We start from the raw sequence: 72,089 nt of genomic DNA, 5'->3' as shown, positions 1-72,089 counted from the left end.
ATTATATAAATATATGTATAACATTATATTATAAATAATAAATGATGTATAATATATTATAAATATTTTAAAAATATATAATATATAGAAAATATGTGATATATATTAAAAATACATATGAAATATACATATATATACCGATCGGTTTAGTTAACCATCGATTTTTTTGTAGGATAACCGGAAATCAAACTAATCATTTGGTTTTTCAAAAATTCCAAACCGAAACTGAACTGATCGATTTATTTAACCACATTTTGCGGTTTGATTTTTTGGTTTTTCATAGACACCCCTAATATCTCTGCTAATGGGTTTTTGATGTCCTGTTTCTTGTGTGTGCAAATATATAGCTAGTTACTTGAATGTTATTATGTTATGTGCTATGACTGATTCGTGGGTGTAGTGATATTACTAAGAAACTGTTCAGAATTTTAGATGGAGAGTCAATGTTAAGAAAAATGAAAAAAGAATATTATTTAAGGTCAAGAAAACTGATGATTTTTATTTTTTAAATGTCTTAAGTATATTTGTTTTAATATCTTCTTTTAGTTCAACCCAGTGGTCAGACTGTTTGACCCGTGATGCAGTAGGCATCCCAGTGTCCGCTATACATGAGTGTGACAACCTTGATTGAAATTCGAACCCAATCCCATCAGGTTTTCACAGAAGAAAAGGCTTTCAGCCTTTGAGATAGATTTTATTTGCTTCCTGTCCTTAGCTATCCTGTTCTTAGATTTGTAATTTTCTGGTGAAGTTCATTCTCCGGACGATCATGGAAGGATTTGTAGAAAGAAACGAGGAAATAATGTCTTCCATTGACATCAAAATAGTATAAAGAGACAACTTATATAGTTACACGGCAAAAAGGGTTGTTTGTTAGAAAGTAGTTTTCAATACAATTAATAACTTAGAACTAGAAGGCCATCATTCTAAACAAATCTTCTTGTGTTGTTCCTTGTAACTAATTACTGGGAAAGTTGGTAGAAATTAAAATAGAGGTTATGAAGAGATTCACCCACAGACAGGCATTGCACAAGGTTGTGTAAAATCACAGTTGATCTTCTCTCGACAGACCCATGTTACAGTGGTTAGCTGAGGAGATGATGCTAGTCCAAACTGTTCATTAGATAAAGACCCTAGTACAATGTGAACTAGTTGTTGAATCCAATGTCATTTCCAAACCCACCATGAAACTGGAGCTTTGTCTGGTTTTGATTGCAGTAGGATTTCTACATGGCAAGCGCTGTTGGTGGAGAAAGGAGTACAGTGAGACGTTTTTGGCTCATCCGCTGTGTGTGTGTGTGATGTGCTACATTCTTGCCGTCTCTGGATCCCATCTAAGAAACTCACCTAGCAAACATTCGCCCCACTGGATTCAAAGCTGTCGTCTTGGGTCCTCATAACTTGCCAAGGTGTAGATTGTTAGAGGATCAGAACCATCTTGGGTCCTCATAACTCTTAGGTCAAGTTGTGTAGTTCAGAAAACTCAATTTAAAATTGAAGCATAATTACATCGTCTCTTATCCCCTGACATAGTTCCGAATTCAGATAGGATGTCACAGATGAAGGGTGCGCCATTTTTTTTATATACTAACCAACAATAACTATTTACTTCCATTACCCAGTATGTGATGGGAAGGGACGGACCCATAGCTCAGGTTTGCTTGATGATTCTGTGGATAACACTACAGCTCTTTGACAGTAGGTTATGGCAGAGTAGAAGTTAAAACCATGACCCCGTTCATTATCGTCACTTTGGCTGCAACTTGGGCGGGCTTTGGGTTGAGCATTTGTTAACATTTGACTGGGCCTGAACCAGATGCTGTGTATGTAGTTCTTTTAAGTGGGGTACCCGCCTTGCACCCCTATAAGGCTATAATCATCATGCAAACCTTATCCCAACGATGGGGTCTGCTACATGAACCTTGTTCCACCATCCTGTCCTCTTCTAAATATCAATTCACTAATTGAGGTGATGAAGCAAAGCGCGTCTACTTACGGTGCATTTGGTTTCTGAGAAATGGATGGGAAAGGTCGCATTATTTGGTGAGACCCCGATAAGATAGGAAAAAAGGCGAAAAGATTTTGTTGAGAGCCCCCTCACAGACATCGTTGCCTCCCTTCTTCTCGTCTAACGGTCACATCTCCAGTGTCATCTCCAATGTTTTCGTCGGACAGTAAGTATAGTTTCAGTACTATCTCTTCATTCCCGTTCTTTTTTATACTGCCGGTTCCATCCGTCCTTGGTCATTTAGACCTCATTGCCAGCGTTCTTGGCGAAGGTAGGCTTAGATCTGGCATGCTTGAACCAAATATAGCTTCTAACCGGATAATCATTTGAGTTTGTTTGCACGATCTCCAAATCTGGATTCTAGAATGGTTGTTCCAGGTCTGGACTTTTGTTTCGGTTGACCGTGCAATATCATTCAAGAAGGTGAGAAAGGATGACAAACTTGGTTTAATAGATTTCCTGTTAAATTTTATTAAAAAACAAACCCAGAAAATGAATTTTGATCATACTATTTCTCGGGAAACAAACATTAAATGCAAAAATGAGATGCTGAATTAATGAGAAACTGGAATATCCTAAACGAATTGATGTCATAAACTGAAAATGAGATGCTGAATTGAACAAAAAGATATAACCTCCGTTTACTATATATGTAATGGCAATACATAAGATCCAGCACCAGCACCAGCACTAGCACCAGCACCAGCACCGATATCAGCCTTGTTAACATGGGGGCTACCCTCTTTAACTGTAATTTCTTTTGAGGAAACTTGCTTTCTGTTCAGAACTTATTTTCTTCATGCCCAATTTCTTATCATCTTAAAAAGATTGGGTAAGAAACATTGGGAAAAAGAAAGAAAAGGAAAGTTAAAAACAAAAACTGACACTGAAGTGAAGGGCGAAGGCGTGGTGCTTCCAGGGCAGTGGTTATTATGGTGTATAGACTGCAACAACCAGAGCTTCATTGTGACTTGTGCAAAAAAATCTTAATCTTAGCATGGAACGTTCCATCTAGTTTAGATGTAGTATGGAAGGTGCCTTCAGACACCTCTCCCTCTCTTACACACAGGAAAAACAAACAAAAAAAAGGGTAAATTACAAAAACCCATTGTACTATGGGGTAAGTGATAATGTCTCCCTCTACTTTTTTTTGAGACAAAGATTCCTTTGACCGTTAAGTCGGATAACGGAAAACGTTAAATTATCAAAATACCCCAATAAACTTTTTCTATTTTCTTTTTCCTACCCTTTTCCTCTTAACACCTATTTCACCTAAGGAAATGGATATCTGGTCTTCGAGAGTGATTTTGTTTGTCTTGATTGCCGGTTTTCCTCTGTAGCCCGAGCACTCTACAAAGTTCTGGAAACGACGATTCCGTATCTCGGCATAAACCCCTCCATCTCATTTCCTAGCGGCCAAGGACAACTTCTCACCCATGCGCAGTGCGGCCTCTGGAGTCTCCACCGCACTATCGTGTGCCGAGTCAATAATCCCCATTTTCACCGCCTCCTCGGCCTTCACCTTTGCGGCATGCAGAACCACGTCGCGCCGAGCCATCGGCGATTGAATCTTTTCTCTCAACAATGCCATGAAGTAGTCGGGATGGGTAAGTCCAATGTTGAGCTCGCTCATGTAGAGGACCCCCGTCCTTCCTCATCAAGACGTAGTAGTTGTGACTCGTGGATAAGCGCGAGCATGAATCCAGCAGTAGCGGCGTGCCCTGATACCGCTGCTATAGTGGGCATAGGGAGGGAGAGCAGGTCAACCATATGGCGTTTAAGCCATCGCCCATGTGCTGAAGCCGGTGGAGGAAGCCGCTGGACCCAGCGGACTCTGCCCAAGCGAGATCGAAGCCATTGGAGAATAACTTACCTGGCCAGTGGTGACCAGGACTGAACCGCGCTTGGCCTGGGCACGAACTTGGCTTAGAGATGACCGAATCTCGCTGATGAGGCTGGGGTTCAACCGGTGCTCATCGTCGCCGATTAGAGTTAGAAGGAAAATGTTACCGCACTTTTCTAACGTGCACATGGCCATCGTCTTCCCTCCAGGCCTAAGCCGTTTCCCACTCTCTCCGCCAAACTATTAATGGGTGGAAATCGGAAAAGTTATGTTTTTTTTCTGGTGTATTTCTTTTTCAACGGTTGTGATTTAGATTTTGCGTTTTGAACAAAGAGAAAAACGATTCCGGCCAAAAAGTCCACAAGAACAAGTATATGGGAGTGAACTTGAGAGGCCCGGAATGGCACAGGTCTTTGCCATTACTGGCTGGCGATGGTCGGGTTTGAGACGGTGTGAAAGTGCTTGAGGTTAGTTTTGAGGTTCAAAGGAAAAGACAATCAATAGTTTAAAAGGGTAGTTTGGATATTTAAAAATTTTTAAACGTTCAAATGAGAATCTTTCTCAAAGTTAACGAATAAAATGCTAATTTGTCTAACGTTCAAAGTTCAGAGGTGTTGTCGCAAAAAAAAAATACAGGGAGACTTTATCACTGACCACATGGTATAAAGGGGTCTTTATAATTTACCCAAATATAATATTTGCGGGCAAATTAATCATTTTGCTAGTCAGAAACTCAGCAGACAAATTAATCAATTTTGGTACCAACCTGGTCTGTGCGGACAAAGATCAAGGTAGGGCTGTCGATAACTCAATGGACTCCGATAGTCCGATACCTGGTCTCACATCCAATCCGATAATGGCTTTGGATGCAATAATTTCATCCGATTAATAATTGGGGGGATCGATAACCAATAGTTATAATTATGTAAAGTTTATAACCATTAAATTTAATATTTTATAAAAATATTTTGTCTTAAAAAGTGTTTTATGTTTTTATAAATTTATTGTATATGAACAAGTTAAACGTAACTGTTTTTAAAAGCTTTATTTTCTTTTTTATTTTAAGCACACTAAGTTGGACTTGATTAAATCCAAATCCGATCTGAGTCTAAGATATTGGATTTCAGATTGTATTTGAATGTGGCTGAACTGGATCCAAACCCGAACTGATGACAGCCCTACGATGTCTGCTTTGTATTTGGAAATGATGGCTTGGAATTGAAGGATTCCTTGCAAATATCTGTTAATTCCATCCGTTTCTAAACCCTTCTGTTAATGAAAGGGAGTGGAGCTTTATTAATTTCCTTCAGGGATACCATTCCAGAATGGGGGCCCATGTGTTTATAAAAAAAAAAATTAGGGGCCCATGTATGTACTGGGACATATAATGTTGATTTTTTGGGGGAATTTTAATCATTTTGGCAAAATCCATTGTGTAAACCTCAGAATTGCATTGTAGATCGATTCAAACTTGGGACCGGATTATGGAAATCGATTATAAAATCTGTTTGTAGAACGAAGTGGGTTTGCTTGTTACAAAAGCATATTCTATACGAAGTTCTTTTTCTACATTCTACTAAGGCCCCATTTTCTTTTCGGCAAGTTATTTATCAGGGTAAGTGTTTTTTGGAAAACATTTAACTAGGTAAGTGCATTTATCCATGTTCTTTTTAGGGGTGTTCACGGTTCGATTAACTGAATTGGGGTTATCAGTTTTTGGAAAATCAGTAACCGAAACTGAATTGAAGCCTATCGGTTAACCGGTTAAACGAAACTGAATTGAAGCCTATATATGTAAATATATATTATAGAAAAAAATATATAAATATATAATAAAAAACTAGAAATATATATATAACATTATATTTTAAATAATAAATAATATATTATATATTGTAAATATATATTTACATATATAGTGCATATTTATTAATTTATAATATATAGAAAATATAAACATATATAAATATATATATATATATATAATATATACATAAATATACGTAAAATATATAAATATATGTATAATGGTTGGTTCGGTTAACTGCCAATTTTCTATTTTGGTTAACTAAAACCGAATCGATAGCTTCATATTTTTAAAAATACCAAATTGGATCAGTTTGGTTAACCAAATTTTCGAATTTTCTTGCTCACCCCTAGTTCTTTTATTTCCAGGTAAATAATATAATGACCATTTTAATTCCATTATCAAAAGGGGCATTTTTGTCCCATCCAAGTGTCGGCAATTTTCCCCCAAGTAGAAAAGTTATTTACCCACCTATTACTTACCTAGCTAAGTGAGTTCCCACATAAATCTAAAACAAAGAAAGAACACGGGTTTCTTGGTTAATGAGATAATCCCATTGACCAACCTTTTGAAAGCTGAGAAACATAGTATATTTTTTATATACCAGATGATCTTCTACCTTGGGTATGTTTCAGTTTGAGCATATCTTCAAATAAACTAGGGTTAAAAACTGATATGAGCAATCTGAGTGTCAGGGGTTCTTACAAACTCAGTTTGGGGATATGGGAGAGCCTTTGGGTAAACCACTCTAAAACCCTAGTTTTGTAGCGGTTCTCACGGCGACCTTTAATCCATATTCCAATCAAAGAACCTTCGATCAGAAGGGGAGATCCAGTCGTTTTTTTTTCTATGATGAAGAGATAGAAAGATCTCTTTTCCCTCTACATTTTGCCCTAGTTGGCAAGAGTGTCCATGGCCGACCTTCTTTGGTGGAAATGAGGGAGTTTCTCGTAGGATCCTTTCACATCAAAGGAGCGATCGTGGTAAGTGCTTTGGATCCAAGGCATGTGCTAATCCATTTTGCCGATGAATCTGAGTTTCTTCAGGTATAGCTTTGAGAGGTTCAAAGATTTCTTATTCAGGTTTCTAAAATGGACGCCTGGAATGAATTTGGGGTGGAAACCCTCTCTTGTACCAGTTTTGGATATCTTGACCACGTTTTCCTACAAACTTTTACAATGGTAGATTTGTGTAGTCCGTAGAGCAAGTTCAAGTATAGATTTGAAAGTAGATCAAGCTACGGCTCGATTAACTAGAACCACAACTACAACTGTCCACAAGGGTACTTATGGAAGTCAATTTACTAAATGAGAACCCTCGATGAGTGTGGATAGGTATTGGGAAGGAAGGTTTTTGGCAGGAAATTATCCATGAGAACCTGCTTTTGTACTGCTCGTTCTACTTCAAAGCATGGCTACTTTGAAGATGACTGCAAGCAAAAGTTGATGGAAGGGAAAATCCCGTTCACAAGGAGGACGAGAAAGATAAACGATTAGTACCCTATATTTTAGGAAGGAGAGGGAGGACGTAGTTGAAGATGAAACAAATGAACCCCCATTCCCCCCACGGTTGGGATTAGGGAAAATTTATGATTAGTACCCTATACTTTGGGCCTAGTGCCCCATTGGTCCCCAAGCTTTAAAATGTTACAATTCAGTATTCAAACTTTCAAAATATGACAATCCAGTACTTGCCGTTAAGTAGTTGTTAACCAATTGTTAAGTGGCATTTGAAAAAGATACAAATGCCCTTCGAGTGTTATGTAATTTTCTTTATCAGCCATCCAAACATTGACAAGAAGTTAACGGTCTCAAATCCTTGTCTCTTTTATTCAAGAAAGTTAGGGTCATTAGAATGCCCACTCAAACGTGACCTCAACTTTCTTGAATGGGAAAGGCAAAGATTAGGACTATTAATTTTTGTTCAACGGTTAGATGATTGATAAAGAAAATTAAATAACAATTGAAGGGCATTTGTAATTTTTTCAAATGTTACTTAACGGTTGATTAACAACTAGTTAATGGCATGTACTGGATTGTCACATTCTAAAAGTTTAGGTACTGAATTATCGCATTTTAAAATTCCGGAATTAAACTGGCAATGGGGCCAAAGTGCAGGGTACTAATTGGGAATTTTGCCATGGGGAGCAAGGGGGTTCATTTGTTTCATTTTGTTAATATGTGGAGCTGCTAAGGCTTTTTAATCAAGATCCTATGCTTGTTAACTTACTATTCTTGGGGACATGTCAAGTGTTCGTAAAAATGACTCCATGAACAACTGTGTAATCCACAACACGCCTATGCAAGTCATGGAACAACGTGAGGTGGAATACACAACAGGTATTTGACAAAATGTCATTAAAGACACAGAAGGAACAAAAAGATCAGGTTGAGGAAGGGCTTTCTGACATAGAATCACAAGATATGATGGAAATAGGTCAAACAAATGAAAAAAGAAAGCAATGATAGAAAGTGGTATTTTTCTTGGCCAATGGAAAATCAATGGAGTCGGGACCCAAGAGATTGGAATTCATGACAATGTGAACTTCCTTTTTAGTAGAGGCCATCACTATAGAGTTGAGGGTACTCCTAATAATGTAGGCAGGATGACTTCTGCTCCTATAGCCACCCTGTAAAGAAAGGTGATCCTTTAGGTGAAAAACTGATTAATACTACTATACTCACAGAGACAAAATGGCTTTGGGTGATAGTGGAAAGTAAGAAGAAGAAAAAGAATGCTAAATCCAAGAAGATCCAGGAGGAATCTTACTCAGGAAATGTTTGCAGATCCTTTAGAATAAACAAAGGCTATCACCCCATTATTCTTAAATTAATTTTATTCTTTTGTTTTATTTTTCGTTTGTATTGAGCTTCCACTCTTATTTCTTTATTTCATGGGTAATGTCTCGTGCCCCCCCCCTCCTTTACATATCAATAAATTCTTCTTTTTCTTAAAAAAACAATTGAGTTTGAGCTATTTCAGCATATTAAAGGGAAAATTAAAAATACCCACGATAAGCTTCTCTCATCCATTTCATGAACACAATCATTCTTAAAAGCGAGTAAGGAGCTAGCAAACGATATGAACACACCCCTTTCACTTAGCGTCTGTTTGGCATCGTTGTCGTTGTTCTAGAAAATGGCGGCACATCAGTGCCACTTCGAAAAAAATGGTGCTCCAGGAAATAGGAATTTGTTTGGAACCGTTTTTTCATAAAAGACAGTGCTCCAATCCATGCCTTGGAAATTGAGAAGGCATGGCTTGGAGCAACGTTGAATTTGACATTTTTTAGAACTGCATCTTGTTGCTGCCAATAGAGATGTGAGGTGGCAATGATGTGGCACTGAATAATGGGTACCAGTGCTGAAAATGTTTCCTGGAGCATTGGTATGAAACAAAAAAAGTTGTTGCCCCAGTAAACATCCTACCTAACAGCAACGATTTTAAATAAAAAGACACCATTTTCCCAGAAAATAGGACTTCCAACCGACACATCAACAGCACCGTTTTCTGAAACAGCATCGATGCAAAGATATACAAAGTATCCTTGTAAGGGAGATGTTGAAATTATGACATTCCCTTTTTATGAATGTGTGCTACAGTAGACACCATTGTTCACTCTTCAGTGATTGTCTGGATGAAGTGAATAAAATGAATCGATCACCTGAGTAATTTGTTAAATCTTCATTGCAATAAAGTTTAAAGCCTTGTTTTAAGTTACAGTATTAATTCCATCTGGGACAATTAAAGGAAGTGTGTCTGCAATCTGCATATTTATTTATTTGAAACATGAAAGGAGGTTTTTGCAGCAGAAGTAAGAGTACGGGGGGTTAAATATTTGTCAGAGAACACGGTGAGGTTTAAGTATTTCTTCTTTTTTTTTTTCCCGTTTGAAATCCTCTGAAGCTGCAGGATTGGCGCCTTCACTTCCGCAAACTTCCAGATTTCCATGTGTCGTTTTTATATATGCAGACAAATGACTGAATCCCTGACCTTGCGGAATTGGGGTGGTGCTACTTCTCTCCAGCAATTCCATGCATCTCCACTTCAATCCAAACATTGCCCCCGAGAATTCTTAATTTCATATACAGTCTTCCATATGACCCCTTCTTTTTTCAGTTTATTCTTTGGTCCACGGTGAATACTGAATAGTCAGCAAATTGAAACAACCCTGTTTCTATTCTCTTTAAATCTCTGATTTTTGCTGCCTCCTGATCAGAGATTCAATTGCATTCTTTTCAAAGCGACGTACCCATGAATCAGAATCTCTGCCTGACAGCAAATTCACCTAATTTCCTTTTACAATGACTTCTCTTCACTAATCAAACCCTCCGTTTTCACTTTTCATGTTCTCACCACTCACCATGTCTTTACTCTTTACTGTGGGGCGGGGATAACACAGTAATGCCGATCATTGTTTACTAGTATTCCTCCAGATTATTCTTTTTAGGATATTTCTCTTTTTGGGATTTTCTTTTCTTTCTTCTGGGTATTTGAATACTACTCTTCGTTGTACACTTATTTTTTACATGTTTTAGAATGGATGGTCTTCACGTAGTGGGATTCTCTGAATCATTTGCAATGCTTAATTAAGCAATTAATGGCTTTGTGTGCTCTGCTCACGGGTACTGATGAAAACCAGTAGCCACGCACATCATCTTCAACGTCAAGTGGGACAGTCTTGAGATTGAGAAATTAAGGCTCAACTTTCTGCATGCCGTGGATGACAAGATCTAGAACCAGTCACGGCGTCATGGGGATTGTTGTAGAATACAGAACAGGCCGGTATATGATATTCCATTGAACCAGGGACAGGGGATACATTCACATGCATGTAGCTAGCTTTGTTGTCACATGTCAGGCCGGAGGGAGAATCTCGGAATCGGAGACCCAGACCCCACCCGGGCCATGACAAGAGCCCATGAGAGCGGCGGAGCTTGACTGCTAACAGAAGAAAACAAATTTCATATATTGTTTCCTGAAGAGAAGGGGTTATGAGGATTGTTGGCATTTGAGAATGTTATGAGGCTAGCTCTTGATAGCTAGCTAATAGGGGAGGGTTGAGGACATTGATTTGAGATTGAGACAATCATATAAGATTAAAAGTAATTATACGGATCCATCGAATATACAAAGTGTTTTTAACACTGCACAGAATAATGTATTTGTCTTTATAGCCTCAAAACCGGATCTATGCAAGAAAGAAGAACACAGATGGAGCAAGGACTACATACTAGTTGATACTGGTCGTGCTTTCCTTCTCAACTAAAAAAGTAAACAGTGACGGCTTATCTTCCGAGGCCTTTTGTCTCAAGCTGTGAAAGGGAAACCATATATATACATGGCAGTTCTGTCGGGTGAGAATACGCGCGTACAACCATCACCATGGAAGGGTAGCTTATCCCTATTCCCTTTCAGAGCTTGCATACATTTACATGGCGACAATGGAACATCTCTACCGCCTTATGGGACAACAGCAAGAGCTGGTCTCAACTTTCGGGCATCGTCAATGATTTTGGCTAACTAGATCTGCTTCCAATACCTTAATTATTAAACTGCTGCTTTCTTTCAAATTTCTACACGTGAACTCTCCCCCTGGCCTCCCCCAGTCACAAAAATATCGGGCGGTAGGGCCTAAGCTTGCTGAAAAGGTTTTGTCTCAAGTCTTTATTTAATGTCCATCGATCGTCATCAACCTTAACCCCATTAATTAGCTTTAGTTTCTCTTCGTAAAAGCGGAATACATAGTCAAAGTCGTCCAATTTAATATATATATCCCAAGTATAAAAAACTTTCGTCTTTTAAGCACATTCTAATGACGCCTCTGTATGGGTGTCTTTCTTTCAGCTTCGTCTTTTATCAAAAGAAGGAAGATATATACCATTCCAAAAGACATCAACATCACGACAGATGTATCAGTGGAGCTACAGAGCCAAAGCCAAAGAACACAGGTTCAATTGCTAACATGCAGGTTCGATCGGATGCATATATATGGCCTTCAGTATCTGCACACTGAGTTGGTTGGAAACCAACCCAGAATCCACAAAGGGAAGAAAATAAGTAACCCAGTGAAAAGCACAGACTTTGCTGATCAAGTATATATATCATCCACTTTGTTTGCCTCATTGTAGAGTGAAGACACGAGTAAGGTGGAGAGTCAAACTGCCCCCAAACAAGTATGGTGGTGGTAATCTCCAGTTTCAATACTGATCAAGTATGAATCTGAAACAATGAGGCGATGGAGGTTTAAAAGAGTTCGGAAGAAAATGTTTACGTCGTCAGTTGTCACCCGTGAGCTCTAGAGGATCAGAAAGTAGGAGATTTCTATGGTCCACGTCATGAAAAGCTAGCTTGTTCTTGAATATTATTGAAGAGTCACCTTACTCATGAATAACACATTATCCATGAAAATGAAACTAGGCATTACAAAATTTGTTTTTTCTTATTTTATAACCATTGTGGTTAGGGCAATTACATTTGGCAGTTACCTCGAATTTAGATGAGCTGAAAATGTATGAAGAGCTAGAGAAAAAAACCTGCACAAATACACAAATATTGTTGTTACATTATTAATTCCCCCTTCAGTCCTAGCTAGACTCCTAGTTGTCAAAAATGGAAGAACCCCAGTTTCTATCCTGGATCTATTTGGTTCCAAAGAAAATGTGACAAACTAGTAGGAAATTTGGCAAGTTTTTTGAAGGAAATTGAAATGAGGTGTGTTTGCTTAGCATGAAAAAGGAAAATGGCAAGATTTTCAAGACCGATCAAAAACTTGTATGATGATTTACTTTTAATTACAAGAAAAGCTTGCTGCAATAAGCATGGTAGAACAGTAAGTAGGCGTGGGACCAGAATGTCAGAAACAGTATTTTTCAAAAATTGATTTGCTGTATTTTCTCTCTCCAACAATTCACCTTGTTGAAGAATCAAGAATCTATGATTTTCCCTATCAACCAAACGGAACACAAAGCTAAATTTCTGTTGACTTTGCTTCCTCAGAGACTAGACACTTCACAAGTTCCTTTCAAAGTGACTTGTCCTCAGGAATCAAAGCCTCTATCAGGACCATTCCTGAGAGGCAACAAATTTCACCTAGTTGGTAGTTCCATCTAAAAGTGACATCTCTTCACTAATCAAGACCTGCTTTGTCAGGCCAAGCATTCACTGATAGATCTGCTCTCTCTCTCTGAGAATCTTTTTTTCCCATCTCACGACATTCCACAAATGAAATTTTGCTCCAACTTCATGGCCGACGACTCATTGCACACTGGTTTTTCTTTTTATACCTGATATGATTAGAGGGCTCGCAACTCAATGGCCAGACTCTGGTACGCATGTTGAACAGTAGCTACTTATGCATCACATCGATGTAAAGGATGGAGCCAAACTCCACTAGCTACTTCTCGCTGAGTTTGCAACGGAACGGTGGTGTGAGCAATCCCATGATAAAACCCTAACGTATTCGCCGGGGAAAATAACTTTTGTATTTTATTCACTTTCAACTTTCAACTTTCAACCTCTCCTTGTCACAAGTTTACTTGTTGGTCCCCTTTCAATTGTAACTCCATCAAATGAGCAAGCAAACACAAAAGCTTGCTTTTGAGAAGCTTCCATTTGTCACAGGCTGGAGAACCTTGTTTGTTCAACTACCCACGACCAACAAAGCCTTACAGAAGAAATTATCGATGGCAAATTTGGATATATATACTATGGGTAATGGTGATAATTAGTTAATCCTTCATTGCATTAATTTGTCTCACTCATGTTTAATTGGGGGGGGGGGGGGGGGGGGGGGGGGGGGGAGACAAAGAAAAAAGATTGAATGAGGTTTGCTCTTTTGAACAAGATTAGGTGGAGCCGGACTACCCAGAACTGGGCCAATCTTTTTGACAGTTCCAAGCTAAGATTTGTATGGGACAGAATCAGCTTTTTAAGGCCAAATCTGCCATCTTCCTGATAAAAAAAAAAAAAAAAAAAAAGAATATCATCTAAGCTTTCAGAGGTGCTTACTAGTTACTGCTCGTGAACTCTTTCCCCTCCCACTGCCTGGTACATCTACCAGTGGCACCGACTAATTAGACTCTACTGGAATTCGATCGGATTTTGAAGTACTATGAAATTCAAGTAACTAAGGAACTTTTTTCAATGCAGATCCCATGAGGCTTCAGCCTATAGTTCCAAGTTCAATTCCAACTCTATTGATGAGAATAACTTCGATTTTATTAATTTTGTCCTATTGCTCGGTTTCAAGTTTCAACTTTGAATTAATGTAGAAGGCTTATGAGAAGTTTTCATTCTGAAATGTGTCAGTTTGAAACATTTTAACTATTATTATATATTATATAGTTCCTTCTACGGTGAAGCTTTAGTTCATTTTGATCGATATAAACGCTATAAAAAAAAAACAAGGTTTTTCATTGCAAGAAGGGGTAAATATATAGCTCAAATATTTGAATTTGGAAAATTTTCACACATTACACATTGAAACATATGGAGCCTATGTCTTTTATTTTTCATTTTATTTCAACAACTTTGTTTCCCACCACTTTCCAGTTATGAAGGGATCTTGCGTTGACAACCCTGTTTTATATCATAAAGTGTGTCAACTTTTTTTTGAGCTTGCTTATTGAACTGTATTTTTAAGCTCAAATCGATTTTCAATTTCCAATTTAACTCTGTTCATCTTACACTTAGTCACAAGGCTGAAAACAATTACATAATAAACTCAACTGAGCATTATTGCAACCAGCCAACCATTCAATGTTATCTATTCATATTTACTTGAATTTGGAACAATGTTTTTGTATGTGTTAGAGGCAGCCAACAGCCTTTATATATGAAACCCCCTTCTTTATTTCTGGCTTGTAGACAAAAGCTCTGCACTGGCGAAATTAATAAGAGATTAGCATCTTTAACTGTGGACTTCTTTCTATTAAAATGTTAATAAAAATTATAAATGAGATAAATGTTCAGCTTAAAAGCCGCCTCAACCCTCAATGTTATATATTATTCACAAAATAAATAAATAAGTAAACCAATGTCGTTACTGAAAACAAAAATCTTATTTTCTCTACGAGCTTGTTTGGAAACCATATTAAATGAAAAATAATCGAAAATCCAAGTACTAACTAAATCATAAAATGCTGTTCATCAACATACTTGCATATCCATCCATGAACATTTTTTTTTTTTTTATAGCAGACAATCAGCCGAATGAAATCACCGTGGGTCAACCTTCTGTTTTTTTTCCACCAAGAGGCAAGTCAGAACAAATTTAGTTGGTTGGTTACTGAAGAGAGGTTTGAAGCCTTTGAGTGGATGTTGCAGGAGGATAGGTTTAAGCACTATTTCCTTAGGCTAGGCTTCTAGAAGGGTACATTTGTCAGTTCATAAGTATGTGTCCCACAGAATTCCAAAACATTCCGACCAAAGCAATTAAACTAAAAACACTTTTTTTTTTTTTTTAGTTGGGTCTCTTGGGTGTGTGGAGGAAAAGCACCCCTTACATAATAAACATCCCCAATGGAAGGAAACACAAAAAACATAAAAATGGGTGATGAGATGGTCCCCGATGAATAGCAACCACTTATTCGAAAGACAAAAAATTACAGCACCATCTCTTACTTAAAAAAAGGGTAAAAAAATACAGAGAGATTCAGCAATCCATCAAGCTCTTATGGCTGGCTTCAGTCTTCTTGGAATAGCCATTTTCTTTTCTGCCTTGTTTTGTTTCCTTCATTTCTACAGACACCGCCCTCCATAACCTGCATTTCTGAACAATGCTTGCTTTATGTCTTCGGAACTAACTACTGGTCTCTGCTCCATTTCCTATAACCATGCCAAGAGATCATGTAACTCTAATCGGTGGTAGCCATGAAAGAAAAAAAAAAAAAAAAAAGAAGAGCAAAAGAATAATATAACTTCCATTAAGTGGACTAAAGACTAAGACAGGACTACAAGGCCTAAAAAACGAAAAAGAAGAAGAAAAGAAGGAAACTGTGTTGATCGAATCGTACCTCCGAGCAAGAAGCTTGCATTGCAAAATCATTGAAGCAACTTATAACACACTGTTGGATCTCAAGGCCTAGTGCTTCCAGTGTGGTTACGGTTGATAGCAGCAATCCCGGTTTTCCGGCACAGCAAATCTCGATCCGGGTATCTAGGTTCCTTCTTTCCACATCAAACTGCAAAAGAAAATTTTGACTCGGTAATTCGCTTAAAATCAGATTAATTAGGAGTTTTTTCATCTGAGGATCTCATCTCATTCGCAGAAAACCATACCTTGGGTGTGTTTCTTACAAGGATTTCGTTTGGTTTTAGCTCCTTGAAAATGCTCATCAGGTTCAACTGATTGGAACCCACTTCGATCTCATCCTGCAAGTTCTTGATTCTCTCTAGCAGCTCCTTCATGTAGTCTATGGTGTCTCCAAGTATAGACGTTCTGTCCATCTAGCAATCATAAATGCCCATTTCGATCAGAACCATGCATCAGTGCTATGTCATGAGGCACAACAAGTTTGCCCATGAAAAAAAAAAAAAAAAAAAACTAAGCAGGAGATCGATGGTAAGAAACAATGGTCCAATCAATCTAGATGGGAGAAAAATGGAAACCCCCAAAAGAAAATCTGGAGAGAAAAAAAAAACCAAAAAACCGAAATCAAGGAATGAAGGAATGAAGTTCAATGGTGATAACAAACCTTGCTGATCTTAGGAACCACCGACCGGAGCATCGAAAGACGATCGTTTAAACGCTTCCTTCTCCTTCTCTCGGCCATTAGATTTTTGGATGGCTGACCCTCCACCTTCTTTGATCGGTTCTTCCTCTCTAAACACAGGCCCATGTTGAAAACAGGAAGCTCGGGAGCTTGGACGGGCTCAACCTTGCAGGTAGTCGGCCTCTCCTCGAAATTGCGAAGCTCATCGCCGAGCAGACCCGGTTCATCATCCTCCATGAGCGAGGATGGGTACTCTTCTTGAGACGGGAACGATGGGGTATCGTTTTGCTTCTTGTACGAAGACGAATCATCCATCTCAGGTATCCAAAATCCATCTCCATATGGGCAATAAACATCATTCAAGGAACCATCGAAACCAGTACCAGTAGAGGTAGACATGGCGGTCGCGAGTCCTTCGAACGATGAATTTGGCCCAACAACCAAACCTGGGTTGTCTTCAAAACAATCAAAACTCCACCCATTACTGAACAACTCATTCATGCCTCCTCCTACAGCAGGGAAGGTCTCCCAACTCTCTCTTCTTAGAGCTAATAGCTCCTCTAAGAAACCATGATCATTAAGTTCCATCTCTCGCCCTCCCCCCTAACACACTGCTGTGTTAATTACCAGTTGCTCTCTCAACAAAGAGAAACCTTGACAAGATGAAGTTGCACCAAGCGGGAAGGAATACATACATATATACATATATATATATATATATATATAAACACATATAACAAGACGAGGCTTGCTAATAAACAAATGCATTATGGTATGTAATATGTAATATGGTATGTGATGTGCATTTGCACCTAGAGCCTAAGATTGAAATGGAATCTACTTTTTCTTCTACTCTCTTCTCTCTCTCTATTGTTTTCTTGTCTCTCTCTTCCTTACCCTCAGTCTCTCTCTAAGGTGATTTCGTGTCTTTTTCACCGAAATCTGCAATCCAACAGACTTAATATTTAATTCCCATCTTCTGAAAACTTTGACCCACATATCTGTCTGAACCGAAAAGGATGGACTTAGCATCATAGACCCTGTCAGGTTCTTTGTATAATACAATCTCTGAAATATATTAATTGGTGATGAACAGAAAACTACAGAAACCAACGCGCATCTCTCTCTCAGGCATGAGCCATGCTGAAGTGCTGAGTTGGGTCCCATTCTCAATGCCTCTCAAACTTTAGCTGAGCTCACAATTTCAAATGGGTAGCGGGTAGGTGGGTCGCAATTGTTGTTTCCTGTACATTTTCTATTTGATTAGGAAACAATAATTTGTGTAGTTTGTTTCTAACTGCGTCCATTCTCAATGCTTTTTTACTTTTCTTTTCTGTTTCCTGTATTTTTTTCTTATAATTCTCAGATTAGTAGTTGATGGCATCTCTCCATCTTAATTCTTAGCAAGTTAACGAATACTCTTTACGCTCGTATACATTAAAATACTATTAATTTAACGGGCAATTTTGGCATTTTGACCGTATTGATAAAGGGCACTGTCAACAATTTTGTCTGGGACTTACTTGTTTTTACTCAGATACATTAATTGTCGCTTCTTTTACTGTAATGGTGGCAATTCTCCAGTCGACCCGCCAACCCGTCCGGATCTTTTTTTGACAAGGTATCTCATAAATCTAATCATCTGACTGTGAAAAAGTAAAGAAAGAAAAAGCATGAATAAGTTGTCCCAAGCAGACCCAGTATGACATTTTCCTGAAAGTCGTCTGTTCGAAAAAAGAAAGAATCCATCGGGTTCGGGTTCACTGTTTGCGATATTTAGGCCCACCAACTTACTTTTTGCATGTAAGCTGGGATTGAGGAGGTTGAGATATTGGGTGAGTACTGTCCTATCGAGCTACAGGGTCGACCCGGATGTTTTTGTTAATATGTATGAGTGGTATATTTTGTTGTATTGAGGACACGAAATGATTATCGTGGGAATATTCATGATAATTGTACCAGTAAACACTGCTAATGCTCACACTGCCAGTACACTAGGTACTGTTTGTTGTCTTTATTCTCCTCATTCTTGTCATTTCTTCTATCACATTTGATTATTAATGTATATTAATAGTCATTAATCAGCAGCATTAATTGGTAATCACCAATTTAGGTCTGTGATGAGAATGGACAATTTGGAGGGATGGGGCCTTTGATGCACGTACATCCGATCTACCAACAGGGGAGATCAGGCCCATAATTATTACGATGATGGTTGATGGGGGGGGGGCTTGGTTGTGGAATAAGATGGTAACAACGTGGGCCTAGATGATCCAACCTCAATCACTAATACAAACAAGATGACATGCCACAAATTTTGTCTTTGACAGAGATAATGATACAACACAAATTTGTAATTTGTATTTGCACAGGTTTGATCTTTTCATCTTTGTACTAGTACCAATTGCCAACTCATCCACCCTTTTGCACTTGTTCCTCCTGTTTGATACACTTTTGGTGTCATTATCATCTTAAATTCTTAATCCCCCAGCGCTACCTGCTTCCCCCACCACTTTCACACAGACATAACCATGCACACTGTTGATGCGAACCCGTCCATGCTTGCTCGAGAAAGCCTAGTTGGCTAGACTCCCAACTACATACAGATGGTATGGGTTGAACCAAGTCTAGTCTAGTCTATTAGTACATTAATTACATCAACCCAGCTCAGGCCAGCACATTTATGGTCTGTTGCCATCAGGGCCTGCTGGTGCATACCCTAGATTATATGTATATAGAGCCGATCGATCTATTAGTACATTAATTGGTAGCTCGAGGGAGTCGAGGAGTAGAGACTACAGAAATAAATAGACTAGCTAATAGCGGAAGAATTTTATTGTTGTTTATTTTCTAATGAAGTACTGCTTTCTGCTTCCTCATTCTTATTACCAAATAAACAAAGAAACTGAAATACAGTTGTGTCGTCTAGAAATGAAAATTCAAAATTAAATCTTATTGGATACTCAATTATTAGAGGCAATTTGTGTTTAAAAAATTAAGGGAAATACGAGAACAAACCAGTACAGCAGCATCTCAACAGTGCCATCTGCTCCTCATGTTTGTTGCACCCATTAAAGGCCAAAACAGTCTTTTTCTTTTTTTTTTTTTTATTCTCACTCAGAATTCCTAAGAAGAAATCATATAAGTTATAAACCCACCATCTCTTGAAAACATGGTTTTCTCGATGCTATTAATAAGAGGCAATTTGATTGAACCCAACCAAGATGGTCCGAGCCACATGCTACTAGGGAATTGATGAATGAGCTAAGAATTTAATAAATTTTTTAAAAACATAAAGTCCCCCCATACTATGGAGTCAGTGATAAAGACCCCTCTACTTTAATTTGCAACAAAGAACCTCCTACGACGACTTTTATGTTGTAACAAATATTCCGTTGGCCGTTAAATCAGATCATGGAAAGTGTCAAATTATTAAAATGCCCTTTTGAATTTTCTCTATTTCCTTTTTCTTCTTCAGGCATGAATTCTACAAATTCTTTATCTCATTTTGTACTTCCACGAAACGTAACAGTGCTGCAACTTGAGCCCACTATAATTCCGTTGATAAAATTGTTTTGTGATGAATCCAAAATTTACAGAGGTTGGGTGAATGTGCGCAAGACATTGTTGTCGGGCATTTTTCCTCATGGGACCTGATGACGTCAGTGAGATCAATGGGTGGAAATAAAAGAAAACCAAATTAGTTAAACAGACGTAATTTGAGCATTTAAAAAAAATGTAAACATCTAGCTGAGAATCTTTTTCGAGGTTAGCTGACGGCACTTTAACGGAAGGGCTTTTTGTCTAACGGCTAAAATTTAGGAAATCTTTTATTGCAAATCAAAGTATAGGGTGTTTGTCACTGACCAGTGATCCCATAATAAAAGGAGGGTCTCTGTAATTTATCCAAAAGAAAAATCACAAAACACGTGGGCTTACGCCTGAAAAGCATACGAGTAGGTTGATAGGATAGGCTGGTAGCTGTAAGCAATTTTATCCAGAAGGGAAAATAATAGGAATGAAGAGAGATAAATATTCCGGTATAGATTCTTCACACCGAAGTTGGGTGGGCCCGAATTTTAACAATTCTCGCTAAAACAGAGTATGTTTTTTGCAGTTGTATTCTGGGTAGACGTGCTTCTCCGTCCTCCCGACCTGCTGCGCTGCAATATCATGGGAATAGTGTATGTATATAGATGGGATGGAGACTGATGAGTGGGCCCAATGGCCCACCTTCTCATTCAATGAAGAGGATCCGAGTGCGACTCAATTTATGAGTAACATTAGGCTCTCTCTCGGGTGTAAAAGAACACGGACACTGTAGGTAGAAGATGATCTATTGATCTTGACACCTGGCAAACTGATTTGACAGTTCTGTGTACTCCTTCAATATGCCATACTAACTCCAACAGTCCAATTGGCAAGTGTCAGCCCTTCTTCTGCCACATAATACAAGAGTCAGTTACATTCTCCACAGTTGTTTGTTTAGCACTTCTTCCTCCCCCAAGGAAGAATATCACTTGGGCAGTCGGCAGAGACAAAGAGTATATATGGAGATGATATCAACAGAACACATCTCTCTCTATCTCTCTCACCAGTCTCTACTGTCCAGCTGCTATTTTTTTTTTTTTTTGAAAGCTAGCTGATAATATACACGAAATGATCTGAGTCTAAAATGTCATCATCTTCCAGTAGAGTATATATGCACTGTAAGATGATGCACACATGAGCTGAATCCATCATATGTCATATTGTCATCCTTTGTATATATGTATGTGGCAGTAAAAAGCCCTAAACCTACAGTACTGTATACTCCAGACTCCCACGTATCTTCAAGATGTCGTCGGCAGACTGTAGCAGCTCAATTCGACTATTCTCAACATAAAAGTTGGAGTAGGTTGGATATTCCTTTTCAACGATGGATGGAAAAAAAAAGGAAAGAAGGAAGAGCACCCCCAATGTTAGAGTCTTGAGACTTGACTCTTCATCACTAACGTAAAGTGATGATTATTATCAAGCTGAGAGGCAGGAGCGTAGATCCATAGAGTGGGGAATGAAGGAAGAACTTCACAGTTCACATGACACATACAAAATCGAGGGTTACGCATCTCGAGGACAACAATGTGATTACAGAAACGAGCAACCCGGCCAAAGCGACATGTGAGTCGTGACTATCTCACGCAGGCGCACATTAAACCATTCTACGTGTCCAACGGTCCAACCGTGAAAAGCCGCCTCTAAAACAGCGGCCGTATCATATATCATATATATATAAATCAGCTCTCGTAGTCTTGTATATATTAAAAATAAAAACAATCACGGAATTCTTTGGGAATGTATTAAACATTATATTATGACTTATGAGATGCTTAGAAAAATGTATTAACATAATATTTTATTCAAGTTACGAGACCAGTTGGTTCTAGTTCTCACAATATTAATTACATGCATTTTGCAAACCCAATTGCTTCAGCTTCTGAGTTGGCTGGAAACGAGCGTGGTTTGCCAGGTGGCATACTTAGATCGATGGACTAATAATTGCTCGGGCAATTAAGCAGCTAGCTAGACATTTGCCACTATCAGCCCTCCACGTGGCAAAAGTTACAAAAGATTAATACGTTAAAGTGTCACAAGTGGTAACACTGTTAAAGAGTCGGTGGCCCTCTAACACTAACAGCATATGACATGTTCCGGTACGGAGAAGACCATATATATCTACGGATGTGGGAAGTGAGCGGGACTATACCCCGAAGAAGATTGTCAGTTCTCAGGGTCAGGGTCAGGGTCAGGGTCAGGGTCAGGGTCAGGCAGGGGAAGAGTTCATCACGACTCACGAGTGAGGGAAGAGTGAAGACAATTCTACTCACAAGACCATCAGAATTTGATTGATCTATTCCGATTCCATAGATCACAAACACATACACATTTAAAGGGCGTTTGAGTGTTTCATTTTCATGTTTGGTTTTGGCCACTGCCACTGGATCGTACGTTCCGGTTGCACCACCAAAATCCAAACCCTGCTTCCGGGTTTTCACTTCCACGTGGTTCAGAACAAATGCTGTCTTATAGCGATGGTACTGGTACATAAACGACCGCACAGAAACCCTTTCCCATGTAATTTTATATAAAATATTTTGACAAAAACAAAATTTAAGAAATAAAAATCGTGAGTCGTGACAAGACCACGAGATAAGTAAGAAGAGAAGAAGGGGGTTGGGTTTGGGGTTGTTTGGGGGGAGAGGAAAACCCAAAATAAAAAACCATGGTCGTTTCCTCAAACTACCAACAAGAGCGGTTTTCGTACGTTGAGCCTGTTAGCCTGGCCTCCTGCATCTCTCTCTCTCTCTATGACTCATACCATACATCTGGACTGCCCACAATATCGGGGACGGGGATGAGTAATCCCTTGAAAAAACTGCTTTTTGAAAAACTTTGTCTGGTATTGAAAGCTTTTCACCCTCACAATCTCTCTCTCGGGTTAACTAGAAAAAGGGGTTAAAGAGGTACTGTGAAAATCAGGCAGCTTTACACAGAACGTACGTACAGCTGCAACTCCTTTATTATAGGTTTTTAAAAATTTTCTTGGTTTTTCGTTTTCAAAATTTTACAGAAAAAACTGCGACCTCCGTAAACGTCGGTAATCTTTGGCCGGGAAGATAGGAAAATTTATAATTATAATAATAATAATAATAATAAAAAAAAAGGGCGTGGTGACGTCTCTCATGAGTCAAATCAGCACAAGAAAACGAGGGAAACTCAAAGGCCGGCCAATACATACATAAAAAGCCGTGATCTTCAACGACCTCTTGGCTCTTGCTGGTAGGAGTAGAGTCACCCACTCACCACTCACCACTCACCACTCACCAAATTAATTACCGCCCCTTTTCTCACTTGTCTCTTTCTTTTACTTGCGATTAATCCAATTCCAAGCCCCAACCAAATCCATCGTCAATGATCGAATGAACAGAATTCTCTCTCAACTCTAGATTGAAGACTGAACACTGAAGACTCGAAAAGGATGGCTTTCTCAGATTTCGCGTTGGGGGGAGGCTATATGCAACTCTTGAATTCTTCGCCCTACAGACATGCACATGTTTGGGCATTACAGGACAAATTTGCACACGATTATTATTATTAGTTCTATTTTATTTTTTTTATGGGTATCAAATCATATATTGTGGGAAGAAATGGTAGAAGTTGCGTAAAGCCGTGGTTGGTTCACTAGTTACTACCAGTCTATCATTTACGGGGTTAAAGCTTCTAAAAGGATTGCATTGATCATGATCATGGATGTAGAATTGTAGATGTAGGGAGGGGCTTTTGGCTTTTGGATATGGCGCTCATATCAGACCAAAATAATAACAAATAATGTGGTGATGAGCTTGTTTTTAGTAGCTGTGGACGGACTCGCTTTTGTCTTCTTTCTTTACACAGTCATTGCCTGCGCTGCATCCCCTCGCCATTTGGGGGCGAATTGCGAATGGCGAATGGCGATGCATCATCATCATGCATGGGCAGGCCAATCTCTTAAATGGGCATCCTATTTTCATGGTTTTCATGATGGATTAGAAATGGGCTTGCAGCTTCTGTTTGAATATAATGTCATGTAATGTCAAAGTGTATACTGACTAGGTCTGAGTGTCTGAATAGGAGTAGCCAATTTGCAACTGCTTGTATACGTGGTAATGTGTCAGGTGTGGGTCATATACATACGGCCACTAGACTACCAACGACAACAGAAACAACGAACTAAGTTGGTTTTCTGATTCCAATGTTGGTTGGTTGGGGTGCACGAGAGAGAGAGAGAGGAACCGAGTTCTGACTGGTGAGGAGAGAAATAATAATAAGAACTAAGAAATGATTCAGAAACAAGTTTTGAATCCTTATCAGCTGATCTGTAATGGTTTAACTTGGGCACATACTTGTTAATCTAACTTGCCCACATAACTGGCATTGCCACATTAATTGCATGCATTATTCACTTCCATTTTTTATACTCAAAATCTGTATTTTAATAAGGCTGCGTGGGGGATGACGACATGAACGACGGAACAAGCCAACCATAATAATAATAATAATAACATTAACCTTTGCTTATGCCGTAAGGCTAATTGCTAGGTGGGAGCTCGAATTGTCTTCAATAACAATAACAATAATAATAATGAGGATTGAGGAGGAGGATGATATTATCAGCAAGAAATTGGTGCAACCAAGTAGTTTCAGAGTTTAGTTACTGATTACGTTTACGTGGGGGAACCCGTATCAACTATGAGATAAGCAAATTTTGATGAATAGTGTGGCATATAATTTGTTATTTTAAGCCCCCACCTGCTTCCCTTCCCTGCCGCTATAAGGCTTCCACGACACTTGACTGTGTTTTCTTCGTCTTTTTAGCGATATCAACTTCTACCTAGGGATATATATATTTACACATAGACTCTCTTTCAATTCGTTATTCTCATGCTATATTAAGGTCTATTTGTTTGCTCTGAAGTATGATACCTGAAAGTGCAATAATTACATTAAGAGATATATTAGTATTGATGATATTTTCTTTTCTCTGAATAAAAATGATATTATTTTAAATTTTGAAAATTATCAAATATCTTTTTTGACCCCATATATGAAAGTTTTTGTTTGTCTTTTTAGAGGTATCATTGGAAAACAAAAGGTTATATAATTACACTTTAAAAGATAAAAGATAAGAGGAAACAAACAACCATTTTTCTCTATAAATTAAAAAGATTCCTCTTAAAAGATAAGAGTTAAGAGGAAATGAAGAGACTCTTAATCTCGCTGACTACAATACCCGAAGGAGCTCAATCGGTTCAGTTAATTTTACTTGTTATATATATATATATATATATATTCAGATCAATTAATACGTGTCTAAATTCTTTAAAAAAATACTAATATCTCTACAAGGGTTTTTCTGTTATGGGGATGAAAAGTTGGATGGACCGGTTTAAAATTTCATCCATACCACACTGGTGACATAGATGAATCCACACCACCAAAATAGAGGAGTTTTATTTATTTTGGCCACAACTGTGGAGGAATTGTTCTATATAATTTGGACAATGTGTATGGTAGTTGGAATTCAAGTTTGATTTTGCATATCGCATATATAAGAAAAGAAATAATTTAACAACCAATCGGTAGAATAAGTTGGAGTTCAAGTTCAAGTGTTGACGAATGAAATCTTTTCTTTTCTTTTTGGAAACAAAATACAGTGGCGTGTACTAATTAACAAGAAATACCCAATGGTGCAAAAGAACACGACGATATTCAATATGGTATGGACTGAAACGATCCATCCACACACCATTGTCAACGATGTCAAACACCACCTTAATTTATCAGGTTGATCTCTGATTCGGATACTTTTTTTTTTCTTAATTTTCATGATGAATATCCAGGTTCTCAATCAATAGATATGGGCGGAGAGAATTGCATGAAAATATTTGGATGTTGACGGGTTTCAGACAAGACCTTTTTTGCTTTTTCCGATTTGCCTAAATGGATCCAGTCCACATGACTACATGACAATAAAATTTGCGATTTCTTTTTTCATTTTGTGCAGCTTTCAGCTCTTACTGTTTCATTCATGGATATCCATTTAGATAACGGCTTGGATCTGGACTTTTATCCACTCCTGTTAAGTTTGACTCGGGTCGGGATGTTCCCAACCCAAACTACAATTTCATATCAGACCTCGCTCCATTTCATCTGATATATAAATAATACAATGGTTTTGTTGATATCGGCTACTCTGGTCCGGTCTGAAGTCTGAACCGAACCGACCAGTTGATGTGTTTCCTAGATTGCAAGGAAGATGACGAGGAATCTGGAATAAATCTCCTCCTATCTATCCTATTTCCTAAACTGCTCGGGGTGTGGGCCGGATATGGGTGTGGGTCCATGCAGCCTGTGCTTCATGAATTATTGATCAAACAGTGGTAGATGCTAATCATCAATCAAAGGTTGTCTTCAAAATCGACCACCTTCGCCATGGGATTGGGGCCGATTGGGACCACAAGGAACAAATCGTCAAATCATGACCACCATTTTTACTGTCCTCCCATCAATAATATTTTCTGAATTATTGCACACGCAGCAGCACTTACTCAAAAAATGCTGGGTTTGATTTGACTGTTTAACTTAGCTCCACCCATCAGCCCATCAGCCCATGACGCTGGTCTGACCCACCTAGAAGCTAAGGTGCTCTGACAGTCTAGATCCGTTTACAACGCAAGCCAATTCTTATATATACCAAATGGGGCCCCACCAACAACATTTGCATTCTATCATTCCTCCTAAATATACTGTATCTGGATGTATTATTATATATACATATTCAGTATTCAAGTATATGCATTCATACATATATTTAAAAAAATAATAATAATAAACACAAAAACCCTAAGCTAGGCCCAAAGAAACGATTACAGATTTACAGATTACTTGGTTGCGGGACCACCGGAATAAGTTGAGTAATTGAGATCATGATCAAATTATTTAGATTGTTGACTTAGGAGATTTAACTTTAACGAGGACCACCCGGAGCGTCTCGGTCTCGCCGACTCGCCCATCCATGGCTATGTCAGACTTGGAAAGGTTTTTTATTTAGTTGATTATTAGACTAGTAAAAAATAATAAAAAGTAAATAGTTGCTGGTTTAGAAGAAATCCTGCAGATAATATAGAATAATATTGTATTAGAATGTCATTTTTAACTTTTTGAGAAGGAAGGCTTACTTGAGGATCACAACTGAAGGGATTTGTTTTTAGCCTAAAAATCAAAACTAAATTAGTCCAAAGGTGGTGGTGGTCCTTAAAAGTTGCAGTAGAAAATTTGGTTAAACCTTACAACACCAAGTGTAGTAGATAGAAAATTCTTCACAATCTTTGACACAATCTTTCCAATTTCATTGTCATGATTCTTTCCAAACCCGAAACGATCCATTCAAAACTCACAACCAGTCCCAATAATATCTTTTTCCAATGTTTTCTCAGTCATGAAGCTAAATTAATCTTCTGTGTGCATGTGTGGTATTGGGTTTGAACTTTGAACGAAGCTTTAGATACCTACCCGGCTACCCGATTCAAATAAAGCTGAATCTTAAGCTTCTCGGAAGCACAAAAGATTATAGAAAAATGAAATGGATTCTTCGAGTGAACAAAGAAACATCTATTGAGGATCTCTTCGTAGATTTTAAGCAGTATAAAAGAAGGGAAGCACATCCCAAACCTGGTTGTTGTTTGGTAGCTACATAACATAAAATTGAACCAACTCTTTAAAAAAAAAAGTTGGGTTGGATCTTTTCAAAGATCGTAACTGGTGGGTATAACATAGACCATGATAAATTATTTGGGTAGGTAACTTCCACTGTACTCTCTGAAGAATCAATTCATTTATTATAATTTGTCTCCAAAGTTTTTGCTACAAAAAATCCAGCTTCCTAAAATTCAAGGACTACATACCACATTGTTATTAGCAAGATCACAACTGGCTCATATATATTATATCATGTGGAACAACCACATTCCCATTATCTTCCTCAATAACAGGAAAGGATAGATATTATTAGTTTCTTATTTCTTCTTTGGGCATGTGAATGCATATTGGGTTTCAGTCAAATTAGTTTGTGCAACTATTATTAGTCACCAATATATTAATCAGATTGAGATTTAGGATCAATTTAAAATAAGTGTTTTCCGAGCTGTTGATATATCCTGCAATCCATACTTAGTCTGTGGATAGAGACTAAATCACTATTGATTTGAGATATAGTGCATCAAGCAAATGGGTTTATATACCATAGTAACATTTGAAATAGTGTTGAGATATTCTGCTTTGACAACAAACCCAACCCCAAGGTACCAACCTAACTCCATATTGGATGCCAATTTCCAAACCTAACCCATCTTCAACCTCATCCCTTTTATTGGGGTTGGGTTCATATAGGCCTACCTCTAGTTTCACCCCTTCTTGTCTGTAAGATATGGTCTAGCTGTCTGGAATAATTCGGGCATCATTATCTAAATGATAGGAGGGTCTAAGATAAAGTGGAAATTGAACCTTGTGGAAATCATTGCAAAGCTAGAATTGTTTTTTTTTTTTTTTCCTTTTTATGAAAGCCCAGATCTAATACCAACAGGACACTACCAACACAGCTTCCAACATGATCTATAGCCATGGTATCCTTCTTTTGAGATGGCAATCATGTTGGAAGATAGATTTGCATGGAGTAATCCTTTTGCTTAGTAGTACCTAATTTAAATAAACAGAACAAAAAAAAAATTGTCAATAATTACATTATTCAGTCTATTAAAATCTCAATTAAGGTTGAATTGTTTAATTTTGGGTTAATTTATATTTACTGTTTTTGTTTCTTTTCCTAGAACTTGAGGGAGATTTCGTAAACATAGACCCTAACTCTATGCTCAAAGGTGTATTATTTTTTATTGTTTGTGTCTGCTCCCATGCTTTGGGTTAAAGCAAAGGAATCTATTTTGACAATTATGTATTAAATCCTTATGTTCAGAGAGGTGCAGTTTTCCTTGAAGATGAGAGATAATATGAACATTAACACACTCTGGGTAAAGCTAGCTGTTAGCACTATTCATTGCCTTAGGTAATACGGGACTCGATGCATCATACACTAGTTTGTAATGTGATGCCTGATGCAGACCGTTGGGACACAAAAAGACTTGTCCATATCTTATGCTTAAGATATTTTTATGAATTTCGTTGTTTTAAATATATATAAAAAGGAAAAAGATGTGGTGATCAAGATTCTTTCTTTTAGGGTCTATGATCCTAAATCCAGAGTTGGTTGTCATTAGGACGACAAAGGCATGAATGTTTGTGTGGTGAAGCAATTCCCTTGATTGATTGGTGAGTGGTGACCTCACAAAAACATCGATCCGTGCAACCAATCCAATCTCCAATTTATGTTTCAAAGCTATATATTTGGTTTAATTTTGCCTTCAATTCTCATTCTGAATTGCACCATTTTTTGCTCCAACTTGTCTTAGAGAAATGGGCATTATACCACCATAGCAAACAGACATATAGACACACATATCGCAATTAGTGAAGTGCAAAAGGGGTTCAACACTTCAACTCGGTAAGCCTAATGCAACCCCAAACCCTGACAAGTACTGATTACTGAATGGTCATCCTATATCCCAAATTCCTAACCCAATCAAATGATGTGATTCCCTGTATTGGCTATTAGCACTCTTGTCGTGCTACGCCACCAACTACATGGGCCATCTCTTGAAAATGTTGAATAGCCCAATAAGCCAATGACCAGATAGATTCTATTCTTGTAAATGGCGTCTGTCTCATTTTTCCCTCAGAAAGGTAGGTTTTTCTGCTCTCAGTTTGGCCCCAAATTCTCATTACTGTACTTCCTTTTCTGTTCCCACCAAACCAGAAACCTACTCTGATCAATTCCTCCGAGAGCAACATTAGATGCCTAAATTTTGAAGACTCCCGTCTCCCGTGTGATGAGTTAAAAGGTCTTATAGCTGCAAATTAACGAATCCAAATTCCAAATATCAGAAGTTACCAAAACAAAAAAAAAAAAAAAAAAAACACAAACAAACAAAAATCCACATACCAGAGACCTAGGCATCCCTCGTTAGGAGCAATCTGAATACGCCCAGCCCAATAGATTTCAACTGCGGCCCAATTAAGATGGATTCGGCCTATCACCTATGTTTTTTTTTTTTTTTTTTTTGATAAAACGGGATAATAATAGAGGGGTTACACAGCTCTGGTGTAGCACGCCCCCAAAAATTTAAGCAAGAAATTAACGTTAAAGGTCTTGGAATCAGTCCATTCAAAACAGAAACTTCATGAGCTAACCAATCTAAAGCTATATTTGATTTTCTGAAAACATGCTGATACTAAATTTTTCCTTCCAACCCATTTGACACATGCAACAGTTTTTTGTCCATTTTTTTATTTTTTAAATTAGAATCAAACTGAACAATTGAACCACTGATCCAAAAACCAGTGACCGAAGCGGTTCCAGCTCCAGGTCGATTTTTAAAACATTCGAGGATAGTGAAAAAATGTGATCTGAAGTGGTTGGTATTTTAAAGGCTCATAATTTGACAAAATAAAATCATTGTTACAAGCTAGGGTATAGAGCTGATGTAGATTGAAGGATTGAATAGGTGGTTAATCTAGAGGGTGCTCTACTTGATAAATGGTTTGGATTTGGCCATGTCTTACCTCCACATGGCAACATAACCAGTCGCATAGGAAAGTTCCTTAAACCCAACTAGTTAAATTCTTTTGTATCTACATTCCACCAATCTGTCCATACATCAATAAATATACGTCCACTCATAGAAACGAAAAACAAATAAATAAATTGAAAGGCTAGGGGTGAATGAGCTTCAGGCAGCCTTGATCACTAACGCTATGTTTAGATTTTCGTGCCTTCCTTTCCCTACTTTTTCCTTCAAACTAAACACAGCCTAAAGACCTTCTCTTTCCACTGTTCCCCAATTTCATGCACACACAGTCACAACTGCACATACACATGCTTTATGCTTTTTACAAACTTTTTTCAAGGAACCCGATAACATTTTTCATGCTGCAAATCTGCAAAGGGGTTCTTAACAATATGGTTGGCGTTGTTTTTGAAAACAAAAAACAATTGCCACATCAGCAAATTATATTGTTTTTGCTGATGTTGCAGTTTTTTTGTTTTCAAAATAAAACCAACCATGGTCCATGTTGTTGAACACCCCCTAAAGCAGTGGTAGAGAGAGAGAGAGAGTAGTCAGGTTGATATGTTTGGCTCGTTTTCTATATTCATATCTGATTCATTGATTCTGTAGCTCCAACCGCTTTGGGCCATGACAGAGGCGGATCACGATGATGGGCTTGGGCCAAAGGACAAGCCTAAACTTATGTGGCCCATCCATTTAACGAGTTATAGTAGTTAGATTGCTGGGGCAAGTGATTGAATTAAAAGGAGTGCAAAATTAGGGCCTAACGCATCCCATTACATGCCAAACGGGCTCTAGTTCTAGAGTATGTCTGCCTTAAAGTTTGGGTTCGACAGGAACGTGGACTAGTAGTATCCAAATCCTTGATTCGTCTAACACTTGTTCGTCGGTCATAGCTAGTTGAAGACCGAAGTTAGTAAAGGCTCTCGTCTCGTCCACCCAATATGAGCCATTTTTTTGGTAAAATATGAACCATGGGTTTGAGGGCAATACTTGCCTATTTGGTTGCAACCATGGTTGAATAAAAGCATCTGACCACTTTTCAATTTTCAGATTTAAACCTTAAAACCTTGCATTTGAACCCTAAGCCCTAAAGTTAGTGTATAGAATCATTTTTGTCAGACCCTGTCCTCCAACTGGATGGGAGGTGATGAGGGCAGATTTGGCCCTCCAGTGAAATTGCGACACGTGGCACCCCGTGACAACTAGGCAAGCCCTCAGGCGACAACTTACCAAGTTGGTCCCCCCCCGGGCACCGGTCTGGCGCGACCTGCGCGCGACCTGGCGCGGCCTACGCGTGACCTGTGCGACTTGCACGTAGCCTGCGCGCGGCCTGCGCGCGACCTGGCGCGACCTGGCCGGATCGGGCCCAGACACAGGCGCCGACCTGGCAATCTGGCCCGGATACAGGCGCCGACCTGGCAATCTGGCCAGGACACATGCGCCGATCTGGCAATCTGACCCGGACACAGGCGCCGACCTGATGACCTGACTCGAACACAGGCGTCGACCTGGCAACCTGGCCGGACACCGACCCGCCGACTAACACAGGCGCCGACCTGGCAACCTGGCCCGAACACCGACCCGCCGACTGACACAGGCGCCGACCTGGCAACCTGGCCCGGACACCGACCCGCCGACTGACACAGGCGCCGACCTGGCAACCTGGCCCGGACACCGACCCGTCGACTGACAGGCGCCGACCTGACAACCTCGAGGAGTTCATCACCGTACCCCGGTTCTGACGAGATATGACGTCTTACCATTTGAAGGCATTTTACCCACCTAACCTGCGAGGGCACCACTATATAAGGACTCCGACCCCCAAAGACAAGGGAAGAAAAAAGAGGATGGTAACCCCGCTCTCTAGCTCTCTCATTTCTCTCCAAGCCTCAGAATGCTAACTTAGGCATCGGAGAGTCCCCGCCGGGAAAATACCCCCGGGTCCTCTGATTCAGTTCCCGCAGGTCCCTCAGCTCCCGCCGTCTACAAAGGAGAGAAAATCACCTCACGCGGGGGGTAGTCGGGTAGCGCTGCACCAGGGAGCTCCACCATCCTTTGAGTTGCAGACCGCCTAGGAGCACTACCAGGCAGTTCGCCATCAGGCAGTTCGCCACCAGGGAGCACTGCCGGGCAGTTCGCCATCAGGCAGTTCGTCACTAGGCAATTCGCTATCAGGCAGCGCCACCAGGCAGTTCGCCATCAAGCAGTTCGCCACCAGGTAGTTCGCCACCAGGCAGTTCGCCATCAGGCAGTTCGCCACCGGGCAGTTCGCCACCAGGCAGTTCGCCACCAGGCAGTTCGCCACTAGGCAGTTCGCCACCAGGGAGCATCACCAAGCAGTTCGCCACCAGGCAGTTCTCCCCCGGGAAGTTCGCCACCAAGTAACTCATCACCAAGACATGTCACCACCAGGTCAAACATGAGGTACTTAGCCAAAAAAAATTTACACATCCAAAAAAATGGTACGTAACCAAAAACGGTTACATCAGGAGGCTTAGTAGCCATGGGTTCGGGGGATGGGCTACCCCGTTGTGTAGCCCATAAAAAAAAAAAAAAAAACAAGAAAAAAAATAGCCAACACCCTATAGAGTGCTTCAATAACATTGGTATTAAGGAAGTTAGTCACATTGCACAATGCACATCCTTTGTGAAGAAAAAGGAAATGAGCTAAATTACGAGGGTTTTAAATGAAAGGAGATTGAATCAACAAGGGGCACCCTAGTGAAAATAAAGGACATGACTGGCAAATAAAAACCGTTTTTGTTGTTATTCATGTTGTCGTTATGGAATGGTCTGTTGGTTGTGTTCTTTATCGAAGAAGTATAGACAATATAGGAATCTTCGACGTGGCAACAAGGTTTTTTTTTTTTTTTATAAATAAATAAATACTTGGCAACAAGATTAGGTAAACAAAAAGGGGCCTACGTGTTTGTTTCCCCGCCCTGCATTTAAGCGCCAAAATTTCAGCTCCAAGAAGCAAGAACTCTTTGCCACCCGTCTAATGAAAGCCATCATTTTTGGCAGTGTTTGATATCGGTGCCATTTTTCTGAGAAAACAGTGCCATATAGGCACCATGTAGGCACCATGTCAGAGAAAACGGAACTGGAAGCAACACCTTCTTGTTTGATACTGTTTTCTTAGAAAAAACATTGCTCCAAATTACACTTTAGAAATCGGAAAAATATAGTTTGGAGCAACACTAAATTTGATGTTTTCTGGGAAAATGGTGCATTGCTGCCAATGATGCAATGATGTGGCATCAACCTAGCATCATCTTGGACATTGGATAATAAAATCAATGTTGAAAATGTTGTTGTTAACATTGGTACCAAATAAAACCAATGTTATTTTCTCAAGCGATGTTTGGCATCGATGCCATTGTTCCAAAAAACGGTGACACATCAATGCCATGTTGAAAAAATCAATGCTCCAAAAAACGGTTACATGTTTGGAACCGTTTTTCCATAAAAAACATTGTCCCAAACCATGCCTTGGAAAATGAGAAGGCATGGTCTGGCCCGTCTGGGGAAAAGCCAAACTCGATGTTTTCTCAACTTGGAGATTGTTACTACCAATGGTAACATGATGTGACTGACGTGGCATCCAACGTGTATTATATTTAAATTGATATGGTGCATTGCAATGCACCATAGCTTCTCTCCTCTTTAAACGAACCCTGAAACATTTTCTTCTTTTGTGTTTTTTTAGCTATTGGAGGTCTACATTGTCTTCCTTTCCCAGTCACCAGAGGTCTACCTGGGTAACCAGTCATTAGAGAATCAATCTCATAAACAGAGATCTAGAGTTCTACCTTCTGTTCAGTTGCTGGAGGTGTACCTGGATTTAAGATAATATATACATAATAGAAGCATTGGATAATGGGTACCAATGCTGAAAACAGATATGGAGCACTGGTAACCAAACAGAAGGTGGTGGTGGCATTGCCCCAGGAAAGGCCATACCTGACAGCAACGTTTCCAAACAAAAATAAAGACTGTTTTCTCAAAAAACAATACTTCTAACCCACACATGCAGGCAGCATTGATGCCAAATACATACTCAAAAAATGCCTCTATAACAGCACCGGTTCCAAACAAAAAAATAAAAAATGATACTTACAACTCTACATACCCCGCACCATTTTTCTTAAAAAATAGTGCACTGTTCTCAGCACCAATGCCAAACACCTACTTTGTGTAAGCGGCTAATTTTGTTCGGACAATTAAGCGTCAAGACAAGGTGGAGATATATGGCTCCCATAGACTGGGGGAGTAAACACGTGGGCGATTTGGATAGTTCCTGATCTTATGATCGGTTAATATTAGGCCACACAGCTTCTCCAACTCCAACCAAATAAAATAGGTTGGCTGTCTTCAAAATAAAAGCCCAATTAACTGCATTAGTTTGGCTGCATGTTCCATCATCATCAATTCATCACTATCATAGCTAAGGAATAAAGTAGTAATACACGCACGCATTAGACCTGTTTATAATACCCAAAAATACCGCTGTCCGATTCGATATTTGTGGATTTTAATATATAAATTTGATATATTATATTTAATTAATTTATTATATATAAAAATTAAAAAATAATTAAGTTTTTTTTTTTATTTTAAAAATTAAAACAAAGTTGGATTATATTCGAATCGATGCAAAGTTTTAATGATTGGATCATATTCGGATATTGCTGAAACTGATCCAAATTCAATCCGATTACAGCATTAATATATATATATATATATATATATGTTTTTTTTTGAGGGAGATTACAACCCTAATGGCATCCCCATTTATTGCCATTTTTAAATTAAAAGTTTTTATAATTTTGGATGGCTGACATCAGTTGAAGATAGCTCCAAAATACAATGTGGAGTATAGGCTGGTGTGGATGGAGATGAAGTAGTGAAAGCATTGCCATCTGACAAGTGCCGATGTAACTAATTGTAGTCCAGATCACCTCTCACTAAAATCCCTTTCAAACTTCAACATCCTCCCAATATGATCTGGCACTGTATATCTCGTATATGGCGGGGTTTCATTTGCCATTTTCATGGTGAGATGTGGTGTTGGATTATGTTGGAAGGGTATTGGAACGAAACGTGTTGTGTTGTCACATAACAGGTTATCTGAATGACTGAACCCAGTAAAATGGAAGCTTTACATGCACATTTGTGCGTGCAGTGAGAGCATCTTCCGTACTTGTCATGGGGAGATGTTTCCAATGCACGGTTTGGATTTACTGTGGAGCATTTTTTGTTGGGCATAGATATGATTTCATTAAATTAAATAGTCCTCTAGCTGACAAAATAAACGAATTTGATTGGTCACATCATCTCTCCATGCCCATGTGGCATATCTAATAATAGATCCCGGATCTCCTGCCCAGATAATTCTGCCCATGCCTACCCACAATACACTACCCCGTGAATTGGGAACATCTTCCCCTACATAATATTATGCAGAGGATGAAATGTTCTCCATATATGGATGAGATAAATGTGGACAGGAGATCGGGACTCCTAATAATAAACCAACCTTATTTACTATATCAAAAACATGGTATGGTGACATTGTAGATTTTTTTAGGCCAAAGATGATAGATAATATATTATTTCAAAGAAAAGGTTGTACAAGATAGCATGTCCATAGTAGAGTGCCTTCGATATTTACAAGCATAATAAGCTAAAAGATGAACTTGTATGTTTTTACTTTTGGGTATGTAGATGAATTTTACGTCTCTGAACTGGCTTTGGAGATGTGATATCTGCTCAAACTGCACTTGATCAATCTATGTTCGGTCCATTACTTGAAGATTTAATTTCTTAACTAACTATCACTTCGTTGTCCAAGAAAACTTGCACCAATTGGCATTGTAACTCTATAGTAGCTTCTAAACCCTTGATAACTGCACGAAGTTCTGCATCATAGCTGTCAATGGCTCTACAAATTGACCATTGGCTTGCATCCTGCTTGTCACCAGGTTGTTTGATGACAAAACTGTTGCCTGCGTTGTTTGTGCATTGATCATAAGATCATTCGGTGAATAAAAGATAATGGTTTTTTTTTTTGCTGTTGGGCATAGAGATTACACGTTTAATTTATCGCAATAGAGGGTGAGACTTGAGTCAACAATCATCTCATTTGCTTTGTCCACCAAGGAGTCAGGATCCACATTCTTATTTAAGTGAAACTTGTTGTTGCGTGCCTCCCAGATCATATATAAGAGTACTTGAAATTTGGAGAGAAAGCATAATCTGAATTGTAAGGGTGTTCATTATACGGCTCAAATCGTAAAACCAAACCGATTTTGTAGTTTGGTTTGGTCTAAATTTATAATGGTTTGGTTCGGTTTTATGAATTTAAAAATACGATTTACGGTTTGGTTTATTAAATTTTATGAACTAAATCAAACCGTAAACCGTATTAATATAAATATATAATATATATATATATATATATCAAATAATTAAATTTTAATTTCTCTCTCCTCTTTGATAATCGATCCATGATACGTTGATACCTAGCCTTTTTGACTTTTTCTTTTCCTGCCCTTTTGCTTCGGTTTTCTTTTTCTTCTCAGATAACACAGAAACACTGGTGACTGGACAATTGAAGCCACGCGCAGGTCCATCTTTGCGATTGCCGCTGCCACAGTGGCAGTTTTACTTTTGCGAACACCAATGACCGAACACAACTTTATTTTGTTTTGTTTTACTTCGCCTTTGCCGCTAGTTGTTGTTGTCAATCAGACATTCGCCGTCTGTCTTTGTGATTGCGGTAAGCTCTCTTTCTCCCTCCCACTCCCTCTCTCTCTCTCTCTCTTATTCTCATACAACGAAACTCTTAACTATTCTTGCCAACTCACCGTCGAATAAATTTTAACTGTATTATATTGAAGTAGCGTATGAGTGATTCATTTTGAAGTGACCAAAACATTATCTTTTGGATATGTATTCTCTATGCTTAAGTGTTGTGAGTTTAAGTAAACATTTTCATGTTATACAACTTTAAATATGTTAAATTATGGTGTTATTTAGTTATTCTCCTATTGATATTGTCGTACTGATATTTATGTTATTTTTGTTTTGTTAATCAATTATTTTTTTTCTAAACTAGTTTTGTAATCCAAGCAAAGCATAAAGTGGTGTAAAGTTTCTAAACCATATTAGAAACCGTACCAAACAATAATAAAATGGTTTGGTTTGATTTAATTTAAACCAAATCAAAACGATTTGATTTGGTCTAAAAATTTCTCAAACTGTAAGTTGTTAATTTGATATGAAAAATTCTTCAAATCGGACCGCAAACATCCAAAAGTGGTGAACACACCCACATGGAGGTTATCTACTTATCTTATCGATCGGGCCAGTTGGGTTCCCTGTAAACATGACACACCTTCGTTCTACCACATGGAGGTTGCCAGCAATTTTATTATCTACAATATTACTCCACATGCACAGAAGCGTGGCGTTTACTGGTAATCATCCATCAGCTAAAGTGACTCTTTGGATTACCTTTGTAATGTTTAAAAAACTATGTAACGGAGTTCTCCCAAACAAGAAGAAAGAAGAATAAACCATATAATGTTGTTTCCTTGCGTGTGCACTTGTTCACATCACAAACATTAATATGCATGTCTACGAAGCAATGTGGCAAAGGCCCCCTTGGCGTGTGCACTGTGTAGTGCCTATCCGGAGTAGGAAATTGAAAAAATGTTCAAAACGAAGGATCTGTTTGTTTGTTCTGAAGTCTGACATCTGAAAGTGCAATAATTACATTAAGAGGTATATTAGTATTGGTGAATTTTTCTTTCCTCTGAACTCTAAATGTAGAGAATGTTGTTTTGAATTCTGAATTCTAAATTCTGAAAATTATCAAATATCTACTTTGACCCTATATATTTAAGTTTTTGTTTGTTTTTTTGGGGATATAATTCGAAAATAAAAATTTGTATGATTGCACTTTAAGAGATAAGAGATAAAAGGAAACGAACAACAATTTTTCTCTTAAAGTTAAAAGATTCCTCTTAAGAGATAAGAGTTAAGAGGAAATGAACAGGCTCGAAGTATTCGACACCAATCATGTTGAAAACAAAAATATGATACAATTTTGCAGTTGTTTAAAAAATAAATTAAAATCAATCATGTTGTCGAACACCCCCTTAATTAAACCTCTTGATAAATAATAAAGAATGCATGTTTCTTTACATAGAAAACAACTTTTAGGAGGTGTTCAACAATTTAGGTTGTGTTTGGTTTGTAGTTGAAATTGGATTTAGAATGAGAATGGAAAATCTTCCAGAATTGGTATCAAAATGGTTTGTTCATTGAAATCAAAATCAGAATTGACTAAAAACAAATTCTTGTTCTCAAAGGATGAATGGGAATTAGATTCTAATTCGCCCAACCGAATGGTTGGATGATTCTAATTCTGACTCTAGGTCCTTACGGGCTACGGCAACTCAAAAAGTATAGCACCACAATCCAGTTCGAACAAACCCAGATCCAAAACTATCTTAGAGTTCGTTTGGTTTGAGGGAATAGGACCCTGGAATTGAAATCGGAATGGTTCAATCCGTTTTCGGATGTTTGGTCGATAGGAATGGAAATGAGTAGGTGGAATGTAATTCCCCCGTATGGGGGAATAACCATTCCCTCCCTCTCCCCCGGAATGCTATTCCCATTCCGCTATTTACGTTTTTTTGTACTAATGGCAAACGCCTAGTTCAGAGTTTTTTGTGGAAAAAATTCTGATCTGTTTGCATTTAGCACCGAGATAGATACATGAATGCATTCTCTCTCTCTCTCTTCTTTCCCTCCTCTGCCTCTCTCCCAGGATTCTGATTTGTCTGCTGAAGTCCTCAAGCCCGTAACTGATCTGGAGAACTTCCACATTTCCATAGTTCAGGTCTGGTCGAATGAACTCAAGCTCGAAGAATCTTGAGCTATAGGTAAAAGGATTTGAATTTTGCTATGCTTTATTCTTCCCAAACTTCTTTGTCTTTGTTATGGAAGCGTTGGATTTTTCTTCTTTTTCCGATAACAATTTTTGAGGTTTAGGGATCTCCAATTCCATAGTCGGCATCGAGTTTTCATGGTACAATCCCATTAAAACTGGGATTTAGCTGCTCCTAGGATTTTGTTCTATAGATTTCGTCATTTTAATTGAGACTGAACCGAACCGGTTTTTTTAGGCTTACACTAACTCCATTTTAAAACTGGTGCACATTGGCTTGGACATAGTAGTCACCTCAAAAGGCACAAATACAACAGTAGTAGCTTCTGGCGAATCCCTACCCAATTTCACCACCTTCTACGAGCAGTTACCAAAGATCTATTTCTCTCTTCAGCCGAACTGGCCTTCTCATATTTCTGTCTCTTACGAGCAGTTTGGAAATGATGATTCTAATTTCGATTCCTTAGGATTTGGATTCCAGTCTTGTCTGTGAACCAAACGCACTCTTAATTTCTTTGAAGCTCCACATTAGTTAATATTCAAGCGGTACAGTGGGCCACCATAGCCCCTAATCCATATATGGTCCCTACTACGCACGGTGTACCTATCTTCACTTTTTCTTTTTCGCAAACACTCAACACAACTAAATGGTACTGCTCTATTCCCTCATGGCTTACTGGGCAAGAATGCAGCTGGCTTTGGAGGGTGCCTTACCAACAGCGAACATAAAAGATGGCAGAAACCTGAGGGCTGATACCATCAACTTTCCACGGTTGTTTGGTGAGAGAACTGAATCGGAATGATCTCCCAATAAAAGAAAGAAAGCAGCCTGACCTGAGCTGAGATCCCCTCCACCTCCACCACTTGGGCGGCTCGCGGTTTAGATTAAATCCGCGCGCCCCGTTTGGGTGGAGTAAAAAAGGAACAACCTTTGCTTCGCAACTTGCCTCCTGCCTTTACGCAGCGCCAGATCGTGGTATAGGCATATCCAGGATGATACGCGGGCGATCCCTTATTCCTGTCTGCCAATTTTGACCAATTCAACGAACTAATTAATGCACCACGTCAATGCGCTATCACGCATGATTCCATCCATGACCCCCCATCAGGATTGGAAGAGGCCCCACCAGGCCACCACCAACTGTTTCCAAGTGGCAATATGCACCGTCCGATCACAGTCCAACCCAAGAAACATGCGGCGTGCTGCTTGGTGTGCGTTGGTTGGTCCCTGCTTCAGTTTTTTTTTTCCTTTTCCCATTTATGAGGATTATCAATAATCAATATGCGTCGGTTAAATTATATAATTAAAAAAATAAATAAAATGAAGTAGAAGAAGAAAAAAGATAAAAAAGGAGATTCGGACCACATCTTGCTCACGGCGTTCGAGGTCCAAAGTCCAAACGCGGATTCTGGACCATTCATTCACGGAGAGTGGGGAAGGAGAGAGAGAACCGACCCAAACAAACCAAAAACTGGCAAAGCATATTATTAAGGAGGCCAGGTACAACAACAGCAGCATGACTCATGGTATTTCGTCTTCTTCACCGTTTCTCTTCCATCATCAATCCACTGTTACGTCTATAAAAGGAAGGCCAAGGCCAGTTTCAATTGCGTCTTTGTCTGCTCATCCGTCAACTCGTTTCGCTCTCGTTTGCTCCTCTTCTTCGTCCTCCTCTCTTTCAGGTATTAATATTATACTTGCCACGGAATTTATAGGAAGAGGTTGCTTGTTTTTAATCATGGTGAATTGCAACAACGTGTCTCTTATAGGTTAGCCCTAGCTCTGTTTCTTCATCCATTTTCTCTTGCTTGCCTTCATCTTTTGCATTCCTTTTCCTCGTTTCCCTTTATCTAGTCTTTCCCTAGATCTACGTCTTCCGTTTCCTTTTTTTTTTTCTGATAATGCGGGGATCTTTTTTTGTTCCGATTACTCACAATTTTGCATTTATGTTCACAATTTCTATGCCTGATTGCGAGGATACTCGAATTTTATATTTGTTTGCATATTATTGAGGAAATCGTTATGTGCTTCCGTATTTTCAAATGAACCGTGTTTCTTTTGCCATGGCCTAAGTCTGGATCTCGTTAGGAAATAATCCTGTATCCACGTCCGGTTATTTGTTGTCATTTTATTACTTTGCGACTGACTTAGTTTTGGAAGAAATTAGGTCTGCTACTGTCCGTTGGATTTATCGGTTTATTGGTATAGTGGGCTTCATATACGAGGGAGCATGGATTAGAGTAGTAGACAGAATGTTCAAGTAGCTGAGCTTAAAATGTCTTCTGTTGGGGAGTCTTGTCTGCTACTGTCAAAGTAATTGCACATTCAGCAAATCTGTAATGAACGTAATTTTGCAATCTATCGTGCTTGGAAACCAAAAGAAAAATTTGAAGATGTTCTAGGCTACGAATTTAGAACTCCACAAAATTGTAGCCACTTCAAGGCTTTGCCTTTATTTTACACTCAGTGATTATTAACTAGGCATATACAATAGGAGGTCACATAGTATATATTGTCTGTAGATGGCATAATTTTTTTTATTCATGAGTCCGGAGAGGGATTAGTGGAAAGCTAGCAGCATGGTAATATAAAATTTAAAGGATAGTTATAAGAGTGTCAATGCATTATGGAGTGAAATGTTGAGGAGTTAAAACACATTCATAACGTGAGTATAACAGAGATGAGGATGTTGATATGGTTGAATAGTAAGACTTGGAGGATTATTAGACATGGCATGAATGTGTGTACTAAGAATAATTTGTTGGGGCAACAAGTGGCTACACAATAAAGGAAATTAGTGTGTTGATTTGGCAATATGATATGATGAAATAAACTTTTTATATGATGTATAGACCTATAAGAATGAGTGATTTGGTACAATTGAAGGTTCTAAATGGAACATGTGGAAAAAAGCATGATGAAGATATGGTAGCTCTGATAATTTGTAGAAAATGTGGTCTCAGACAGAGTGCTATGGGGAGATAGGTTAGGTCATGGCAAGGGTGCTGTGCCCTTGACCCAATAGTGGAGGCATTCCTTCATTTTGTGGAGGCACAGGTTCAGACCTGCAGAAGGGTAGGCTCTCCATCTTATGAAAGGTCCGGATTTTCTCCTCACAGAGCGCCCCTCACACTGACCTCACAGCACTTGCATCCGCACATTGGGAATATATCCGGTACTTGTATATTGTCATTCATGGGGTTCCCAATGCACAACTGCTACGTGCAGTGAGGTGCACTCTGTGAGGAGCAAATCTGAATTCTGTCGTGAGTGCCAATGGGCCCATGCAGGCATCCCTGCTACAACTGACCCATTAACTCTGCTAATTGGGTCTTCCATGATAAGCCATATAAGGTATAACTACATCATGCCTGAATCTTCTTAGGGGTACATGTTGAACCTGGTTTCTATATTTCTTGTCCTCAAAAGTTGAATAAAATTTGAGGAAGTGATGTATTTGTATTACAACTCTGAAGCTTTATTTTATTTGAAATTTGAAATTGTTGATTGCTTCATTTTGCAGATATGGATAACACTTCAAGTACAAGTCTGTTCCCATTACACCGATGTAAAATTTTGCACCTGGTTTGTATCACTTCTCTTTCTATGTTTAACATGATTTGCAGATTTGAATATGCTGAATCTGATATGAAGCATGTTCAGGATTTCCTTCTTTCCTCATCCTTTTTACTTCCAAAGGCATTGGGCTCTTATAAAACCATACATCCAGGTGAGGCATGCACAAGGGATTCACAATGTAGAAGGAGAAAAGAACCATAAAGCATACTTATCTCCAGAACTTTTTGATGCACACCTTACCCCTCTTGGTTGGCAGCAGGTACTAGCTCTTCATCTCTAGGAACTTATCTATCGCCAACTTATAGCCTTATGCACTCTTTCCATTTAAAATTTCTTGCATACTATTACCTTGAAAGTGATGTTTTTGGCGGTCTTAGATCACTGTCATTTATCTTCTGAAACTAAAATGCTTAAAGAAGATTTTGTAATTCTGTTACAGGTTGATAATTTACATAAGCATGTTCATGCATCTGGACTTGTCAAGAGGATTGATTTAGTAATTACATCTCCTTTGCTAAGGTATAAGTTTTCCAGTATTTGAAATCATTTTTAGTAGGCTCTCATGATGTTATATTTTATTAAGGATATGCCCTTCCGTCTCATGTTACAGTCTTGGAAAGTGGCAAATATGGCTGGCTAATTCTATATTTAGTGAAAAATATTTTCCTGATTAGCATGGATAGAATGCAGCATCTGACAGTAGAGTTTTGTGTTCCTTCTTGGTTTGATTCCTTTTAACAAATTAGGGTTTCTTCTCTTTCTTTCTTCTTTGATTTACCTGTACTAATTTCAGTATTCTTTGAATTACTTTGTAGAGCTATATAACAAAGGACAGGACAGCCATATCAGTGTGAAATAGCAAATTATTATTAATATTTTTCTTGTTCTTGTTGTTGTTGTAAAATAGGGGAATCCAATCTCAAAATCAATTACAACAAGGAGTTCTGAAAACATCCCTTTGATATCATTTATTGTTTATGATGGAGAACCTCTCCTATGCCAACAAATGCAATTTGGTCAGTGAATCTGTCTTTTGAAGTGCTCTTGCTCTCAAAAATAAATCCATACTAGTATCAATATATTGCTTCAAATGCAAATGCCAACAGAAATGGAAAGGGATAAAAAAGTTATTAATAATTTTAGTTGTCAAGCTGTGTATCTGACAATTACTAAGCTCTCACACCTGAACATAACATGCTTAGATACCTATATCCACATGATGTGACACTTATTCTTATTCTGGATTCTTGATATGGTTGTGAAAGTTTTCTTGTGTCTATGTATGATCAGGTACCAACAATTTCTGTATTAGTTTTGTGAACTAGATATATAGTAGCATAATGCAATGAATCTTACAGTATAGTCAGTACTTGGTAGTAATTATTTTATGAATATTAGAAGTTTCAATAAATTTTAGCTTGTTAATTGTCATAAACTCTAATAGCAAGTTGGTTTCTTGAGAAACAAGAAGTAAACTAAAGATCATAATATGGGATTGAATACTTGTATTTTTATCCTTGTCTGTGCCTGGTCATCTTATCTTTCAATTATGAGGATTCCTATTGAAATCTGTTACTTGGAAGTCGATGGATGTATACTGTTCATCTATTGTAGTGTTGTTGTTGTTGTGTGCTTTTGGCAACTAAAGTACTACTTCAAGTATTTGTTGTTATTATACTAACCTACTATAGGTTACTATTATTTGAATTGCAGGACAATGCAAACAGCAGTAGGAGTATTCGGTGGTGGGGGCTATGTGGATGGAGTTGATGCTCCTCCACTTATGGTGGCAAATGCTGGAAATAGTGATCGTTCTGCTATTTCAAGTTTGAATTGCCCTCCTTTTTTAGCAATGGAGCTTTGTCGAGAACATCTGGTATGTAGATCAAACATGGATTTTATATTCAGAGTGCTTAAATCTAGAAGCCAGTAAGCATACGATTGGGGACTTAGTTAAAGTTATTTTTGTTCTATTGATTTCAAAACTTGAGTTGCAAACTAGGCATTACTTAATTTCGACTTTTCAAACTAGGCATTAAAGATTCTTCCTTAGGGAAAAGATTTCCATTGGTGCTGCATCCTTGAAAATTGTCAGGGATCCCCCATGGTATTCACTATTGGCTAGGATGCCTCCTTTTATGTCTATTGTCTACCCTTGCAGACTTTGAAGCTGCTAGTTAATTTGCATTTATTTTGTATATATTTTCTGTCTTAATCATTCTGTGCTATTTCAGAGAACATTGTTGTGTCTGATTTTGTCTTGTTGGATTAGAGTTCATTCTTATTTAACTTTTATTTTCATTTTTTAATGTTTTACATTACAATTTTATGATTTTTTTTTAATCTTCACTTAGCCTAATGCAACATACCCATAGTATCATATTTGATCAACTGTTTAATACCTTCATCTTTGCATATTGATGATTCATATGATTGCAAATACAATGTTCAAAAATGTGATTTTGTTCTTCTAAAGGCAATTATTCCCAGTGATTTAAAAGGTCCGCCTAGGCGTGCGCCTGATGCTCCGAGAACCCCCAATTTGGTAATGTTGTTCATTCATTCATCCTAATAAAATGTCTTCTTAAAAAGCAATTAAAACTATAAAATCATTATTTTTTGTGTGAAAACTATGAATTTAAGACCTAACGTGGACTTGTTTGGGCTTGCCTCAAGGGGCGTGGCACAAAGGCGGCTCGTAGAATCAGGAATGTAATATGTTTTACATTACATTAGCTACTTGAAGTAATGCAATTGAGTGAAAAAAGAGATTAGAGGTTTTACATGCTTGAAAATGTTTTATATGTTTGATTTTATTTTAAATTCTCATTTGAATATGGTTTACATCTTATGTTTATGTATTTTAATTTTAGATAATAGGTTTTTTAAAACATTATTTTAAAATTTAAGTTCATATTTTTATTAATATTATGTTTAATATTTTTTGATTTTTTTGATTTTTTTGATTTTTTTGATTTTTTTGATTTTTTTGATTTTTTTGGCATTGTTTTTGAATTTTCTGATTATTTATTTATTTTTTAGCTTTTTTTTTGTATTTTTGTGCTTTGCTTCAAAAAGGCGCCACCTCGCCTTGTGCCTTGCGCCTTGTGCTTCAGGCGCAAATTGATCCCTGTGCCTTTTTTGCGCCTTGCGCTTTTAAAACACTGATTCTCAATTTCAGAGTTTGAAGAACAAGAGTAACATTGTATTTTTACCCTCTCATGATACTTATTTAGTCACTGTTTAGGATGTCAAGCTACAACTAATAACAAACTCCACAGTTCACATACTTCAATAGACCTTTCAGAATTTCCTTCAAATCCTATGATACTTTCTTTGGTACACGTAACTTAGTTTTGGACCAAAAAGGGGCCCTGCATTGTCTTATTTTGATAGAACAATATCAACCCCTCAGGCTTGCTGCATGTATGAACTGTGAGAAGAAACCATTACTGGATGCTCTCCCCAGCAATCTGGGGTCCTGGGAGGGATAGACTTGGCACTGTCCTCTAAATTGACTGAACTAAAAGACAACACACACACACACACACAAAAAAAGAAAAAAGAAGTCAATGGCTGATTTCACTTGGTGAAAGCTTGCTACTATATAAGGAGGGGTATGGGCCTAGTGTGGACTGTTATGGGAGTGGTAATCAGTTTAAAAGGCATGCATAAGTGGTAATCAGTTTAAAAAGGCATGCATATGATCACCTGGCTTCTTTCTATGTTCTAATGGTTTAATCTTGTATTTGAGATTAAATAGGTAATTCGGTATAGTGTAAGTTGTACCTATGATTTTTAAGTCTATGTAGGATTTGAATGAGATAATAAGCTTGTTGAAATGTTTTCTTTCTTGCAAAACTTAGATTTCATATTCTTATATATCAGTAAACCTTACCTAGTGCCCTTTGGTCCACATTCTAATGCAATCTAGATTTGCACCATCCCTTAATGTGGCAGAAATAAGGCTAGTCCTCAACCATATCAGTCTATCTAAAGAGTATCTGGTCTCATTTCGGGTACAGTAACATATCCAACACTGGTACACTATGCATGCATCAATCTTACACTTTATGATTTGATTCATGATTCAAAGCATGAGTTCAAAGGGTTTCAATTTGAATCTTATTTCTGAATCCTTTTCTTCAAAAACCTTACAATGTTTTTTAATTTATAATTTGACTCAAGAATCTTACAGTTTATTATCATTCATGCAATTCAAATCAATTCAATCAACACTTAGTTATCTACTTTGTCATTTCTTTGTTTCATTGAAGTTTTTCAATGGAGATTTTGTGGAGGGAAAATTTATGATGCTGGAAAGACATGGTACCAGAATAGTTTTGACCAATCAAAACCCACCCATGAATGTTGATAAATTCCACCTGTTTGGTTAACACATTTATGATACTAGTTCATTGGTCACAAGTTTTTTGGATATCATGTCTTTCCGGTATGATAGCCGAACCCTTCTGTGAATTACTTGACTTCCAAATCAAACTTGATTATATCATCATAAGCTTCTAGTGCACAGTGGTTAACTCTATGGTTTCAGTTACCTATAATATAGGGTAGACATGGATTAAAAAAAATCACTTATCTATCTATAAATAAGTAAATATATATTTATATATATAATATCTATCTATAAATAAGTATATATATTTATATATTTAAATTTTTAGTTTGTCTAATTTTTATTTTTTTACAAGCTTGTAAAAAACATAAATAATTTTACAATTTACTATACAATTCATAATTTGATTTGATTCAATTTAACTTTCTCTATGATTTTCAATACAATTACAATTTTCAGAACATTGATCCAGGTATCATAATTTCCACCAGGTGGTTAGATATAGTAGCTTTGGTGACTAACTTTGTTTGGGGGGTATCTATTTGGGTGTGCATCCAGACTATCATAACACCCAGGTGCCAGGATTCTGAATGATTCTGCTGCCACCTAGAGTATCCAGATTTATGCTGCATATTAACTTTAGTACTAGTCTAAGTCTCATTTAAGCTGGTCATTACACTCGTGGGTTATTGACACAAGCACAAGAAAGGATGTAGGGGAAAACTGTGCAATCACCACAAACTTTTGATTTTCCTCAAGCATTTAAAACATAGCCTCCTTTATTGCCCTTTAATAAATTTCAATAAAACCATTTTTTATTGGTTGTTCAACAAAACCTTTTGACACTCATAAGCTATAGCACATCAATATGGGGACTTTCTCAATTTCATATTGTATTTTTTGGTAAGCTTCTCAATTGAATATTGTTGTTACCCAAAGTTTTGAATCTTTTCTCTTGTTTTCTCTAATGTTTACATTGACCACAGGGAGTTCACCCATGTGATAAGAGGAGGAGAATTAGCGAGTATCAACCTCTTTTTCCTGCAATTGATTTTTCACTGGCAAGTATTTTTCTGATAGCTTTGATTATAACCTTCATACTAGTACTGATTATCAATATATCAGTGATATTCTTTTTTATTGCTTGAGTTGTAGTTAAATTTGTATCAAAGTGTTTATAATAAACAATGTTTGAAATTCCTTACAGATAGAAAATGACGAGGATGTTTTGTGGGAGGCCGATATTAGAGAGCCAAATGAAGATGTTGCAGCTAGGGGAATGAAGTTTATGAACTGGTAACTGCTGTTTTATCACCTTAATGTGGAATCAACACTGATAAAATTAAAACAGTATGTATGTGGAAACTAGAAATGTGTCAAATGTTGTAGAACAACAAAAATGGTAAGGGTAATATGGAAATCAGATTATGCCCTGAAGTGGCAAATGCAACCACTGTGTACACTGGACCTCAATTTCCTATTTGCTTTACCTTAAGCATTACAAGTCTCACCAATGGTAACTAAACCCAAGAAATACGAGTGAGGCTGGGGATGTATGGTGTTTCCTGATATTAGTACTGTTTTCACCAGAGACTAGCATCTTAGATCAATCTTAATTCTGAAGCAAATTTGTATGATATAGCATCATGATCAGAAGCTGTTACCCAGACAATACAGTATCAGATGTGAAATTTAAACTAAATATTTGAGTTATCTGACATGATATGGCACCCTTGTACTAGTATTGGGCATCAAAGGATATAAGTCCCTTATTACCAGTGTTGCATGGATTCTTTCTAAATGGGCCTGTCCATGTTGGACATACGTCCGAGTCTTGACACTCAGATTCTTGATGACACTTGTACTTTACATCAGACTCTTGGACACATTGGATTCCAACTTCCACATATGTGTCCGTGCAACATTTCTGACCATTCACATCCTACTTTCTTTTTAACCTTGAGTCTCCCTTTAATTGCTTTTGCCTTTTCAAATATCTATTGAATTAATGTATGTACCTATGATTTTCCAATTATATAATTTGTATATACCATGAATTAAAAAAGCCAATTTCTACCCAAAAAAAAAATAGAAAAGCCAATAAATAGTTTGTGAGAAGTATTTAGACAGACCTGTTGCTGGAGCTCTAATTTAGGTATCTTTCAGTACTCACCCTTATGATTCCTTTTTTTTGGGGGGTTTTATGCAGGCTGTGGACAAGAAAAGAGAAAGAGATTGCAGTAGTTACCCATAGTGGGTTCTTGTATCATACTCTAAGTAGATATGGAAATGACTGTCATCCATTGGTGAAGAAAGAGATTTCCAAACAGTTAAGTGTTGGGTTGAAATTTGTTTTAATTGATTGAGAATTGACTTCTTCTGATACTTGCTAAAATGCTGTCTCACCCTTCCTACTGGTTCCGTCTTTTTTTTTTTCCTTTTGTTCTCCTCTCCCTTCTTTTTACATTCTTAAATAAATTTATTTTCGGTAGTACTTCTATCCTGTTTCGTTTTCTGAGGGAAGATAGTGGCATATCCATGTGGACTGGATTATGGTGCCATGCTCATGAAAAGTGTGTTTCTTCTTAAAAGAAGAAATCTTGTCCTCTATAGATGTGTCCTTAAGCGTGTTTCATTAATTCATTACAATGAAGAAATGAATCTGGTGAACTTTGCTTAACCTTTACAACCACTTTTGAGGCTGGAATTACTTAATGAACAGTTGATACCAACACAATCGCGTGCCTGCCTTTAACTGATTAATGGCCTTTATCGTCTTCCCTTGCAGTTTTGCCAACTGTGAGCTGCGTTCAATGGTGATTGTTGACAAAAGGTGAGGAATTCCGCAAGAGCTCTTCCAGTGCATTGTTTGTTTATTCAAGATGCTTATTTTGAATTTTCTATGATCTACAGCATGATTGGTTCAGATTCCCCCACTACCAATTATCCAGGAAAGATCCCTTGTGGGCCTGATATTTCTAGTGAAGCTGCAGATGAGAATCATTCAGGAAATGGAGTACCCAACTCGTCAAATTAGGCAATGGGCTAATTGGAATCTTGAGTTCATGCCCCTGAAATTTCTTTCTAGAGAAGTGGCTTATTGAGGCGCCCAATTCATTTACTATACATATCCTCTTGTGGTTAGCTAAGCAATTCCGAGATTCTTTTACTAGAGAAAAAAAATTCGAGTTGTGTTGGTTAAGGTGAAAGAGGTATGTAGGCAATAATTCATTTTTAGGGTGAAAACAATCAAGACACATTTGACATTCCCCCACCATCATGTATGCTTTTTATATGATGGCACTGCAGAAAATACATGTCTCGTGTATGGATTATTCCATCTTTTCTCTACAAGTATCAAAACACGTTATTGTCATGGGAATACCTGAAGCCTCGTTTTTTTCTTAATCTGTCATGGTTTTCGACTTTTCGGACTGTCATTGACTTGAATGGTTGGATCGTTCGGCCTGAAAACTGTCCAGACAAATGCTTCCATTTTACCTCTCAAGCAGACTTGAATGGTTGAGTCGTCAATCTTTTTATTTTTTTAAATTGCAATAGATCTGGATAAATCAGTAACTGTTGACCCGGAAACTAGTGGATAAATCAGTTTTTGGTTCCGGGTTAGTTTTTAAAACATCGGTTGGGTTTAATGGGATTTTCTTCATTTTCTGCGATCCAGGTTCTTACATTGCAACCGTTCGGAAAAAATGAACACTCGTTGTCGACAATGTTATATGAACGGGGTTAAATAAAGAGGCGTGTTTGCCAGGTAAGGGTTTCAATTTTCAAACGTGGAAAAAGAGTGTACTTAGTGCCATGTTTTAATGGAAGTTAGTTGGTTTGGTTCGTTTAGTCTTCACTACCGAGTGAAGAGAGAAAAAGCATAATTTTAATTTCTCATTTCAATGAAGAGAGAATTATATAGAACACCATCACTGCGATCCAGGTTCCTACATTGTTTTCTGAAAACAAGAAAAAGCATAATTTTAATTTCTCATTTCAATGAAGAGAGAATTATATAGAACACCATCACTGAAATATCTAAATCAGCAATATTACAATTCTGTGATGCCAGTGGATTGTGTTTTTTGTGGGTCTGCCTCAAACCAAACTGATCCAAGCCCCCTGATCAAGAATGACCAGAACCAAAGTTAGGGCGAAGGTGGGTTCACCATTTAACCCAACTCATTGACGTCCCCAATTGAGATGAGCTTGGCCTCATTTTGGGGGTGGGGGTTGAAATTGTTTAAGCTGAAGCTAAAGAAAACAATTGTCAATTGCCAATAACGCCATGTAGTCTGGGTGGTCAGTTCATATTCACTAGGCACAACTTCAAACCTTGGAGCAACCAGCTCTTAGAGTTGTATAGCTAAATTTTGAATGAGCCTGAATGCAATGTAAAATCTTTAACTTGAGTATCTGAACTTCACCCCTGTATAAGCCACTAGGCTCAACCTCCATTCTTGCTACCCTAACCCCATTAACCTGCTAGCCTGGTGTAAAGAACCTCTTTCCCATGGGGACCAAAGCCACATCGCAGTTCTTTTCAATTTTTTTTTCCTCAAAAGCATTAGAACCATTTTGCCACTAGGCATTTTTTAAGCACTCCGATTGTCCCATCTGCTACAAAGAAGATGTATGCAACGGGCTACATTTGACCATAGAAGCTTAGAAACTTGAACGTAAAGGGTTGGACTTAGTTTTAAGTCAGAAGTTTCAAAAGGGCCCTAGCCCAGGCCCGGGGTCCAGACCGGGCTAGGCCGGGCTATAGCCCTTATCAAAGGTAACATAAACGAAAAAGTGGAAGGATTCCATCCAAATATCCAATAGCGATATGCTTATTGCTGACCTAGAAAAATTCATCTTTGGATCCTTTGGTCAAGATTTTAGATTTTGAAAAGACCATCCATATTGGACCTAAGATCTGCAATGAAAATTAGAAAAAAAAAACTGGTTTAAACTTTTTTGGCAAAATATTTATTTTATTAATAATTGATAATATCTTTTTGTATTGATATTTGTTTATGTTCAAAGGCTTCATACAAAAATCTGAAATTTTGGATGAAATGTATAACATTCTTATCTATTTTATAATTTTTTAAATTTATATTATTCATTTCTTTATTTTTCCTATTATATGCAAGTTATCTCGTGAAATAAGTGGCTAGATTCCAAATTTGGCCAAAAAAATATCTACACTGAATTTTCATTTTAGTTGGTATATCTAAAATTGTGAAATACAGCCCAAATTCAAATCCATACCCAGGAGGCCCTGATTCCTTATTTTGGTGTATCTTCCTGATAAAGAACCCAAAAGCTAAACTTTATAAAGGGAAACATTTGTAGGAGAAGGGGACCTGCTGGGTAGTTAACCATCTGAAATTGGGAAGTCAAAGCAATAGTTTTGCTTCAGGAAATTTAAGAGTATTTATGTTTCTGTCCTCTTCTTAGGGAAAGGACTGGGCCAGTGGGCCCTGGGCGAGAGTATGAAAGAAAAGAAGTGAGAGCTGGATACTCACTGTTTTTGGTCACTAGACTCACTGCTTGTCAATAATGGTTATGTTATGGGCTTTTAACGTTATGTTGCTCCCTTGTTTCAATTGGATCATCCCCATGATGGTCACTGTCACGCTAGTATCTTAGAACTCGGGTTTTTTTTTTTTTTATCATATTGTTAAGATGAATTGTAGTGGTAGACAATTTAATAGAACTTGATAGGGGATTAGCGTACAATATGGAAATTAATATTTGTGATACATCAAATATTGATAATTTGATATCAATCAATCACATTGAAGACGTTACATGCTCTACTTTTTCCTTGATTCACATTTCACATAAATACTTTAACAAATGTTAAAAATGCCATTGTGATGTTTCACTTTATTTGGTTCACCTTTTTTTTTTTTTCAGAATTAACAGGAGTGTGAACGTGATCATTTTTTATGATGATAGTAAATAATAAGTTTTCAAAATTTTATACAACTTTAAACTTTTTATGTTTTATGCCTATAAATGCTATTCTTAACTGTCACATTTATTTTTGTTTAATATTAAGACATATGATATTAAAGATGTGGCCAAATGTTTTTTTTTTATATTTTTATACTTTTATGTATTTTAATTTTTAATTATTATAATTATTTAAGTATAACATCTAGAGTTGACACATTTGACCCAAAAGGTTGAATTATTGATTCAGAACCAAGTATGAAAACAACTCCATTTTGGGTTGGTTTTAAATTTGTATTTCATTTCTATCATCAACAAAAATAATTATTCTTTGCCACACTTATGGTTAATTAATATAGGAATGAAAGAGTGGGGGTTAATACCTTCAATATAAGACTTGTATGAGAGAGAATTGAATGAGGAGTATAGTATTTTAAATTACATTTTGTGCCCTCAAAGATGGACCAAATTTAAAAAGTAGGGTATTTAATCAATAATAGGATTCAATGAATGCTAATGAGAATTAATACCTTAAATATAAGATCTAATGATAGGAATTTGAATAAAGAGAAAAGTAGTTATTTAATCTACATTTCTATCCTTACAATTGGAGAGGAACCAAATTAAAAAAATTGTGGTATTTTAATAAAACAAAAGTTCCACATTATCACTAATAGTTTCAATGGTAGTATAGATTTAATAAGAGCTAATAAAGGTAATATATAGGAGTTAATAGGAGAATTTAATCGGAAATTTTAAAATATAAATATGGGTAAGATACACTAAGGGGGGTGTGCCACAAAATCGTTGGTTTTGTCTGCAAAATCAGCAAAATTGTATTGTTTTTGTTGATATGGCAGTTACTTTTATTTTCAGAAACAAAACAAACCATGTTATCAAGACATTCAATAGATAATCATTGGCAATTTAGTAGGACTTAAATGGGGTCCTTAAAGCAATTTAAGAGGAGTTAATCTCTAAGTTGGCAGGGAATTTTAAAATTTAGTCTCCTCGGTCTCCAAGAAGCAAAAATAAATAAACTAATAAATAAGAAAAATCTAGTGGGTCCCATAGGATATTTCAGCAGAAACGTATAGGGTTTTTATCTTAAACTCCCCCTCAATATTATTGGATCCTCTTTAACTTACCCCAGTTCTTGGATACTCCACGAACTGGGGTAAGTTCGTGGACTATCCCCGCCTATATGAAAGGGTGGCCTCCCCTTTCTCCAAATGGTAGTAATTTAATTACTGATCAATATTGTTATTATAAATAATTAATTTTAAGATTAGTGATTATAATTAGCAATTATTGTTATTATAAATATTTTTAATAAATAGATATTTACTTCAATTTTATTTTAAATTAAAATTATAAATACTGTTATTAATAAATTTAGTAGTTATTGTTATACTAAAAATAATTAAAAATGTTATTAAAAGTATTGTTATTTATTATTTAGTAAAATATTATAATTACTGACTATTACTGATAAATACTGTTGATTTAATTTAATTTTGGTAATTATTAATTTAATGAATATTGTAAATAAATCATATTCATAAATTTAATAATTACTGTTATATTAAAAATAACTAAATAATATTATTAAAATTATCATTACTGATTATTTAATAAAATATTATAATTACTTACTATTATTGATAAATATTGTTAATAATTAAATATTTAATAAATAATGTTAACAAAAATTAGAAAAAATAATGTTTTTCTTTTTACTTATTGAATTTCTTTGGTTTAAATTTTTGGGTTTTGTGCTTTGAAGATTGTTACATAATGTTAGTTAAAAATGCTATTTGCATTTAGCTTAATGAATTGCTTCAAGGTTCTAAATATCGACACGGGCCGATATGCCCTATGTCGGTTCTTTTTTTATCTTTTACTTATTTTTTTTTTCAAAATCAGTTCAGAAGGGCCGGTTTAAGGCCTGGTTACCCTCTGAATTAGTGACTGACCTAATACAACCCCTGTAGGGGCATATTGGGAAGCCATTGGCATGATACGTATCAACCGATACGGGCCAATACGTGTTGATACTTTGAACCTTGAATTGTTTTGGTTTACATTTATAGATTTTATGCTTTGAAGATTGTTACATATTATAAGTTAAAAATATTGCTATTTGATTTTTTTTAAATGTATTAATTGTTATACCTAAAATTGTCAAATAATGTAACAATAATAATTGTCAAATAATTATAAAAAATATCAAATATAAATTAAAAGAAATTACAATTATTAGACATAAATTATCGATATTTATAAAAAATTACTAAAAATAAATCAAAGGAAATTATCACAAATCAGTAGACTTTAGGATGATAATTACTTGAAATTATCAAATAATATCTAAATACATTAAAATAATTTGCCAAAAATCATCATAAATTAGTAGAAATGTCCAAAAATAGCCACTAAGTTCCATAAAATCAATAAATTACTACAATTTACTAATAAACTATCATATAATAAATATAATACATTAGTATATATTTACCAAGAAATTGGTATATAATAGAAATTACCAGAAATTAGTAGAAATTATATAATAGAACTAATTTTCACTAATTGACCAATAAACTATCATATAATAAGTATATATTGACCAAGAATTCTCATAAATTAGTATAATAGAAATTACCAGAAATTTGTAGAACTTAGCCAAAAACAACCACTAATTTCCATAAAATATGATAAAATAGATGAAATTAGTATAACTTTGTAAAAATAACCATTAAATTCCAAAAATTAGTAAAACTTAGGATGATAATTACTTCAAACTATCAAATAATATGAACCTAAATAAATTACAATAATTTGTCAAAAATTGCATTTCATTTTCCCGTGCATCACACGGGTCCCTGCTATATAGTTTTCTATTAAAGGACAAATTGCTTCTACAAGATTACAAGAACACGCCCTTCTCTTATCTTTGGTCCTTAAACCAAAATACATTAGTGAATCATTGATGTGATGGAAAAATAAGGGGGAAATGCATAACTACTACATAGGGGAAAGCAATGAATCATGGATGTTTTCATCATAAAAATTAGTTAATTGGTTGATTAATTTTGTTACGTGAACCTCCTTTTTGTCACTAAGGGAGATCTAACAAAGCTACTTATAAAAACAAAAAAACAAAAGCTAGCTAGGTATCTTATAAATAAAATTATCAAAAAATCAGGATAAATTTAAAACAAAGAATCCTAGAAAAGTGAAGAAAATCCCAGACACATATTCATGAATAATATGAATTAAAAAATGAGAATGAATTACTTTTATTATATTTTACTAGTTTGAGTGGCACTAAAGATGCAACTTGGGTTGGATTAGCCTAAATCAAACCTGGGTTGATGTTTGAGTAAGGGTTGGGCCTTGAGATATTTATAAATACAAATATTACATAAATATGTATATATGCGTATGCAACTAAACATCCAAAATATATGTATCGTCACTTAAATTCTAAAAACACCATAGCTTTGTCCTTGCTTATAATAAAAATTAATGGACCTTAATCTGTCAATCTTCCATTTTAAAAGTAAGAACGCCTAAATAAAACAAAAAAATAGTAAAAAATCAGGTCAACCCGAAGTCATCAAGTTGGATTAGGGTTAAGATTAGGAATTCAATAACTTTGGATTAGAGTTAGACCTCAATCCAATCTACTCGGCCCAACTTTCACTCTTAAAATATTGGGATGGTCATCTGGATGTGAGGCTGAAAGGCAACAACCGGCATTATTTCATAACGAAAAAGACAAATTAGCGAAAAAAATAATAAAGATGAGGGTTTTTGCAGGAAAAATGACCAAAGTTTGGTCATTTGACAAAACCAGATACGTTTTGAAAAAAAAAAAAAAAAATGGCAACAAAAGTGAGCCGGAGATGATTTTATTTTTCTGCCCTTGACTAAAATATTACTCTCATATAACTTACAAAAAGAAGCAGAATTTCAAATTTAGAGAAGATGAAGCTGTATTAGTGGAAGGGAAGAATAAAGATAGAGTGGACAATAAGATGTTCAGTCAATATTAATTTCTTGAAACAGTTAGGAACCAAAAGGAAAATTTGGACTCTTGCAATTCTGAATGGAAACACATTAATAGATGTTTCTCCCTTCAGAACTGATAAAGTTTCAGATACTCAACAAATGAATGAATCCCTGAAAAGGAAGCAGTAGATTACCCTGCTCGCTCTTTTGGTTTGGTTGTTAATTCTCCAACAATCGCTGATGTTCTATCAAGAAGAAAATCACATTTTACTTTCAGAAGTCAGTTTGGAGCAAAAAGAAGACGTGAAGACCCGTGATTCTGAACTTGAAGAAAATAATCGTCATTAGTTTATGCTACAGAAGGGTAAATCGGTGCTCTTTCTACGGTTAAATCATCAATATCCAAGATTCTACCCCGATGGTGTTGTATGGAGAATCTTGTATGAACTTGACAGTTTCAAACAGATTTTGCATTGGGAAAATTTGAAGAATCTCGAATTGCAATTGGAGATACATGGTCTGTTGAACCAATATTTTTTAAAGAATCTCGTATCGTTTCGGGACCCCTCTGATATACCCCTATAATGGGTGTATCGGGGGTCTAACCGGTTCAAGGGGTAGAGGAGACCTAAACCGCCCCCCTGAATTGGTTTCGAAAAAATAAAAAAAAAAGTAAAAAAAGGGTATCGATTCACCCTATATATATATTATGCTATTAATGAATATAAAAGTGGTCTCTGGGGATCTGATTTTGAATGAGGCTTAATGAAAGACAATAGCCATTCAGGTTTTCATGTGAAATTTGATCATAAAAAATTTGAAAACGAGATGGGATTTGGAACAAGGAAAAAAAACCAAAGGCCAAAAGCTTTCATTAAAATAAAAGAGAAGTTTTTCCAAAGAAAGAAGTCATAAAGTGTAGAAGAGAAGAAGCATCGAGAGAAAGAGTTTGGTCCTTGGGTGGTAGCTTGAGTATGATTTATTTGATGGCACTTTGGTGAAAATAGTTTAAATATTTTGTACTTGTAACTTCTTTTGCAATTTGTTTGAAAAGGTTACTATTTTGCCAATTAGCTAAACTTTTTTAATTTTCTTGCAAAAAAAAGTCCAAATAATATTTGCTGAAATAAAATCTACTGTCTACTTTAAGTATTGCTAAAACACCTTGTTGTTTGCAATTACTTCACTTAATTAATTGACCTTCCATGAAGAATTATTTATATTTCCATTTGGGAATAGTGATATTGACCCCTAAAGTATAACTTAATTTGGAGAATGCATGCAATGCACATGGCAGGGGTGCCAATTGGACTGGATTTGGTCCAATCCGATCCAGTGCAATGTGAGTTTATTATAAATGGGCTAGGTCTAATCCAATCCAATGAATGTTTTGAATCAATTTGAATCGGTGCAATTCAATGTTTGGACCATCCAATCTATTTAAATTCATTTTGATTTAAATTGGTTTTCAATCCAAATCTTATCCACTGACACATATTTTTATCTTATATCACTGGACCAAATATTGGCTTAGTCCAACCTAATCCAATATAAGTTTGTTATGAAAGGAGGGACCAGGTCCAATCCAATCTAATAAATACTTTGGACCGAATTGGTCCGATCCAATATGTCATGTTAGTCCGTCCAATCCATCCAAATTGATTTTAGACTAGATTGGATGGCATCCAATCCGAAACCGATTTGACACCCTTACGTGGCATGAGAACTGCCAGAGATATTTTTTTAATAAAAAACCGACCTACGACCTTTCACACTTTTCACTAGTTTTAAGAGGCCATAGAACCACTATCAAACAAACAGAAACAAACAATTTTTTGACTAAAATAAAATGGTTAAAAACCATAGAGGGTGTTTTAGTAATAAACAAACTAGATGATAGGTTTTTAGTACAAGTAAACAGGGGAAACTATATAGGGGTGTCTAAATAAATGACCTTACATTTAGTAGAATTTTTTCTCAACATTTTATTATTTTTTAACAAATTACATATTAAGCACATTCAATTTTAACCAATCTATTTATCGTATCACGAATGTCAAAAGTCAAAACTAAACTACCATTCAAACTTTTCTGTTGGTGCACTTTTGCCACTTACACAATTCACTAACTGTAGTATTAAATATTACCAATAACAACATTAATAAGCACCAGTCTTTAAAGAAAAAAAAAATATATATATATAACGAGTTCACAACCTCCAGGCTCCAGCCGGCAAATACAACAGCGGAATTGAAGGAAGCTCTGTCTCTCTGATTTAAAGAGAGGAAAGGCAGGTGGAGCCGTAGAGGTTCACTCTTGTTCCTCTCTACTCTAGTCTATTTTTTTCCACCTAAGAAAATATCAAAACCGAATGAATTAATCTACTCCGGCCTCCGGCACCTCGCGATCTCAATCATGCCTACCTTTACCAGTTTAAATATCCTACCAACATCTATTCTTCAGATTTTGTGCTGTGGAGCTTCCAGTCTGCTCATCCACTCTTCCTAATTATTAACTAACTCGACAGATTCAAGTCCCCATATGTATTCTATCGAATGGAGACTGCTCTTCATCCTTCTCGAAATCCTCACAAATCTACTTCCTCTACTTCCCATCTCTGCGTCAATCACAGGACATCATTCAAATCCTCAATTCCCATGTCAGCTCCGACAGCACCAATCTTACCCCTTCTGCAACACCTCTCTTCCCATCTCGGCAAGAGCTCAATCTCTCGTTTCACTCCTTACCCCTTCTGAAAAGATCCAACAACTCAGCAATAACGCCAGCCAAATAGAGAGACTAGGTATTCCTGCCTATGAGTGGTGGTCCGAATCTCTCCATGGGATTGCCACCAACGGACCCGGTGTCTCCTTCAATGGGTCGATCCCCTCTGCCACTAGCTTCCCGCAAGTGCTTGTCATGGCAGCATCTTTCAATAGAAGTCTCTGGTTTACAGTAGCATCCGCGATTGCTGTGGAAGCGAGAGCTATGTACAATGTTGGCCAAGCTGGGTTGACCTTCTGGGCACCCAATATCAACATATTCAGGGACCCCAGATGGGGAAGGGGTCAAGAGACGCCCGGCGAAGACCCCATGGTCGCTGCCGCTTACGCCATTGAATATGTAAAGGGTTTCCAGGGGGAGAATAAACAAGATAGGTTTGGAGAGAAGAGGGTGTTGAAGGGCTCTGATGATGAAGATGGTGATAGTGGTAAATTGTTGCTTTCTGCTTGTTGTAAGCACTTGACTGCTTACGATCTGGAAAAGTGGGAGAACTTCACCAGATATACCTTCAATGCTGTGGTAAAGTCTTCGTTAGATGTAGCACTTCAATTCATGCATGTTGTGTGATTGATAATCAAGTTGCTCTGGGTCTAATTCACCCTTTGTTATATCATGTCAGATTTCGCAGCAAGACTTGGAGGAGACATATCAGCCACCATTTAGGAGCTGTGTCGAGGAAGGTAGAGCCAGCTGTTTGATGTGTTCTTACAACGCAGTAAATGGGGTCCCCTCTTGCGCAAGTAAGGCCCTTTTGCAGAAAGCTCGATCGGACTGGGGATTCAAAGGGTGGGTGGCTCCTAAAATTCCTTTGCAATTTGGAACCTAATATACTGTTATGTTGTTATATGCAACTCCCCAATGGCGTGAATTTGCAGATATATTACCTCGGATTGTGATGCCGTGGCCACAATCTTTGAATTTCAGCAGTATGCGAATAGCCCCGAAGATGCCGTTGCAGATGCTCTGAAAGCAGGTTTTAACTGTCTGATGGATAATTCTTGCATCTTGTATGCCTATACAAGTTAATGGGCAATGACTTTTGGGTGTTTCTATGAGCAGGAGTCGATATTAACTGCGGAACTTACATGCTTCGAAATACGCAATCCGCACTTGAACAAGGAAAGATCCGAGAAGAGGACATTGATCGGGCTCTTTTCAATCTGTTTTCAGTTCAATTGCGTCTTGGGCTTTTCAATGGGGACCTATTGAAGGGACACTTGGGAAAGTTGGGACCTCAAGATGTATGCAGTCCAGAACACAGGAAATTGGCGCTGGAAGCAGCAAAGCAGGGAGTTGTACTCTTGAAGAATGACAAGAAATTCCTGCCACTTAAAAAGAACCGTTTTGCATCTTTAGCTGTTATTGGTCCGACTGCAAATGATTCCATTAACCTCGGGGGCGGGTATTCAGGTTTGGTTTTGCAGAGAATGGCAATTAGTTAATTGGGTAATATATGGGGAATATGTTTTTCTTATGTGCTTTCTTTTATCTCTGTATAGGCGTTCCCTGCAATCCAACAAGCTTTGTTGAGGGATTTAAAGCATACACACAGAAGATATCCTATGCTGCCGGTTGCCTTGACATACCATGCGATTCTGATAGTGGGTTTACTGCAGCCATTCATCTTGCCAGAAAAGCTGATGTTGCCATTGTGGTTGCTGGGCTGGATTCATCTCAAGAAACTGAAGACCTGGACCGGGTGAGCCTTCTTTTGCCTGGCAAACAGATGGATCTAATATCAGTCATTGTCCAAGCAAGTAAGAGACCGGTGGTTCTGATCCTTATGGGTGGAGGGCCGATTGATGTTTCCTTTGCCAAAAATGACCCACGGATTGCAAGCATTCTTTGGGTTGGATACCCTGGTGAGACTGGTGGGCAAGCACTTGCAGAAGTTATCTTCGGGAAATTCAATCCAGGTTAGTAATCCAAACTGGAATAGCTGCAAGATTCATTCTCTCTCTCTCTCTCTCGAATTTTGACGTAGTACTTTTAAGGAAACAGGTGGGAAGCTGCCTATGACTTGGTATCCTGAGTCATTTACCAATGTGCCAATGAATGATATGAGAATGCGACCTGATCCTTCAAGTGGTTACCCTGGACGTACTTATCGATTTTACACCGGCAATACAGTATATGAATTTGGACATGGCTTGAGCTATACCAACTATACGTACAACTTCTTATCAGTGCCAACGAAATTAAGTTTGTTGGCCTCTTCTGTTGTGGTGGGTTCTAACAACAACATGCCACACGAGAGAGCAGATGGGCTTGATTCTATTCGGATTGATGAGGTGGCAACATGCGATGCATTAAAATTTTATGCACACATCTCCGTAATCAACAATGGGGATATGGATGGAAGCCACGTTGTGATGTTGTTCTCAAGAGTACCTGCAACTTTTACAGGGGCTCCACAGAAACAGCTGATTGGATTCGACCGTGTGCATACCGTAACCCACAGAGCTACTGAAACCAGCATCCTGGTGGACCCATGCAAACATCTTAGTGTTGTGAATGAACAGGGAACAAGAGTTTTGCCCTTGGGTGCTCATACTCTAATGTTGGAAGGATTAGAGCATTCAGTTTCAATTGAAATTTAATAAAGATCATATAATATTTCAATGAAAGTTGCAGCCTGCAGTATCTCTGATTCAAGGAAAAAAGCATGAATTTTGTATGTGAACAATGTATTTATTGTGGAACTGTGAGGTTGCTTGTTAAAATTCAAAATCATTATTATTCATTTTCAAATTTATGGGCTTCTCAACATTGGTTTTGTAAAGGGAACAACACAAAACATATTCACAAATTTGATTCAGCGGTTGGACCATGTGGGTTCAAGGGTAGTACCACTAAGACTATGATGTCAACCACCATACCAAAGTAAGGCAGGGTAATATAGCTAAAACTGGACTTCACGAGCTAAGCTTTGAAAACCCAACCAAGATTGGTAGTAGGGAAATTGCAATTGCAGCTAAAATGATGAAATTAGTTTTGATAGGTTTTCTGCTGCTTTCTTTCTTGTTGAATCAATTTGCTTCTTCCATGCACATAGGTAATCAGATCCTGATGTTGAATATCTAGGATGTACAGCATCCCCAAAAGATCTTGTTGTCAATGATGTAGCTTCTCTTTCTGCTTCAAGATTGATAAGGTATCCATTGGAGTTTCCATGGACAATAACTCCTTACAATGCTGCTCTTTTAGAGCCTAAAAAAGCTGCATTAATCCTGTTTCTTTCTTTTGGCTAACTTGTATGACCTGTTTTGACTCACAAGGGATGTACCATAATTTGCTGTCAGCTGCACAAATCCTGTAGTGCAACAATTCATCAATGAACCAACAACAAAGACTTATCTCAGCATTTGCAGTCAGTTGCAAAAACCCTGTTGTGCCATCTTACAGTATGAAGGGTCAGATGTTGCAGTTGGATGACAATGCAAAACATCATTTTTGCAGCAAGGCCAACTAAGAGCTTAAGACAAGGGTCCAGGATTCGGGTTAAATGGATTTGGCATATTTTATGATTGCTTCCAGCCTGGTGCAACCTCCTCCTTCATCCATGATCGTGGCAAGCAATGAAAAGATAGTTTCGCAGCTCTTTAGTGGACACCCTAGCAATCTTCAGGAAAGCACAACTTACTTCAATAAATGCAATAAAAAATTTGGGGGATGGACTTCTTAGTTGATATCTCTCATTGCTAGCTCCATTACTACCATTACCAGCTGAATGGGTAACATCTCTCTCCACCTCATCACAGATTATATCTAATCTGCTCTGTAAACTCATGTTTATATACCGCTAAACAAAGAAATGAAACTGCATTACTTTGAAACATTTTCAACTCAACCAATATATATGCGCTATAAAATAGAGCTCTGTGTATTACAAAAATAAGAGAGACTCAAGAACTGACTTCTTTATTGGCACACACAATAAAAATCGGTAATAAGTTTACATGGAATTTGAGGATTATACACAAAACTACATGATTTAAGAGTTACATGAGATGGAAACACACTCCACCCTTTCATAAATGAATTTTATATCAAAATCAGAACTTACATTGCCTCTCATATTGTCCTTGCATTCCGTCATAGTATTTCTCAATTTGAGCCCATTAAAATCAAAGATCTCAGTTGAATCAGAAAATATCAATTATCACTTAAGGCTGCCAACAATGAAGCACAAAAAAGAAAGAAATTAACAAAAATCAAATAATAAGATATAAAAAAACTTTGGATTTGTAGGTGGTTGTTAACTTTTTTATGATAATAAAAGAAGTTTATTGAAAAACAATAAGCAAAGAGGGCTTTGCAGCCCAAGAAAAAACAACGCCATCAAAAAAATATAAAAATCTACAAAAACATCTGTTTTGCACACAAAGTTATATCATGTATTCCAACTGCAAAGCAACAAACAAGATCATATTTTGACCCAGATGTTAGATTTCTCCTTCATCTTTCAATAAATCCTAGAAAAAACTGTTCCTGCCACTCCCACCTCTCTTTCTTCCCCTAATGCTTTTCCATGTTTCTCTCACTGTCATGGAAGGGACCTCTTCGAATTCTCTCTGCCTTATAAAGTCGGGGATATGATAGTGAACTGAATGGAATATGCTATATAAGATATAGGAGCAAGCATTTACTTAATACAGTATACTAAACGGTTTCCTGAAGTGATCACCAAGATTAGCTGAAGCCTGAAACAACTAATGCCTACCATTGGTCAGATAAAAGGACCCTTGGACAAGTCATGTTTTCAGTGACACATCCAACCAGCTCTATTTCCCATTCTAATTTGTGAATATGATGTTTCCCAATCAATGTTATATTTCAATATCCAATTCAAAAGTTTTAAAAGGATGTTTCTTTTTTGCCATGTCAAAAAGAAGAATTGTCATTAAATTTCTTACATGAATACAGTATGTTTTTTTTATGGATGTTTTGTTTTTTTGGTTCCATTTTCTCTCAAAACCATTCCCTCATTTCCAGGCTGAAATTCCTTTATGGATGTTGTTTTTTTTGGGTTCCATTTTCAACTAAAATTGTAAACCATTTTCCATTGCAGTACACAAGTATTAATGTGTAAAGCATAAATCTGATTGTGACCCTCAGGCATGTCTGTCCATAATTGTACATGAGCTAAATGCCTTCTATTCTTCTCCTTTTGGATTAAGCAACATCAAGAATTATACTAACATAGAGAAAAGGAATATAAAAGATAATAGTTAAAAGAGCAGTCACAAATACCACAATTAGAGTACAGATATGCTACAAATAACACAATAGTAAGTATAGCTAACATGTTTATTGGTGTACTAGCCCGTGTTACACATCTTTTACAGGTTCTACCGACTGTCCGACTTGTATGATCTTGTTGGATTTCAAAATTTCTGTTCTTTTAACGCTACATTGAATACACGTTTCAAATATGACTTAACACAGCCAGTAATCTTAAGAATCTCAGCCTCTGACACCAATCCTTTACCTGTCATGCACTAAGAGAACTACTGCAAGATTTCTTATGCAACTCCCAAAATTATTCAATAACTGTTTGGTGAAACTAGATTGAGAGCATAATATATATTGAACAATGAACATTTGAAGAGTAACACCCAGGATTATAGAACTTAAATACCCGGCTATATCTTGCGAAATAGTTTCTTCTGGACTCAAGTATGCAAAAGAACATACTAATCCAGTAAAGACCAGAACACTAGGAAAGCCCTTATGCCTGCTTGCTTTACATGAATCCTGAATGTTAATATTGGGTGGATTGATAAAATTTTCAGAGTTATAATATGGTTGGGAAGAAGATTTCCAACATACCTTCAGCATGCGCATCATTAGTGAATGGTAAAACAAGTTTAACTTCATGTAAACCATTTGAAGTGCATGAATGATCTTCACCCACCTAAAATGTGCACATAAAAGAAAGATGCTCTTGGTAGGAAGTTTGCCTCCCAAATCTGCCTGATGAGTAAGTGTTGTGTACTGCCTCTAGATGGTCCGACTAAAATGATTTTGATTGACATTTCACAAGGGTAAGATTTCCATAACTAGAGCATTAATGCATTATCTGTTTAGTCTGAAATAAACAGTTTCATTCTTTGGTGTTTTTATAAGGGCCATGAATAAATTAATTATATAGAAATACATTTAAGGGAAACTATAGACAATGAACCTGAAATGAAATCATAAATAAGTCATAATGTTAGAAGTTGACCTTGTAATAGAGTGAAAGCAAATGGAAGTCACTAAATGCAAGCAAAATGAAACGGAAGGATTATTGACTTTTCTAAAATAAACAATATTTCCTTTACAATGCATATGATTTCCTTGTACAGTTAACTAAAAGGAGTTGCAGGCACTGTTTCTGTGAGCAATATAAATTGTTGTCAAAATGCGGACCAAAAATGACTTTTTTTTGACAACTAGAAATGACAAAATGTAACGTTTGAAGCTTTAACTTGCCCAAATATGAATCCCAACCAAATTCATGCCACCCAATAGCATTCTACAGACCTGAATGCTAATAATCTCAGGATCATAAAATGAAGCATCATTTAATTCCTTTTTCCTTTTTTGCTTTTCTGAAGTACCATATCGTTTTCAGATATAAACAGAATGCATTAACAGTGAGTGAAGGAAAGCAATGCTATTAAATAACACTAAAGTTCCTGGCAATTCATTCTAGATTTGAATAATATTTAATCTCTTCACAGTTAATATATGGTTGGATGTCATTTATTCATATTTCAAGAAATTGTTCAGCTATAGGGTACAGATGCAGCTACTCGTGAATGCAATTGGCAATTTAATTGTTGTCTACTCACATTAGGAAATATGAACAATAGAACAAGCAAAATGTAGAACAAAGTCGAAGTACCCAACAAAAGAAGAAAGAGAAGGAAAGCAAAGAGATAATAAGCACTCTAGTAGTTATACCACCTGAGATTTTCCTTTCGAATCCTTTATCGTCGTCTTTGTTGCTTTCTGTTGGACCCAGTGGTCTATGGTCCTTGATATCATCCTCGATGTGTAGGACTATTCGTAGGCCAACAGGAATAACCACACGATCAATGGAGGATTTGCTCTCTGTGAACCAATATGCACATACAGCCAACACCTTTTTTCTAATAATTATTATCATTATTTATTATTTTCTTATAAAATAAAATTTGTTCTGACTTATCTCTTTTAAACTTGGTCCATCAGAGTAGTTATTGGTTGAGAAAATGTCTCAACAAGTAGGGACAAATGTCTCATTCTAGTGAAGGCTAATCCCAACTGTTTAAAAAGATTTGTTGACAGTTTCTGTCCATTGGAACAAACCCAACAGTCAAAAAAGGGTCTATATAATAGAAATCAAAATAGTGAGGAGTATACTTGAGTTTTTGAGAACATTGCCTCCACTTTGGGCTGTTGAAGAAATTCGGGCCCCATGTTTAAACTTTGCACACGTTCCTGGGATATCACCAACACCACCACGCAAGTCTTTCACTTTTTGGGAGTGAACAAGCGGATGAAGGGGGAAGCAAAATGAACACGAATCATTGGTCTAAGCCAGAATTAAGCTTGTCTACAACGAGCCCCACCTATGAGTCTGTGAAGCATAAAAATATATCAGATTCCTCATTGAATGCTCTCAACTAATGTTTTTAAAACCAATCCAATTTTCCCAATGGGTCACGGGTCACCAGTTCGACCAGGTGGGTCAAATTGTTCAAATCGGTAACGTCATAATTAAAATAGTAAAAAATTATATGTTATATACACATATATGTATATATATATATATATATATATATATATATAGAAAATGATATAAAATTATAAATAGCTAAATAAATGTCTGAAATATCTTAAAACTTATAAAAATGTCTAACATTTACGAAAAATATATATCCAAAAATGCAAAAAAAAAGTGAGAAAAACTGAAAAAATGTAAAAATAGAAGGGGGCTCGAGTTGGGACTTTTGGGGAATTTTTTGATTTTTTAAACAAAAAAAATGGACTAAAAAGTATAGGCCGATAGTTGAACCATCACCCGCTTACCGGGTAGCCGTTTTGACAATTCAATTGTGTGGGTCATCCAGTTTTATGAGAACTGGACCCAAAAAGTTGACTGAATGATGGTTCGAATGGTTCGACCATCCGGGTCAAGTGTGGGTTAAAAACCTTGGTCTCAACAGACACCAAAGAGAGAAAAAGGCATAACTAGCCGGCTGGCGGAAGGAAAACCTGTGGCGGAACTCGTGGAAGAAACGATTCTTAGCTACTTTGAGTTGAGTTTCCTCGCCAAGCACAGTTCTCACCATGACTGTGTTCTGAGTCTTCTGACTTCGAAGGGTTATTAGTAATCTCTAATAATAACTCCACCATAATAGCTCCAGAGTCCAGAATCCAGAGATGTAGGTGAGAGGGGAAATATTTACGGAAAAATATTTAAAATGTCAAATACCCCCATTTTATTCATCAATGTTCGCCTGTAAATTAACATCAATTTGAAACTGACACCTACCCAAACTGTAATTTGTGTCTAAAAGTTCTGACCCTGAGCTGAACCGTTATTATAGTTGCTGACTTGCTTCTGGGCTAATAGTTGACATACCTCCATCCTCTCGGGATGCTAATCATGCGATGGATCAGACACTGCTGAGCTGATGTGTGACTTTGAGCGGGCCGTCGACAGTTCAGAGGAGGGAGCAATCATAGGATTGGAATCTTTTATGCAAAGAACTGTGGACAATGTGACAGACTCGTGGATTGGAATCTTTCACTCAGTTAATAAAAGAGGATCCCGAAGCTAAATTTTGCAAATCTTCACTGCCAAACTAGATGATTTCGATCCAATGGACCTACAACCAAACCCCGTCAATGCTATGGATACCTGTGGAAGTATATATATATATATATGTCATGTCACACGTATTATGTATTCCTTATGTTGTCATTGTGTTCTCGCCAAGAAAAATTTTATTTGTTACATGTGTTGGTACTGTTGATTTATAAATTATTTTTTATAAAATTAAAAATGATGTTAAACCCATTAAGCTTTTTTCTCATCCCGTCATGATATAAGTAGGGTTGCAATATTTTCATATCTTAAAGTCCAGTGTAGTTGAGTGATCCACAGTTGATCAATTTATAATTGGACTGAATAAAACCACTTCAATCCTATCCCTTGATATTTAAATAATAACCTGAATCCTGAACCCCGTTCATTATATACGCATAGACACATAATTGTATAATTTTAATGCCGGTTGGACCTAGATGGAACAAATTGGGCTTGACTTTGGGTTTGATCTAAGTTCATGTTTTATGTCTAGGGGTGGATTTGAGTCAAATTGAGTTGAATATCTAGCTATTCAAGTTTGGTTTATCAAAATACTATGAGGCTTGAGTTTGAATTTGAGCTCAAGCTTGATTTGAACTAAAGACAAGCTCAAATTCAGTTGGACTGTGAGCTGAATTTCTTATAAATATTTAAGCTCAAGCTCATGAGCCTTACGAGTCAAGCTTTATTAGGATCAAACTCCGTCTCAAAGTTCGGTTTAAACCAAGTTGAATCAATATTTTTATGAGTTGAACTGGAATAATTCGTGAAAAGCTCGATTTGTGTCTACCCCTACATATGCCCAATTCTGAAAGTCAGGCCTAGATTAAGGGGAGCATAGATTGGGTTGGGTTTGACTCTGGATCTCCTGCCTACGTCTACCCATGGCACACTACCCCCGTGAATTGGGAACATCTCTCCCTGCATAATACTATACAGAGGTTGAGATGTTCTCCATGTGTGGTTGAGATAAACGTGGGCAAAATTTGTGTGGGCAGGAGATCCAGACTCATTGGATTTAACTAGCTCAAGTAAATTGGACCTAGCACTTTTATTTATGTCCACCAAAAATGTCAATGAAAGTAACATACATTAAAGACAATTACTATATATTTTAAAATATAGTATGAATGGTTACATGTAAATTCTATGCAATATATTATTCTAGATACTATAATCCTGTAAGACAAAGTTAAGGGCAGTATGGCTAGTGTCTCAAGGCTAATGTATGATGGATAGTTATCCTTGTTTTTTGGATTTTGAGAAAGGGGAAGTTGGTCAATGGGATTTTGGTTCCCATTGACCAAGATACTTATGTTCTTTTTTTAGATTTGTGTGGGATTCATGGAAAATTTAGTTTTATCGGTATAAGTGATACCCATCTCCAAGGTGGATAATTAACTTTTCCATATAGGGGTAAATATGTTAATACTTGGATGGGCTGAAATTGCATCTTTTAATAGTGAATTTTTATGGCTAAAACAGTTATTCTCTTATTTACTTTGAAAATAAAAAAAGCATATTACCCGGATAAATATTCTCCAAAAAACACTTATTCGAATAAATAATTTCCCGAAAAACAAACAGGGCCTATTAGTGAAATGTGTTCTTAATTAGTAATGACTCAAACATTCATGTAAGAAAAAAAAAAAAAGAGGAGTTACCATCAATGGGGTGGTGAATAAGGGTCAAAAGTCCCTCAATTTTAGTGTAATATATTGCATTGAAAGGAGACACTGAAGGTTCCATTACAGACTGCAAAATAATCCCCTACCAAGGGACAAGAGCTGCATCTGATCTGGTATGAGCTGGTCAAAAATTGAAATTATATCGTCCTTTTGATGTCAACATTTACAAATTGTATCCAAAAATCTAATTTAACTTTGGGGTCTCTTCAGTCTTCACATTGCCAATCTCAACTTCTCCTCCAGCCACCAACCCCAAAACAATAAGTACCTATCATTTAATTTCTGGCAGCCTCCCGTCCAAGTTTACCAAATGTCATGTGCTTGCACGTGCACCATCTATTGACTAGTCCAATATTATTTGACTAAACAAAACCCGAAGCAAGCAGAGTAATTAATTCATGCAGAGATTGACCGTTAAAAACAGTTAAGAATTGATCTTACAAATATGGGTAAATACATTATTATTATTATTATTATAAGAACCTGAATCCTGATATCTTATAATAAAGCCTATTTAGATAGAAGAATTATTGAATTAATTAACGTTGCTACCATTAGAATGATATATTGTTTGCAGAACCAATAGGCTCTCTCTCTAATATTTATATTTTGTACGTTATCACAGGCTTATAGCTGTTAAACCATGGATTATAGTTAATTTCGTAAAATATGGAATCTTCTTTTGGAAGCAAATTGGCAAAAGGTGAACAACTAATTAAACAATCATTAACGATTAATAAAAAAAGAAAAAAAATGAAATCCAAATTATATAAGTTAGGATTAGAAGAACAAAAGAAGAGGGTGATAATAAATAAATGAACATCCGCATTGAATAAATCGAGCAACATGTTCAGGGAGATAATTGCGGCAAGAATCAATGGTGTATTATTGGTTCTGACTTTGAGAGTGGGTCTTAGTTTCGTAGTGAGATGTGTGATGTTAGATCAAATTGATATAGAATTGAAACGTGTTTTATTGATAGAAGATCTCAACTCCTCTCCATTTTCATCAAACATTATTTAAAGCCTGTCTGTGACGGATCACCTCAGAATGGCTGTCTTTCAGTTCAGCCCTCCCAAATATCATATTTAAGCTCTCCAGATTTTTAGGCCTACCTCAGAAAGTCAGAAACCCTTGTGCTTCAGCGCAGCTCCCAAGTCTCAAAGGGGCACTTTGCACTTCAGCCCTCTCAAAGGGGGTAGGGATAGAGCTATGGAGGATCCAAGGGTGAGTCTGGTTTCTCCTATGCCCAAAATCTCTCCTGATTGACCCTTTA

General features: G+C 37.1%; 3 protein-coding genes and 1 pseudogene across 6 annotated transcripts; 2 read left to right on the top strand and 2 right to left on the bottom strand.

Annotated features, from left to right (window-relative positions):
• Positions 1 to 1,800: 1,800 nt before the first annotated feature.
• LOC148791268 (enoyl-CoA delta isomerase 2, peroxisomal pseudogene) lies at positions 1,801 to 4,335 on the bottom strand (annotated as a pseudogene).
• Positions 4,336 to 15,093: 10,758 nt separating this feature from the next.
• LOC104595568 (transcription factor bHLH93) lies at positions 15,094 to 17,187 on the bottom strand. Its single transcript, XM_010256350.3, has 4 exons — positions 16,356 to 17,187; positions 15,940 to 16,107; positions 15,675 to 15,842; positions 15,094 to 15,486 (listed from the first exon to the last, which is right to left on the bottom strand). The coding sequence occupies exons 1-4, from the start codon at positions 16,959 to 16,961 to the stop codon at positions 15,400 to 15,402; spliced, it is 1,029 nt and encodes a 342-aa protein (XP_010254652.1). The 5' UTR covers positions 16,962 to 17,187; the 3' UTR covers positions 15,094 to 15,399.
• Positions 17,188 to 40,970: 23,783 nt separating this feature from the next.
• LOC104595567 (phosphoglycerate mutase-like protein 1) lies at positions 40,971 to 50,935 on the top strand. 4 transcript variants are annotated; one of them, XM_010256343.2, is made up of 10 exons: positions 40,971 to 41,273; positions 43,115 to 43,176; positions 43,322 to 43,429; positions 43,610 to 43,689; positions 44,884 to 45,046; positions 48,514 to 48,588; positions 48,735 to 48,823; positions 49,737 to 49,856; positions 50,316 to 50,360; positions 50,441 to 50,935. In XM_010256343.2, the coding sequence occupies exons 1-10, from the start codon at positions 41,108 to 41,110 to the stop codon at positions 50,562 to 50,564; spliced, it is 1,032 nt and encodes a 343-aa protein (XP_010254645.1). In that variant the 5' UTR covers positions 40,971 to 41,107; the 3' UTR covers positions 50,565 to 50,935. The 4 variants fall into 4 exon arrangements, with proteins under 4 accessions (XP_010254645.1, XP_088743604.1, XP_010254647.2 ...); XM_010256345.3 differs by having other exon boundaries at positions 41,010 to 41,360; XM_010256347.2 differs by having other exon boundaries at positions 41,198 to 41,273; positions 43,115 to 43,159; positions 43,255 to 43,429.
• Positions 50,936 to 59,692: 8,757 nt separating this feature from the next.
• On the top strand, positions 59,693 to 63,031 carry LOC104595566 (Glycosyl hydrolase family protein). The gene is made up of 6 exons (XM_010256342.3): positions 59,693 to 60,799; positions 60,900 to 61,066; positions 61,156 to 61,253; positions 61,340 to 61,690; positions 61,780 to 62,196; positions 62,282 to 63,031. Exons 1-6 carry the CDS (start codon positions 60,038 to 60,040, stop codon positions 62,878 to 62,880), a joined length of 2,394 nt encoding a protein of 797 aa, XP_010254644.1. The 5' UTR covers positions 59,693 to 60,037; the 3' UTR covers positions 62,881 to 63,031.
• The last annotated feature ends 9,058 nt before the right edge of the window (positions 63,032 to 72,089 follow it).

This window comes from Nelumbo nucifera, chromosome 5 (genome assembly GCF_055504915.1).
Source record: "Nelumbo nucifera cultivar China Antique chromosome 5, China Antique-T2T, whole genome shotgun sequence".
NCBI classification, from domain to species: Eukaryota; Viridiplantae; Streptophyta; class Magnoliopsida; order Proteales; family Nelumbonaceae; genus Nelumbo; species Nelumbo nucifera.
This window is presented reverse-complemented; position numbering and strand designations above follow the sequence as displayed.

What these genes read in the sequence shown, in the direction of transcription:
- LOC104595568 (XM_010256350.3), bottom strand. Translation starts at nt 16,961, where the DNA reads ATGGAACTTAATGATCATGGTTTCTTAGAGGAGCTATTAGCTCTAAGA. An exon ending in TTGTAAGAAACACACCCAAG is followed by an intron (nt 15,843 to 15,939) that starts GTATGGTTTTCT and finishes TTTCTTTTGCAG; the next exon opens with TTTGATGTGGAAAGAAGGAA. An exon ending in TGCAAGCTTCTTGCTCGGAG is followed by an intron (nt 15,487 to 15,674) that starts GTACGATTCGAT and finishes GCATGGTTATAG; the next exon opens with GAAATGGAGCAGAGACCAGT.
- LOC104595567 (XM_010256345.3), top strand. Translation starts at nt 41,108, where the DNA reads ATGACTCATGGTATTTCGTCTTCTTCACCGTTTCTCTTCCATCATCAA. An exon ending in CTGCAATTGATTTTTCACTG is followed by an intron (nt 48,589 to 48,734) that starts GCAAGTATTTTT and finishes AATTCCTTACAG; the next exon opens with ATAGAAAATGACGAGGATGT. An exon ending in AAGAAAGAGATTTCCAAACA is followed by an intron (nt 49,857 to 50,315) that starts GTTAAGTGTTGG and finishes CTTCCCTTGCAG; the next exon opens with TTTTGCCAACTGTGAGCTGC.
- LOC104595566 (XM_010256342.3), top strand. Translation starts at nt 60,038, where the DNA reads ATGTATTCTATCGAATGGAGACTGCTCTTCATCCTTCTCGAAATCCTC. An exon ending in TGCAGATGCTCTGAAAGCAG is followed by an intron (nt 61,254 to 61,339) that starts GTTTTAACTGTC and finishes TTCTATGAGCAG; the next exon opens with GAGTCGATATTAACTGCGGA. An exon ending in CTTCGGGAAATTCAATCCAG is followed by an intron (nt 62,197 to 62,281) that starts GTTAGTAATCCA and finishes TTAAGGAAACAG; the next exon opens with GTGGGAAGCTGCCTATGACT.